This window comes from Bos taurus, chromosome 11, assembly GCF_002263795.3.
Source record: "Bos taurus isolate L1 Dominette 01449 registration number 42190680 breed Hereford chromosome 11, ARS-UCD2.0, whole genome shotgun sequence".
Lineage (NCBI taxonomy): Eukaryota > Metazoa > Chordata > Mammalia > Artiodactyla > Bovidae > Bos > Bos taurus.
The window spans coordinates 93348869-93420957 of record NC_037338.1 but is presented as its reverse complement, the minus strand read 5'-3'; the positions used below and the strand labels follow the sequence as shown (position 1 = coordinate 93420957).

Sequence of the window (72089 nt, the reverse complement as noted above, 5' to 3'; positions counted from 1 at the left end):
GAGAATACTTAGGGAACTGATTACTGGCTGGATCTGTCTCTCTCCTTTTGCATCCCCGCTTTTATCCTCCTAAGCACCTCTGTCTCCTTCCTCCCTCTTCTCTTCTCTTCTCTGTACAACTCCGTGAACATCTCTGAGTGGCCCAGTTGTGGAATGCACATAAGGAAGTGATTACTGGCTAGCTTGCTCTCTCCTCTATTGATTACCTCATATCATTCGGGTTGTCTCCAACACCCTCATCCCTCTTCGCTTCTCCATGTAACTCTGTGAACCCCTCTGGGAGTCCCTCACTGTGGAGAAACTTTTCATCTTTAACCTAGAAGTTTTATCAATGGTTCTGTATAGAAGGAGAAGTCTTGAGGCTACTGTAAAAATAAGACTGAAAGCCAGAAGCAGGAGGCTTAAGTCCAAATCCTGAGAACACCAGAGAACTCCTGACTCCAGGGAACATTAATTGACAGGAGCTCACCAAACACCTCCATACCAACACTGAAACCAAGCACCACCCAAGGGCCAACAAGTTCCAGAGCAAGACATACTACACAAATTCTCCAGCAAAACAGGAACACAGCCCTGAGCTCCAATATACAGGCTGCCCAAAGTTGCTCCAAAACCATTGACATCTCATAACTCATTACTGGACACTTCATTGCACTCCAGAGAGAAGAAATCCAGCTCCACCCACCAGAACACCGATACATGCTTCCCTAACCAAGAAACCTTGACTAGCCACCTGTACAACTCCACCCACAGTGAGGAAACTCCACAATAAACAGAACTCCACAAACTTCCAGAATACAGAAAGGCCACCTCAAACTCAGCAATATAAACAAGAGGAAGAGACAGAGGAATAACCAGCAGGTAAAGGAACAGGATAAATGCCCACCAAACCAAACAAAATAGCAGGAGATAGGGAATCTATCTGATAAAGAATTCTGAATAATGATAGTGAAAATGATCTAAAATCTTGAAATCAAAATGGAATCACAGATAAATAGCCTGGAGACAAGGAATGAGAGGATGCAAGAAAGGTTAACAAGGACCTAGAAGAAATAAAAAAGAGTCAGTATATAATGAATAATGCAATAAATAAGATCAAAAACACTCTGGAGGCAACAAATAGTAGAATAACAGAGGCAGAAGATAGGATTAGTGAAGTAGAAGATAGAATGGTAGAAATGAATGAATCAGAGAGGAAAAAAGAAAAACGAATTAAAAGAAATGAGGACAATCTCAGAGACCACCAGGACAGTGTTAAATGCTCCAACATTCGAGTCATAGGAGTCCCAGAAGAAGACAAAAAGAAAGACCATGAGAAAATAGAAAATACTTGAGAAGATAATAGTTGAAAACTTCCCTAAAATGGGCAAGGAAATAATCACCCAAGTCTGAGAAACCCAGAGTCCCAAACAGGATAAACCCAAGGCAAAACACCCCAAGACACATATTAATCAAATTAACAAAGATCAAACACAAAGAATAAATATTAAAAGCAGCAAGGGAAAAACAACAAATAACACACAAGGGGATTCCCATAAGGATAACAGCTGATCTTTCAATAGAAACTCTTCAGGCCAGGAGGGAATGGCAAGACATACTTAAAGTGATTAAAGAAAATAACCTACAGCCCAATTACTGTACCCAGCAAGGATCTCATTCAATATGAAGGAGAAATCAAAAGCTTTCAGTCAGTCCATTCAGTTCAGTCGCTCAGTCGTGTCCGACTCTTTGCGACCCCATGAATCGCAGCACGCAAGGCCTCCCTTTCCATCACCAACTCCTGGAGTTCACTGAGACTCATGTCCATCGAGTCAGTGATGCCATCCAGCCATCTCAGCCTCTGTCGTCCCCTTCTCCTCCTGCCCCCAATCCCTCCCAGCATCAGAGTCTTTTCCAATGAGTCAACTCTTCGCATGAGGTGGTCAAAGTACTGGAGCCCCAGCTACAGACAAGCAAAAGCTGAGAGAATTCAGCACCACCAAACCAGCTCTCCAACAAATGCTAAAGGATATTCTGTAGACAGGAAACACAAAAAGGGTGTATAAACACGAACCCAAAACAATAAAGTAAATGGCAACGGGATCATATGTATCAATAATTACCTTAAACGTAAATGAGTTGAATGCCACAGCCAAAAGACAAAGACTGGCTGAATGGATATAAAAACAAGACCCCTATATATGTTGTCTACAAGAGACCCACCTCAAAAGAGGGGACACATACAGACTGAAAGTGAAGGGCTGAAAAAGATATTCCACACAAATAGACACCAAAAGAAAGCAGGAGTAGCAATACTCATATTAGATAAAATAGACTTTAAAACAAAGGCTGTGAAAAGAGACAAAGAAGGACACTACATAACGATCAAAGGATAAATCCAAGAAGATATAACAATTATAAATATATATGCATCCAACATAGGAGCACCACAATATGTAAGACAAATGCTAACAAGTATGAAAGGGGAAATTAACAATAACACAATGATAGTGGGAGACTTTAATACCCCACTCACATCTATGGATAGACCAACTAAACAGAAAATTAACAAGGAAACACAAACTTTAAATGATACAATAGACCAGTTAGACCTAATTCATATCTATAGGACATTTCACCCCAAAACAATGAATTTCACCTATTTCTCAAGCACACACGGAACCTTCTCCAGGATAGATCACATCCTGAGCCATAAACCTAGCCTTGGTAAATTCAAAAAAAATTAAATCTTTCCAAGAATCTTTTCTATGGAGAAATATACCATGTTCATGGATTGGAAGAATCAATACACTGACAATGAGTATAATACCCAAAGCAATTTATAGATTCAATGCAATCCCTATCAAGCTACCAACGGTATTCTTCACAGAGCTAGAAAAATAATTTCACAATTTGTATGGAAATACAAAAAACCTCGAATAGCCAAAGCAATCTTGAGAAAGAAGAATGGGACTGGAGAAATCAACCGGCCTGACTTCAGGCTCTACTACAAAACCACAGACATCAAGAAAGTATGGTACTGGCACAAAGACAGAAATATAGATCAATGGAACAAAATAGAAAGCACAGAGATAAATCCACACACCTATGGACACCTTATCTTTGACAAAGGAGGCAAGAATATACAATGGATTAAAGACAATCTCTTTAACACATGCTGCTTGGAAAACTGATCAACCACTTGTAAAAGAATGAAACTAGAACACTTTCTAACCATACACAAAAATAAACTCAAAATGGATTAAAGATCTAGATGTAAGACCAGAAACTATAAAACTCCTGCTGCTACTGCTCCTGCTAAGTCACTCCAGTAGTGTCCGACTCTGTGCTAACCCATAGACGGCAGCCCACCAGGCTCCCCTGTCCCTGGGATTGTCCAGGCAAGAACACTGGAGTGGGTTGTCATTTCCTTCTCCAATGCATGAAAGTGAAAAGTGAAAGTGAAGTCACTCAGTTGAGTCCAACTCCTAGCGACCCCATGGACTGCAGCCCACCAGGCTCCTCCATCCATGGGATTTTCCAGGCAAGAGTTGTGGAGTGGGGTGCCATTGCCTTCTCCAGTATAAAACTCCTAGAGGAGAACATAGGCAAAAGACTCTGCGACACACATCACAGCAGGATCCTCTAGGACCCACCTCCCAGAATATTGGAAATAAAAGCAAAAATAACCTAATGGGACCTAATTAAACTTAAAAGCTTCTGCACAACAAAGGAAACTATAAGCAAGGTGAAAAGACAGCCTTCAGAATGGGAGAAAATAATAGCAAATGAAGCAACTGACAAACAACTAATCTCAAAAATATACAAGCAACTCCTACAGCTCAATTCCAGAAAAATAAATGACCCAATCACAAAATGGGCCAAAGAACTAAATAGACATTTCTCCAAAGAAGACATACAGATGGCTAACAAACACATGAAAAGATGCTCAACATCACTCATTATCAGAGAAATGCAAATCAAAACCACAATGAGGTACCATTTCACACCATTCAGAATGACTTCGATCCAAAAGTCTACAAGCAATAAATGCTGGAGAGGGTGTAGAGAAAAGGGAACCCTCTTACACTGTTGGTGGGAATGCAAACTAGTATAGCCACTATGGAGAACAGTGTGGAGATTTCCTTAAAAAACTGGAAATAGAACTGCCTTATGACCCAGCAATCCCACTGCTGGGCATACACACTGAGGAAACCAGAATTGAAAGAAACATATGTACCCCAATGTTCATCGCAGCACTGTTTATAATAGCCAGGACATGGAAGAAACCTAGATGTCCATCAGCAGATGAATGGATAAGAAAGCTGTGGTACATATACACAATGGAGTATTACTCAGCCATTAAAAAGAATACATTTGAATCAGTTCTAATGAGGTGGATGAAACTGGAGCCTATTATACAGAGTGAAGTAAGCCAGAAAGAAAAACACCAATACAGTATACTAAGACATATATATGGAATTTAGAATGATGGTAACGATAACCCTGTATACGAGACAGCAAAAGAGACGCTGATGTATAGAACAGTCTTTGGACTCTGGGAGAGGGAGAGGGTGGGATGATTTGGGAGAATGGCATTGAAATATGTATAATATCATATATGAAACGAATCGCCAGTCCAGATTCGATGCACGATACTGGATGCTTGGGGCTGGTACACTGGGACAACCCAGAGGGATGGTATGGGGAGGGAGGAGGGAGGAGGGTTCAGGATGGGGAACACATGTATGCCTGTGGCGGATTCACTTCGATATATTGCAGAACCAATACAATATTGTAAAGTTTAAAAATAAAATAAAATTTAAAAAAATAATAATAAATAAATAAATTCACGGCAGCAGTCACCATCTGCAGTGATTTTGGAGCCCCCAAAATTAAAATCTCTCACTGTTTCCATTGTTTCCCTTTTATTTGCATGAAGTCATGGGACTGGATGCCATGATCTTAGTTTTAGGACAGCTAGTAATTGGAAAAAGTGGGAAAACTAAGGCAATTGAAGTGAGATCCCCTAGTGAAAAATAAAGGCAGGAAAGAGATTCAATATTTCTTTCTTGCAAATCACCTCAAAGCAAGAGTGTAGTCTTTTTAACCCTCTCTCACATGTAGTCCTGAGTCAGGGCCAATACAGGATGTTTCCAGGGTTCGTTTTTCCAGGAGATGAAGTATTGGGCCAAAGCCAAACTATAATAATTTTCTGAGACATTTTGTATACAATTTAGAGAGCAGATATCAATGAGTTTCTTAAAGACCTGCCTAGACAATAGTAAGTTAGGATTATCACTGTAGACACATATTGCTGTTACATTTGCTGTAGCACTAAGACAGGGCGCCTGCCTTTGAACATCAGTGACATACTGCGACTGTCAGCGAGCAGCTGCTGCTTTATGTTTCTGTAACCAGGATGACACCTTGGTTAAACAGGCACCTGAGTACAAGAGAGACATTCTGCGGTCCTCCACCCTGTATGGTGGAATCTAATTGGTCTTTTAACTACGACAGACTTAAACTGGGTGGAAAATTATACTGGAAGGAACTCAAAGAGTTAAAAATAGAACTGCCACATGATCCAGCAGTTTCACTTCTGAGCATTTTCTTGAGGAAAACAAACACACTAATTGAAAAAAAAAAAAAAAAAGAAAGTGCACCCTAACGTTCACTGGAGCATTGTTTACCACAGAGAAAGTATGAAACTAATTAAGTATCCATCAGTAGATAAATAGATTTTAACAATGTGGTATGCATACAAAACAGAATATTACTCAGCCAGAAAAAAATGAGATCTTGCCATTTGCAACAACATGGATGAACTTAGAGGGTATGATGCTAAGTGAAGTAATCACACAGAAAGAAAAATATCATATGACCTCACTTCAATGTGTAATCTAAAAACCAAAACAAGCAAAACAAAGTGAAAAGTCTCACACGTGCAGAGAAGAGACGGGTGGTAGCCAGCGGAGATGGACTTTGGAGGGGAGAAGTATAGTTGAACGGAACAAAAAGATACAAACTTCCAGTTGTAAATAAACAAGTTGTGGAGATGTAATGTACATCTTGGAGAAGGAAATGGCAACCCACTCCAGTATTCTTGCCTGGAGAATCCCAGGGACGGGGGAGCCTGGTGAGCTGCCACCTATGGGGTCACACAGAGTCAGACACAACTGAAGCGAATTAGCTGCAGCAATGTACATCTTAAGAAAAAAGGTCAATAGTATTATAATAACTTTGCATGGAACAAATTATTACAGACACACTGCTCTACAGAAAGAACTAGTAGTTACCAGTGGGGAGAAGGAGAAGTGGAGGGGAAACACAAGGGTAGGGAACTTGTTAAAAAGGGTTACTGTGGGATTATATGAAATTTTGTAACTGAAACTTTTAAAACTTGTAAAGCACATAGAATTTAAAGAATCTTTCATTGAATAAAAACAAAACACTAAATGAAACATTTCCCCTAAAAAAAACCAACAGAGACAAATACTATATGACATCACTTATATATAGACTATTAAAAGACAAACTAATGAAAATTTTAAAAACACAGAATCATAGATACATACACCAAACTATATATTAGCAGTAGGCAAAGAGAGAGGGAAGAGACAAGATAGGGGTAAAGAATTAAGAGGTACAAACCACTATGTAGAAAATAAATAATCTACAAGCACATATTGTTCAGCACAGAAAATATACCCAATATTTTATAATAACTATAAATGGAGTATAACCTTTAAAAATTGCGATTCACTGTGTTGGATACCTGAACTTACATAATATTGTATATCAACTATACCTCAATTTAAAAAAAAAAAATTAAAGAAAGAATTTTACCTCAAAACACTGCTCTAGGTCAATCCATGTTGTTGCCAGAGCCAAGATTTCCTTTTTTCTGGCTGAATAATAATCTATTTTGTATGCATACCACCTGAACTCTGAAATACATACATTTTTTTCTGAAAGCTCCTTTGTTAAATATGACAGTATATTTTGCCTGACCCTGTGCACTAAAAATACATTAATATTAACCTAATCCCACACAGAAAAAATCTAATCCACGTGCACCCCAGACACTGGCAAGCACATACACACCATTGATCTCCCTCAACTGAATCCCCTGAAAAGTACAATGTTCCCACATTGACTTATGATCTGCTAGATCTAGACTACACCTTGGTCCATACCTGAATCCCCTGAAATAAAAGTACTCACCCACATAAATATTTGTCCACTCATGATAGCCCATATTGGGGAAACTGAAGCATAGTCTTGAGATGATGTACTGAGGTTCAGAAACTCTGAGATTAGTGCCAACATGTTAACAGGAAGCCTCAGGGGTCCCCTGTCCTCTTGGAGTCAGCAGTGCTGGCTGTGATTCCCATTTGCTTTCTCTGCCTACAGAGATTCAAGGACAAACTCCTCTGAGAGGTGCTCACATCACGACTCCCTCAGCCTAATAAATGCCCCAGAGACCAGCAGAGCAGATCTCAGACTCATGAGAAGCTGGCTGGGCTTCCACAATCAGGAGAGTCCTCCCACTTGAGTCAGACCATCTCTGCCTTCTGAGATCTGGAGCTGGGAGGAGCAGCATCATGCTAGGGACCAGGCGTTAGGGAAGAAATGGGGGTTAAGGTCAGGAAAGGGAAATGTGTTATCCCTTTGGAGTAGTGTGTCGGCTCCTCCTCCATCCCTGCTTCTCTCCTTGTCAATCAGCCCAGAAGTACATGGAAGACACATGCAGAAGCTGAACTTTGGTGAGAAGCAGATTCGACCTGATGAACAGACATGGTGCACATCATCTTCTGGAGCAGCTGGGAAGGAAAGAAAAGCATCTGGATGTGGAGGTGAGCTTCAGAAGCTGGCCACTCACTTGGCTACTCCAACCCAGTTTGGTACTTACTCTTTTCTCCCTGATACTTTCAAATATTTCATGGATTGGGAAGTCATAAGATCCAAGTAACATTTCCATATGTCACTTGGTTTTAAATCCATCCAGTTGGACTTCTAGGCACCTATACCATATGTTTTGGTGGAAGCAAAATCCTTCAATAGAAATAAAAGGAAAGAAAGAGTTGTATTCCCAGCATCATTCATACACCCTGTCCTTTTAGAGCTAATCTTCCTGATTCTCAAATCCAAAACCTTCCTCTCTTTCTAGTCATCAGCCTGGGTGTTCCTCACTTCTCTAACCTAGAGCAATCATTTCCATTAATTCACCAAATCTCCACTAATTTTTGTATTGCACATTCCCCAGGCAGCCCTTTCACAATGACTCACTTTTGAATATTGATCTGTGTGTGATGTACGGCTTTACAGACATAGTGTCTCCCTTGTTATTCATAAAACATCAGGAACCAGCTTGTGAGCAGGTGATGCAGGGTGAACCAAACCCCTCACTGTTTGTCTTCACCAGAGGGCACTGTCCACTGCACGACACCAGCTCCACACACCAGACACGCCCAAGTCATTCATGGCCAATTTTTTCCACCCAATTTGGCCAGTTAATCATGGATATTCATATTTTCAAATTCCACTACAGCACAGAAAGGCCACCTCTCTAGCAAATACAAGGATAAATTCTGAATATGGGAGAAGAAAGTGTGTTAGAGGGTACAAGGGCAATTCGAGTAGGAAATTTTTAGAACAATAAAAACAGTGCCTATGTTGATGGTGATCGACAATTAACATAGCGTAACTAGAGGAGGGGAAGCTTAACACTGGAGAGCATAAACTTAGAATGAGCCAACTTGGAGTTAAACCTGATTGCTTCTCACGTCCTTAGTGAACTTCAGGAAACCACTTCACCTCTGTAAGCCTAAGTCTCCTGAAATGCTTCATAATTCCTTGGGATTCAGTGGCATGTTTAGCATAAACTTGGTACATAATACTTACCCATAAATATTGGTCATTATTATTAGCTTTAATTACTGATTCATCCAATTCTTCAGTGCATAAACAAATATTCTTTCCATAAAAACCTGCCAAATCCTGAAATTAGCTGGACAGTTTGGCAGTGAGGGATGTGATACTTTACGTACATAAATTAATTGATTTTCAGAACATCAAGAAATAGAAGATAAAGGAAGGTGACAAAGGGACTGATGAGGATCAACAGCTTCTCCTGCATGCTGACAATATGCTCTTCTCTCTTCTAAGTGTTTTCATGCATTATTTCACTATCTTCATGAGAATGTGAATATTTGTGTCCTATATGACACATGAAGTACCTGAGGTTTAAAGATGTTTAATAACTTATATAAAAATATGAGCAGTTAATTGTAAATGATGTAATGTATTAATCCAACAATGTTAAATAAATTAATATGTAATATATGACTTTAAGGCCTTCCCAGGTTGCACTAGTGGTAAAGGATCTGCCTGCCAGTGCAGGAGTTGTAAGAGACACAGATCCAATCCCTGGGGTGATCTCCCTGAGAAGGGAATGGCACCTCACTCCAGTATTCTTGCCTGGAAAATTCCATGGGCAAAGGAGCCTGGCAGGCTATAGTCTTTGAGGCCTCAGTGAGTTGGACACAACTGAACGACCGAGAACACACATGCACACAAGACTTAAAGTCCTGAGTATGACTGGAAGACACATATTTACATGTTTCTCATATGTATCTTTGAATAAATATATGAGAGAAGAAATTTTAAAGCATGAATTGTATAGTTAACAATGGATGCCTTTCTGTACAAAAGTGGTTTAGGACAGGGGATTAATGAAGGGAAGAATGATTTACAAAAGAGGGGAGACTTGTACAGACTGATGATAGCATGCCGTGAGTTCAGGAGGGGCTAACCTTTGAAAGGTTAAGAACCTTTCATTCTGTGTCCAAACAAGGAAAAACCACTGTTGAATTGGATTCAATATTCCTCTCAGATATTCACTGTTGATTATTTTGGCAAATGCTTATTTCTATCGAAGACACACAAAGTCTAGTTTTATAGTAACTGAATTTGCTTTGGTAAAGAATAGGGGTCCTTCATGTTGATGTATGGCAGAACCAATACAATATTATAAAGTAATTAGCCTCCAGTTAAAATAAATAAATTTATATTTAAAAAAGAAAGTGGAAAAAAAATAAAATACTCCCCACCTCCAATGATCTCTATCTGCTTATACTAATAATATTCTATTTTTTAACAAATGTATCACTCAGTTCAGTTCAGTCGCTCAGTCATGTCCAACTCTTTGTGACCCTATGGACTGCAGCATGCCAGGCTTCCCTGTCCATCACCAACACCCAGAGCTTGCTCATACTCATGTCCATACACTCGGTGATGCTATCCAACCATCTAATCCTCTGTTTTCCCCTTTTCCTCCTGTCTTCAATCTTTCCCAGCATCAGGCCTTTTCCAATGAGTCAGTTCTTCACATCAGGTGGCCAAAGCATTGGAGTTTCATCTTCAGTATCAGTCCTTACAATGATATTCAGGAGTGATCTCCTTTAGAATGGACTGGTTTTATCTCCTTGCAGTCCAAGGGACTCTCAAAAGTCTTCTCCAACACCACAGTTCAAAAACGTCAATTCTCTGGTGCTCAACTTTCTTTATAGTCCAACTCCCACATCCATTCATGATCACTGGAAAAGCAATACCTTTGACTAGATGCACCTAGTAAAGTAATGTCTCTGCTTTTTAATACGCTGTCTAGATTGGTCATAATTTTCTTCCAAGGAGCAAGTATCTTTTCATTTCATGGCTGCAATCACCATCTGTAGTGATTTTGGAACCCAAGAAAATTAAGTCTGTCACTGTTTCCACTGTTTTCCCATCTATTTTCCATGAAGTGATGGGACTGGATACCATGATCTTAATTCTTTGAATGTTGAGTTTTAAGTCAGCTTTTCACTCTCTTGTTTCAATTTCATCAAAAGGCCCTTTAGTTTCTCTTCACTTTCTGCCATAAATGTTGTATCATCTGTGTATCTGAGGTCATTGATATTTCTCCCAGCAATCCTGATTCCAGCTTATGCTTCATCCAACCCGGCATTTTCCACGATGTACTCTGCATATAAGTTAAATAAGCTGGGTGACAATATACATCCTTGATGTATTCTGTACTGCTACATGTATGTATCACTACCTGATACTGTATTACATATACTGTTTTTGATCATCTGACTTATCACGCAAGCTACATGAATTATACAAAGGCAAGAATTTTGTTCTATTGCTGTATTCCCAGCAGGGACACAGATTTCGTAGACTAGGAACTAAGGAACTTGAATCAAGGGGTCCAGGTGTGATGGTTTCTAAAGGAAAACCCTTCTTCTGTTCCTTCAGGTTTCATAATAAGGCCCTTATGATGGATTGGGAAAAGGAGGACCACATCAAGGGACCAAGAAGGTAACAAGCTTTCCCAGCACAGCTGCTAATAGTGCCCAAATAGAGGACAACAAAGACTTGCTGGGTTCTTGTAATTTGGGCTGTGGAATAGGAGCATGATGAATAACAAACCTTCTTGTACATAGCGAGACCAAAGTCAATGGAAAGACTCAATCAAACCAGCGGTGTCTCTGAGTTCATACTCCTGGGACTTTCCTCGCGGCCAGAGGACCAAAAACCACTCTTCATCCTCTTCCTCATCATGTACCTGGTCACCATAACAGGGAATGTGCTCATCATCCTGGCCATCAGCTCTGACCCCCAACTGCACACCCCCATGTATGTCTTCTTGAGTGTCCTGTCTTTCACTGACATTTGGTATACAACAACCATTGTCCCCAGGATGCTAGTTGACTTCCTGTCAGAGAAGACCATCTCCTATGCTGGATGTCTGACCCAGATGTATTTCATATATGCTCTGGGCAACACTGATAATTGTCTTCTGGCAGCCATGGCCTATGACCGCTATGTGGCCATCTGTGACCCCTTCCACTATGTCACCATCATGAGCCACTGCCGCTGTGTCCTGCTGGTGGCCTTCTCCTGCTCATTGCCTCACCTCCACTCACTCCTACACATACTTCTGCTGAATCAGCTCACCTTCTGTGACTCCAATGTTGTCCACCACTTCCTCTGCGACATCAACCCTCTGCTGAAATTGTCCTGCTCCTCCATATTTGTCAATGATCTCACAATAAAGACAGAAGGGCTGGTGTTTTGGGTGACCCCCTTCCTATGCATTGTTTTCTCATATGTGCGAATCCTCATGGCAGTTCTCAGGATCCCCTCAGCTGCAGGGAAACGCAAAGCCTTCTCCACCTGTGGCTCCCACTTCACTGTGGTCATCCTGTTTTATGGAAGCATCTTTTATGTCTATTTACAGCCCTTGTCCAGCTACACTGTTCAGGACCGAGTGGCTGCACTTGTCTACACAGTCCTGACCTCCATGCTCAACCCTTTCATTTACAGTCTGAGAAACAAAGACATGAAGAGGGGCCTGGGGAAGCTGCTGGGCAGGAGGAAATCCTAGCTAGAAGGAGGAAATCCTAGTCTTTTGGGGATATGTTCATGGGTTTCTCTGAGGCTCTAGATGCTGTTTCTGCTAGTTCCTGATACACATAATAAACTCTTTAGGTCAGCAGAAATGACTCACATGTGTCACGGATGTTGGGTTGTATCCACTTCTTTACACGTACAACTATTAACCATGGAGATTTTATGATGATTCAGGAATAGGCTCCAGGTCTACCAAAGTCTTGGCTTCCAGTTTTCATGTATCAGCAGCTCTCTTCCTGTCTTCCTCTTCTCCAGGAAACCACATCCTTTTCATCACTCCAAATGCTGTTGAAACCTTTGTTTCCCACAAAATTTCCTAGAACTTAACATATATCTGTTCAATAACTTTTGATTCCCTTAATATAATTTGGCTTTCAATGTAATTTCTGGAATAAACTAGCTTTTTGAAAGTCGTTGCAGTGATTCAGAAAAGGAGAAGCAGAGAGAGAGGGACAGGATTGAGGCTCTTAAGAAACGGAAACCTCCACCAAGTGAGGAGTGTGTCTAGTGCAACAGTTATCCAGGGATTGTGCCTCTTCCTTCTTCCATATGTTTGACAGCACAATGTTCTAGGCTCTGTAGTGAACAAAAGCCCAACTCTTAGCCCCGCTCAGCCAGGTGACCTAGTAGTTCAGCACACAACTGCCCTGATTATCAGGCCAGGGTACATGAGGCTGAGTTGCCTCTGGGTCTCTACCCTGGTCATCTGGTGCCTCAAATATGCCTTGAGGCACTGGTCTTGTTCCCTCTCTTAGCTTTAGTTCCCTTAGAGAGTCCCCTCTTGCCACCATCATAATCATCCAGATCTGTCTGCTTCCCAGAGAAAGCACATACATTAATTCTATGTACTTAGAATTAATGATTTTAAGGAGAGTATAAAAACCCACATGTGAACATTAAAGGCAGATATAACTAGGAACTTTGGGAACCATTCAGAGACATACGGAGTTCTCTGGGAAGTAGAGTCATCTAGGCAAGGACATTATACAATTCACTTCTGCTTCTTCCTATATTCTCTATTATTACTCAGTGATTTTATACTTTATTTTATATCTGAATATTTCATCATTTACTCTTCTTCTATGTTCTTCCTGGACCTATTATTCAATAGGTCTCATGTGGGCCTGTGAATCTGCATTTTAAGGAGCACCCCATAGAAAAGACTAACCTAGTCTTTATGTGGGAAGCTGCATGATTGAAAATTCCCGACCACTCCCTATGTCCCATTATTTGTATTTCTGGACTCATGCCTTCAGTAATGCTATATCAAGTGTATGGCAAGAATACACAGAAGAACTGTACAAAAAAGATCTTCATGACCCAGATAATCACGATGGTGTGATCACTGACCTAGAGCCAGACATCCTGGAATGTGAAGTCCAGTGGGCCTTAGAAAGCATCACTACAAACAAAGCTAGTGGAGGTGATGGAATTCCAGTTGAGCTATTCCAAATCCTGAAAGATGATGCTATGAAAGCGCTGCACTCAATATGCCAGCAAATTTATAAAATTCATCAGTGGCCACAGGACTGGAAAAGGTCAGTTTTCATTCCAATCCCAAAGAAAAGCAATGCCAAAGAATGCTCAAACTACCACACAATTGCATTCATCTCACATGCTAGTAAAGTAATGCTCAAAATTCTCCAAGCCAGGCTTCAGCAATACGTGAACCATGAACTTCCTGATGTTCAAGCTGGTTTTAGAAAAGGCAGAGGAACCAGAGATCAAATTGCCAACATGAGCTGGATCATGGAAAAAGCAAGAGAGTTCCAGCAAAACATATATTTCTGCTTTATTGACTATGCCAAAGTGCCAGGAGCCGGCAAGAGACATTCCACTCGTGACAAAGGTCATGAGGAAGAAGGCTCGGCATACGCAAAGGTGGGATCGAGCCTCAGGAGTCCCCCCAGATATTCTCGAGCATCTACCCCCAAAAAACCAGGGTGTGCCTACTTTATTGCTTTGTGCTCTCACCTCTGACTTTACTGGGGGCTGTCCCCCACCACCATCTCGCTCTCTCTGTCAAAAAGTTAACTTACAGCTCCAATTAATAAAGTTCCTGGGCAATTAGGAGTGTTTAAATCCAAACCCCTCAGATGGCTCTCTAACTCACCTGACAAGTTTACCCGGACTCCTACAGCTATGCATACGATTGTTTACAGTCTCCCGGGAAGCTTAAGATATTCAAATAGCTTAGAACCTCTCAGAGAGTTAGAAACTGTCAGAATAAACTAGTAAAGGATTTCATTGATGAGCCAATGTTTGTTGCCAAGTTTTCACATCCCCTGAATTGTATCCTTGAATGTGTATTAATTAATACAGTTGGTATGTAGAAAAAATAAGTAGTGTTAGACCCTTAAGGTAATAAATTCTTTCCTTTGTTGTAAACCCATTACACATCCACCCTATAGGAATGCAATTTTATCTTTGGAAGATGGCGCCAAACCTTAAAATAATTACTCTTAGAGAAAATAAGTCTTTGTTGATAAGTCCTTGTCAAGAGTCATAAAATGTTAATAGGCCTTCTGGCCAGAAGATGATGTAAATCACCTAAACCATTTGTATACGATAAATTTGCAGGAAAGAAACCCTGGTTTTTGATAAGGATCAAAGACTGCTGACTTTGCATCCCCTATTATCCTCTATGTGTAACTTAGGGTATATAAACCCCTGTTAAAAATAAAGCTATGGGCCTTGCTCACCAACGCTTGGTCTCCCCATGTCATTCTTTTCACATTCTGGCTGAAGTCTCCATCTGGAGCGCGGATATCTTCTGTGATCATTTATTTGCCTGGGCTTCTAAGAGCCACTCGAGAAGGTGTCTAAGGTGGGGCACCTTCTGCTATTCGAGAGGGCGCCTGCGGCCTCCATGGTCAGAGCTAACCTGGTGTCACGGGTTATATTGATTTTCCGCGTAAACCCAAGCTACTCAGCCTCTTTTCTCCACTGAATTTTCCTACTGAGCTATCCTCATTCTATTACTCTTTATATCTCTAATTACCATTTGAATAGGTCGCCGATGCCGTCTCCCCTTCGAATACCCTGGATCAGCCAGGGCTGGACCTCGGCACCAAAGCCTTTGACTGTGTGGATCACAAGAAACTGTGGAAAATTCTGAAAGACATGGGAATACCAGACCACCTGATCTGCCTCTTGAGAAATCTGTATGCAGGTCAGGAAACAACAGTTAGAACTGGACATGGAACAACAGACTGGTTCCAAATAGGAAAAAGAGTACATCAAGGCTGTATATTGTCACCCTGCTTATTTAACTTCTATGCAGACTACATCATGAGAAACGCTGGGCTGGAAGAAGCACAAGCTGGAATCAAGATTGCTGGGAGAAATATCAATAACCTCAGATATGCAGATGACACCATCCTTATGGCAGAAAGTGAAGAGGAACTCAAAAGCCTCTTGATGAAAGTGAAAGTGGAGAGTGAAAAAGTTGGCTTAAAGCTCAACATTCAGAAAATGAAGATCATGGCATCCGATCATTTCATGGGAAATAGATGGGGAAACAGTGGAAACAGTGTCAGACTTTATTTTGGGGGGCTCCAAAATCACTGCAGATGGTGATTACAGCCATGAAATTAAAAGACACTTGCTCCTTGGAAGGAAAGTTATGACCAACCTAGATAGCATATTCAAAAGCAGAGACATTACTTTGCCAACAAAGGTCCGTCTAGTCAAGGCTATGATTTTTCCAGTGGTCATGTGTGGATGTGTGGTCATGTGTGGACTGTGAAGAAAGCTGAGTGCCGAAAAGTTGATGCTTTTGAACTGTGGTGTTGGAGAAGACTCTTGAGAGTCCCTTGGACTGCAAGGAGATCCAACCAGTCCATTCTGAAGATCAGCCCTGGGATTTCTTTGGAAGGAATGATGCTAAAGCTGAAACTCCAGTACTTGGGCCACCTCATGCGAAGAGTTGACTCATTGGAAAAGACTCTGATGCTGGGAGGGATTGGGGGCAGGAGGAGAAGGGGACGATGGAGGATGAGATGGCTGGATGGCATCACTGACTCGATGGACGTGAGTCTGAGTGAACTCCGGGAGTTGGTGATGGGCAGGGAGGCCTGGTGTGCTGCGATTCATGGGGTCACAAAGAGTCAAACATGACTGAGCGACTGAACTGACCTGAATCTACATGTATACAGATACTCACTGATTGCAGCATTTTTCATAATAGAAAAAGTTAGAAAAATTAAAAATAATCTAAATGCCCATCAATAGAGAAAGAGATAAATAGTGGTTCACTTTTCCACAGAGAGAAATAATCTGTAATATGTATACATATGGAGGTATATCTCTAGGACTGACCTGAAAAGCCATTACAAATATAAATGAAATTGTCTATGAGTAAACATGTTAGGGTAAAAAAAAAAAAGTAAATATATCTGTGTGTGTTTGTGTGTGTGTGTGTGAGGGTATATTTTTCTGTATCTGGTGAGATTATATACCCAGTAAGAAAACATACACCCTTACACACACACACACACACACACACACACACACACACACACAAAACACATACACCATTATACAAAAGACTAGAAGGAAATAATGTGTGCTTTAAAGTCTGCACATATTTTTAACATCAGGAATTTTAAAAGGGGACTTTTTTTTAATAAATAAACACCAATTGTTAAGAGTACTGTAAAATCTATTGCTCTGTTGTTCCTCATCATGGAGTTTTGTTGAGTTTTGTTTTGTTTAAAAAGCAATAATATCGCATCATGATAGGAAAGAGCTGGTAGAAAAGAGGTCGGATCACCAATGGGACCCTCCATTGAATGTCCTAATGCTCATTTTGATGAACTAGATAAAGAGGAAACACTTCATGCCTGAAATCATCACACTTCTACACAACATAGGGTTTTTGCTATCAACACTTTGGGTTTGGAAGAGAAAATCCTGATCTGTACACTTTTCTCTAAGACTGGGCATGGCCATGGAGCTATGGCTATGTCCCTCGAGTCAGTCCGAGTGAGGTCCAAGAATTTTCATTTCTAACAAGCCCTCAGGTGATGCCACATACTGATTAAGAAAAATACTTTAAGAATCACTAGTCTAGTAGATATCAAGACCCACGATAGACCTATTGCAATGAAGGCTATGTGGATATTGGTGAAAGACTAGACAAACAAGACAGCTGCTATAAAATAGAGAGCCCAAGGGGCGGTCCTAAGATGGTGGAGGAATAGGACAGGGAGACCACTTTCTCCCCCACAAATTCATCAGAAGAATATCTAAACTCTGAGTAAATTCCACAAAACAATTTCTGAATGCCAGCGGAGGACATCAGGCACCCAGAAAAGCAGCCCATTGTCTTCGAAAGGAGATAGGAAAAAATATAAAAGACAAAAAAAAAAAAAAGAGAGACAAAAAAGGTAGGGATAGGCTCCATCCCAAGAAGGGAGTCTTAAAAAGAGAGAAGTTTCCAAACACCAGGAAACACTCTCACTGCTGAGTCTGTGGTGAGCCTTGGAAGCACAGAGGGCAACATAACAGGGAGGAAAAATAAATAAATAATTAAACCCCACAGATTATGAACCCAACCGTAACTCCCCCAACAGAGAAGCAGTGCAGACGCCTGCACCCACCACTAGCAAGTGGGGGCTGGGCAGGGAGGAACGGGCTGCATTGCTTAGAGTTAAGGATCTGGCCTGAATACCCTGAGGGCAATCTGAGCGAACTAACTTGGGCTAGTAAACCAGACTGTGGGATAGCTACCACACGAAAAGCCCTAAGACACTGCCAGGCCCACACACAGAACAAAGGGCTGAACAGAAGTAGCCGACTGCAGACCATCCCCCTCCGGTGACAGGCAACCAGAGCTGGAAGGGGGCAATCACAGCCCCAGAGAGACATTATCTACCAAACCACAAGCAGGCTTCTTTGCTAACTAAGACTTCCTGTGGTTCTGGACAGTGAACCTGAGAAGGTGCGCCAGTTGTACATCCAGAAAACCGAGCATCAGGGACGGGGGAGGCGATAAGTCGCAGCGACCGTGCTCGCCAAACATCTCATCACTTGAGGTGCTGGGACCTGGGAAGGGCACAAAACGCAGGCCCAACGGAGTCTGTGCCTCTGAGGACTACCCGAGTGCCTGAACCTGAGCGGCATAGACCTGGGAGGTGCATGCAGCCCAGGGCCGGCCTCGGACGGTTCCCGGGGGAGCAACCTACCCTGAGCAGTGTGGGCAGGGAGGGTACACCAGCCGTGAGTGGGGGCAGGACCAGTGTGGCCGAGACACTGCGAGCACGTGCCAGTGTTATTTGTTTGCACTGTCCCTCCCTCCCACAGCCCGACTGAACAAGTGAGCCTAAAATAAGTGTCCACCACTGCCCTCTCTGTATCAGGGCAGAAATCAGACACTGAAGAGACGAGCAAACAGAAGAAGCTAAAACAGAGGGAACCACCTTGGAAGTGACAGGTGCAACAGATTAAAACCCTGTCGTTAGTACTGACTCCATAGGAAGGGGCCTTTAGATCTTGAGAAATATAAGCCAGACCAAGGACCTATCCAAAAATGAACTGACCCCACAATACCCACCACAACACCAAAGAAAGTCCTAGATATATTTTTACTATTTTTATGATCATTCTTTTTTTTATTATTTTAAAAAAATTTTTAAGTCCTCTGTTACTCCTTTAATTTTCACTTTTATAACCTACCATTATTTTGCAAAAAAAAAAAAGACCCTGTTTTTTAAAGCATAATTCATATATACATATATTTTTTTATTATTTTTGCGATTTTGTTTCTTTTCTTTCTTTGTCTTTTTTTTTCTTCTTTTCTTTAATATTGTATTTTTGAAATTCCAAACTCTACTCTAGATTTTTAATCTTTGCTTTTTGGTATTTGTTATCACTTTTGTACCTTTAAGAACCCAATCTTCAGTACCCATTTTTACTTGGGAGCGAGATTACTGGCTTGACTGCTCTCTCCCCCTTTGGACACTCCCTTTTCTTCACCAGCTCGACTCTGTCTCCTCCCTTCCCCCTCTCTTCTCTACCCAACTCTCTGAATCTCTGTGTGTTCCAGACAGTGGAGAACATTTAGGGAACTGATTACTGGCTGGATCTGTCTCTCTCCTTTTGATTCCCCGCTTTTATCCTCCTGGCAAGCTCTGTCTCCTTCCTCCCTCTTCTCTTCTCTGTATAACTCCATGAACATCTCTGAGTGGTCCAGTTGTGGAGTGCCCATAAGGAAGTGATTACTGGCTAGCTTGCTCTCTCCTCTATTGATTTCACCTCATCTCATTCGGGTCACCTCTAACTCCCTCGTCCCTCTTCGCTTCTCCATGTAACTCTGTGAACCTCTCTGGGTGTCCCTTACTGTGGAAAAACTTTTCATCTTTAACCTAGAAGTTTTATCAATGGTGTTGCAAAGAAGTCTTGAGACTACTGTAAAAATAAGACTGAAAACAAGAAGCGGGAGGCTTAAGTCCAAATTCTGAGAACACCAGAGAACTCCTGATTCCAGGGAACATTAATTGACAGGAGCTCATCAAACGCCTCCATACCTACACTGAAACCAAGCACCACCCAAGGGCCAACAAGTTCCAGAGCAAGACATACTACACAAATTCTCCAGCAACACAGGAACACAGCCCTGAGCTCCAATATACAGGCCGCCCAAAGTTGCTCCAAAACCATTGACATCTCATAACTCATTACTGGACACTTCATTGCATTCCAGAAAGAAGAAATCCAGCTCCACCCACCAGAACACCGACGCAAGCTTCCCTGAACAAGAAACTTTGACAATCCACCTGTACAACCCCACCCACAGTGAGGAAACTCCACAATAAAGAGAACTCCACAAACTGCCAGAATACAGAAAGGCCAACCCAAACTCAGCAATATAAACAAGATGAAGAGACAGAGGAATACACAGCAGGTAAAGGAACAGGATAAATGCCCACCAAACCAAACAAAATAGCAAGAGATAGGGAATCTACCTGATAAAGAATTCCGAATAATGATAGTGAAAATGATCCAATATCTTGAAATCAAAATGGAATCACAGATAAATAGCCTGGAGACAAGGATTGAGAGGATACAAGAAAGGTTAACAAGGACCTAGAAGAAATACAAAAGAGTCAATATATAATGAATAATGTAATAAATGAGATAAAAAAACACTTTGGAGGCAACAAATAGTAGAATAAGAGAAGCAGAAGATAGGATTAGTGAAGTAGAAGATAGAATGGTAGAAATAAATGAATCAGAGAGGAAAAAAGAAAAACGAATGAAAAGAAATGAGGACAATCTCAGGGACCTCCAGGACAGTGTTAAATGCCCCAACATTCAAATCATAGGGGTCCCAGAAGAAGAAGACAGAAAGACAATGAGAAAATACTCGAGGAGATAATAGGTGAAAACTTCCCTAAAATGGGGAAGGAAATAATCACTCAAGTCCAAGAAACCCAGAGAGTCCCAAACAGGATAAACCCAAGGCAAAACACCCCAAGACACATATTAATCAAATTAACAAAGATCAAACACAAAGAAAAAATATTAAAAGCAGCAAGGGAAAAACAACAAATAACACACAAGGGGATTCCCATAAGGATAACAGCTGATCTTTCAATAGAAACTCTTCAGGCCAGGAGGGAATGGCAAGACATATTTAAAGTGATGAAAGAAAGTAAACTACAGCCCAGATTACTGTACCCAACAAGGATCTCATTCAAATATGAAGGAGAAATCAAAAGCTTTACAGACAAGCAAAAGCTGAGAGAAGTCAGCACCACCAAACTGCTCTCCAACAAATGCTAAAGGATATTCTCTAGAAAGGAAACACAAAAAGGATGTATAAACTCAAACCCAAAACAATAAAGTAAATGGTAATGGGATCATATGTATCAATAATTACCTTAAACATAAATGGGTTGAATGCCTCAACCAAAAGACAAAGACTGGCTGAATGGATACAAAAACAATACCCCTATATATGTCGTCTGCAAGAGACCCACCTCAAAACAGGGGACACATACAGACTGAAGGTGAAGGGCTGGAAAAGGATATTCCATGCAAATAGAGATCAAAAGAAAGGAGGAGTAGCAACACTCATATCAGATAAAATAGACTTTAAAACAAAGGCTGTGAAAAGAGACAAAGAAGGACACTACATAATGATCAAAGGATCAATCCAAGAAGAAGATATAACAATTATAAATACATATGCACCCAACATAGGAGCACCACAATATGTAAGACAAATGCTAACAAGTATGAAAGGGGAAATTAACAATAACACAATGATAGTGGGAGACTTGAATACCCCACTCACACCTGTGGACAGATCAACTAAACAGATTTAACAAGGAAACACAAACTTTAAATGGTACAATAGACCATTTAGACCTAATTGATATCTATAGGACGTTTCACCCCAAAACAATGAATTTCACCTTTTTCTCGAACACACACGGAATCTTCTCCAGGATAGATCACATCCTGGGCCATAAATCTAGCCTTTGTAAATTCAAAAAAATTGAAATCACTCCAAGCATCTTTTCTGACCACAATGCAGTAAGATTAGATCTCAATTACAGGAGAAAAACTATTAAAAATTCCAACATATGGAGGCTGAACAACATGCTGCTGAAAAACCAACAAATCACAGAACAAATCACAAAAGAAATCAAAATATGCATAGAAACGAACGAAAATGAAAACACAACAACCCAAAACCTGTGGGACACTGTAAAAGCCGTGCTAAGGGGAAAGTTCATAGCAATACAGGCATACCTCAAGAAATAAGAAAAAAGTCAAATCAATAACCTAACTCTAAACCTAAAGCAACTAGAAAAGAAAGAAATGAAGAACCCCAGGGTTGGTAGAAGGAAAGAAATCTTAAAAATTAGGGCAGAAATAAATGCAAAAGAGACCATAGCAAAAATGAACAAAGCCAAAATTTGGTTCTTTGAAAGGATAAACAAAATTGACAAACCATTAGCCAGACTCATCAAGAAACAAAGGGAGAAAAATTAAATCAATAACATTAGATATGAAAATGGAGAGATCATAAGACAATACAGAAATACAAATGATCATAAGAGACTACTATCAGCAATTATATGCCAATAAAATGGACAACGTGGAAGAAATGGACAAATTCTTAGAAAAGTACAACTTTCCAAAACTGAACCAGGAAAAAATACAAAATCTTAACAGACCCATCACAAGCATGGAAATTAAAACTGTAATCAGAAATCTTCCAGTAAACAAAAGCCCAGGTCCAGACGGCTTCACAGTTGAATTCTACCAAAAATTTAGAGAAGAGCTAACACCTCTCCTATTCAAACTCTTCCAGAAAATTGCAGAGGAAGGTAAACTTCCAAACTCATTCTATGAGGCCACCATCACCCTAACACCACAAGCTGACAAGGAGGCCACAAAAAAACAAAACTACAGGCCAATATCACTGATGAACATAGATGCAAAAATCCTTAACAAAATTCTAGCAATCAGAATCCAACAACACATTGAAAAGATCATACACCATGACCAAGTGTGCTTTATCCCAGGGACACAAGGATTCTTCAATATCCACAAACAAAACAATGTAATACACCACATTAACAAATTGAAAAATAAAAGCCATATGATTATCTCAATAGATGCAGATAAAGCCTTTGACAAAATTCAACATCCATTTATGATAAAAACTTTCAGAAAGCAGGAATGGAAGGAACATACCTCAACATAATAAAAGCTATATATGACAAACCCACAGCAAACATTATCCTCAATGGTGAAAAATTGAAAGCATTTTCCCTAAAGTCAGGAACAAGACAAGGGTGCCCACTCTCACCACTACTATTCAACATAGTTTTGGAAGTTTTGGCCACAGCAATCAGAGCAGAAAAAGAAATAAAAGGAATCCAAATTGGAAAAGACATAAAACTCTCACTGTTTGCAGATGACATGATCCTCTACATAGAAAACCCTGAAGACTCCACCAGAAAATTACTAGAGCTAATCATGAATATAGTAAAGTTGCAGGATATAAAATCAACACACAGAAATCCCTTGCATTTCTATACACTAATAATGAGAAAACAGAAAGAGAAATTAAGGAAACAATTCCATTCACCATTGCAACGAAAAGAATAAGATACTTAGGAATATACCTACCTAAAGAAACTAAAGGCCTATATATAGAAAACTATAAAACTCTGATGAAAGAAATCAAATAGGACACTAATAGATGGAGAAATATACCATGTTCATGGATTGGAAGAATCAATATAGTGAAAATGAGTATACTACCCAATGCAATCTATAGATTCAATGCAATCCCTATCAAGCTACCAATGGTATTTTTCACAGAGCTAGAACAAATAATTTCACAATTTGTATGGAAATACAAAAAACCTCGAATAGCCAAAGCTATCTTGAGAAAGAAGAATGGAACTGGAGGAATCAAACTGCCTCACTTCAGGCTCTACTACAAAGCCACAGTCATCAAGACAGTATGGTACTGGCACAAAGACAGAAATATAGATCAATGGAACAAAATAGAAAGCCCAGAGATAAATCCATGCACCTATGGACACCTTATCTTTGACAAAGGAGGCAAGAATATACAATGGATCAAAGACAATCTCTTTAACAAGTGGTGCTGGGAAAACTGGTCAACCACTTGTAAAAGAATGAAACTAGAACACTTTCTAACACCATACACAAAAATAAACTCAAAATGGATTAAAGATCTAAACATAAGACCAGAAACTATAAAACTCCTAGAGGAGAACATAGGCAAAACACTCTCCGACATACATCACAGCAGGATCCTCTGACCCACCTCCAAGAATATTGGGAATAAAAGCAAAAATAACCTAATGGGACCTAATTAAACTTAAAAGCTTCTGCACAACAAAGGAAACTATAAGCAAGGTGAAAAGACAGCCTTCAGAATGGGAAAAAATAATAGCAAATGAAGCAACGGACAAACAACTAATCTCAAAAATATACAAGCAATTCCTGCAGCTCAATTCCAGAAAAATAAACGACTCAATCAAAAATGGGCCAATGAACTAAATAGACATTTCTCCAAAGAAGACATACAGATGGCTAACAAACACATGAAAAGATGCTCAACATCACTCATTATCAGAGAAATGCAAATCAAAACCACAATGAGGTACCATTTCACACCATTCAGAATGGCTGCGATCCAAAAGTCTACAAGCAATAAATGCTGGAGAGGGTGTGGAGAAAACGGAACCCTCTTACACTGTTGGTGGGAATGCAAACTAGTACAGCCACTATGGAGAACAGTGTGGAGATTCCTTAAAAAACTGGAAATAGAACTGCCTTATGACCCAGCAATCCCACTGCTGGGCATACACACTGAGGAAACCAGAAGGGAAAGAGACACGTGTACCCCAATGTTCATCGCAGCACTATTTATAATAGCCAGGACATGGAAGCAACCTAGATGTCCATCAGCAGATGAATGGATAAGAAAGCTGTGGTACATATACACAATGGAGTATTACTTAGCCATTAAAAAGAATACATTTGAATCAGTTCTAATGAGGTGGATGAAACTGGAGACTATTATACAGAGTGAAGTAAGCCTGAATGAAAAACATCAATACAGTATACTAACGCATATATATGGAATTTAGAAAGACGGTAAGGAGAACCCTGTAAGCGAGACAGCAAAAGAGACACAGATGTATAGAACAGTCCTCTGGACTCTGTGGGAGAGGTGGGGGGCATGATTTGGGAGAATGGAATTAAAACATATGTAATATCATATATGAAATGAATCGCCAGTCCAGGTTCGATGCAGGATACCAGAAACTTGGGGCTGGTGCACTGGGATGACCCAGAGGGATGGTGTGGGGAGGGAGGTGGAAGGAGGGGTTCAGGATTGGGAACACGTGTACACCTGTGGCAGATCCATGTTGATGTATGGCAAAACGAATACAATCAAAAAAATTAATCTAAAAAAAAAAAAAAAGCACAGGTTGAGTGAATGAGGCTGGGGATTCCATAGTTTTTGTCTCTTTTCTACCTATGGGCTCTGCTTCCATTAAAACTTGTGGTATAGGGGGACTTATCTGGTGGTCCAGAACTAAGACTCCATGCTGCCAACACAGGGGGGCTTGGGTTTGATCATTGGTCAGGGAATTACATCCCACATGACAAAATTAAGAATTCATATCCTACAACTAGGAGTCTGCATGTTGCAACGAAGATGTGGTGCAGCCAACATTTTTTAAAATGTGATATAGATAGCCTAGAAGTTCAACTGGATGGATTTAAAACCAAATGGCATATGTAAATTTTACTTGGACCTTATGACTTTTCAATCCATGAGTTATTTGAAAGTATCTTGGAGGAAAGAGTAAGGTACCAAACTGGATTGGAGTAGCCAAGTGGGTGGCCAGTTTCCTGAAACTCACCTCCATGTCCAGATGATTTTCTTCCCTTCCCAGGCACTCCAGAAGTTGATCTGCACCACATCTGTTCATCAGGTCAAGTCTGCTTCTCACACAAAGCTCAGCTTCCTCATATGTCTCCCATGAACTTCTGGGCTGATCGATGAGAGAAGCTGGGATGGAGGAGGAGCTGATCTACTACTCCAAAGGGATAACATGTTTCCCTTCCCTGACCTCAACACCCACCTCTTTCCCAACACCTGGTCCTGGGCTCACTGCTGCTCTCCCAGCTCCAGACCTCAGAAGGCAGAGATGCTCTGACTCAAGTGGGAGGACTCTCCTGATTGAGGAAGCCCAGCCAGCTTCTCATGAGTTTGAGGTCTGCTCTACTGGTGTCTGGGGCACTTGTTAGACTGAGGGAGTTGAGGTGTGATGACCTCTCAGGGGAATTTGTCCCCAGAGAGGGAGTAGAGAGCAGACAGAGAAAGCAGAATGGGAATCACTGTCAGCACTGCTGACTCCCAGGGGACAGGGGACCCCTGAGGCTTCCAGTTTAGATGTTAGGACTAATCTCAGAGCTTCCAAACCTCACTGTGACATCTCAAGGGCATGCTTCAATTTCCTTTACTATGGATTATCAAGAGTGGACAAATAATTATGTGGGTGAATACTTTCATTTTTGGAGACTCAGATGTGGACCAAAGTGTATTCTAGGTTTGGGGAGGTCATGAGTCAATGTGAAAAGGCTGCAGTTTCCAGGGGATTCCATGGGGGTAGATCAATGGTGTGTACATGCTTTCCACTGTCTGTCCGCATGTGGAGTAAATAAATGTTTTACTAGGTGAGATTAGGTTAACATTAATGTATATTTAAGGGGCAGGTTCCAGCAAAAGTTACTGTCACATTTAGCAAAAGAGCTTTGGAAAAAAGGTATGTATTTCATAGTTTAGACTAAGAGCAGTGTTTTGAGGTAAAGTGTTGGGGAAAGGAGATATTTCCTAGAACTTTGGCCTTGTCACTTAGTAGTTGCTTTTAATAAGCTTCTTAGCCTCTATAAGCTTCAGGTTCTTCATTTGAAAAATTAGTGTAACAATTCTGGCACCAAAACAAGAAATGAAATTTCCTTTTGAGTTCTATACTGAGAATATTGTGTATTACAGTGAATAATATCTACAACAATATTATAGGAAATAAAACACATTCTGCTACCACCCTCAGAGTACCACTGCCTCACACAGAACATGTACTTGTTGAAGAATGATCACTACAGTAATGTTAGCTAACACATCCATACGTTTACATGGTTAAAACTTACTGACTTGTTTTGGTGAGAACTGTTATATCTGCTCACTCAGACGTTTAAAAAAATTTTTTTTTCAAATTGAGGTCTAGTTGATGTACAATATTATATAAGTTTGGGTATCCAACATAGTGATTCATAAATTTTAAAGTTATATTCCATTTATAGTTACTATAAAATATTGGGTGTATTCCATGTGCTGAACAATATGTCCTTGTAGGTTACTTATTTTCTGCATAGTGGTTGCTTTTGCTACTGCTAAGTCATTTCAGTCGTGTCCAACTCTGTGTGACCCCATAGATGGCAGCCCACAAGGCTCCCCCATCCCTGGGATTCTCCAGGCAAGAACACTGGAGTGGGTTGCCATTTCCTTCTCCAATGCATGAAAGTGAGAAGTGAAAGTGAAGTCGCTCAGTCGTGTCCGACTCTTAGTGACCCCATGGACCCCATAGTGGTTGGTAACTCTTAATTCTCTACCCCATCTTGCCTCTTCCCTCCCCTCTTCCCTACTGCTAATCTATAGTTTGCTCCATATATTCATGAATCTGTGTCTTTTTTTCAGTAGTTTGTTTTTTCAGTAGTCTACATATAAGTATTATCAGACAATACTTGTCTTCCTCTGTTTTATTTTTTTAAGGGGAAATTGTTTTATTTAGATCCTTGTTTTTATTCAATGAAAGATTCTTTAATTATATAGTGCCTTTACAATTTTGAAGTTTCACTTACATGATTTCATATAATTCCATGCTGCTACTGCTGCTAAGTCGCTTCAGTTGTGTCCGACTCTGTGCGACCCCAAAAACAGCAGCCCACCAGACTCCCCCATCCCTAGGATTCTCCAGGCAAGAATACTGGAGTGGGTTGCCATTTACTTCTCCAATACATGAAAGTGAAAAGTGAAAGTGAAGTCGCTCAGTCATGTCAGACGCTTAGCAACCCCATGGACTGCAGCCTACCAGGCTGCTCCATCCATGGGATTTTCCAGGCAAGAGTACTGGAGTGGGGTGCCATTGCCTTCTCCATATAATTCCATCATAATCCTTAAAAAAATCCCTAAGCCTCTATTGCCTCTCCGCTCTTCCCTCTCATCACTGGCGGCCACTAGTTTGTTCTCTATCTGTGAATCAGTCATCATCTGTCCTCACACAGAGTTATTACATTATTACTGACCAGACTTCTTATGATGTATGGTGCATCTCTGCAGCTTGTTGATTTATAGCTGGAAGCTTGTATCTCTAATCCCCTTCCACTTTCCCCCTCCCCTCCAAATCCCCTCTGGCTATCACCCATTTGTTCTCTGTGTTTATGAGTCTGTTTTCATTTTGTTTTGTATTTTAGATTACATATTAAAGTGATATCATATGGTATTTCTCTTTCTCTGTGTGACTTATTTCACTTAGTATAATAGCCTCAAGTTCATCCATCTTGTTGCAAATGGCAAGATTTCATTTTTTATGGCTGAGTAATCGTCCATTTTCTATGCATGTTACTGAAAGGTATGTGGGCTTTGGCTGCTCACCTCTCAAAAGTCAACAGACAGACCAGGTTGGTGGAAAGGAAAGTTTGCTTTATTTCAGGTGCCAGCAACTGCGGGGAAGGGTGGCTGACATCGACATCTGTCCAAAGGCCGACTTCCACCCTGCCCCCAACAAGCAGGGGGTGAGAGCTTTTACAGACAGACTGGCGGCGGGGTGGGAGTGGGGGCGAGCAATGTATAGAAACAGCATAGTCATTTTCAAACTGGTCATCGTTGATCTGACCAGCATCATCTTGGTTGTTTTAGGTACAGTTAATAATCTTCAGTTTCAGGGTCCATATGTTCCCATTTCTTTTCAGCCAGTTCTCAGAATTGTGGCCCCTCATGACCTGGGTGCAATCTGGTCATCAAGCAGTTAACTTCTCCACCTGGTAGTCTAGTATCTTTAAGACAGCTCCCAGGATATGGCTCAGAATATTATCTACAGCCCTTGAGAAAGCACTAAAGGTCCTTGACTTTAGTTCAAGCTTAATGACCACCTTATTATTATTTGGTCTCCTTTGACTGTTTTCCTTTGTTTCTGCAGTTCTTCTCTGATTAAACTTACTCTTTGACAAAAGGCAGGCAGAGGACATGGTGGTCGTGGGGGTAGCCACCCCCCAAATGTAGCAGCCTGCTCTGTGTCGTGCACACCACATCTTTGTTTAATCTATTCATCTACTGATGAGCACTTAGTGAGCTTTCATACCCTCTTTATTGTAAATAATGCTTCAGTGAACATCAGAGTGCATTTTTTTGGATTAGTGTTTTTCTTTTATTCAGGTAAATACCCAGAAGTGAAATTGCTGGATCATTTAGCAGTTCCATTTTAACTTTGTAAATTCCTTCCAGTATAATTTTCCATCCACATTGAAATCTGGTGTAGTTAAAAGACCAAATTAGATTCCAATGTGTCAGGCAGAGGACAGTAATGTGTCTCTCTCACAATCAAGTACTTGCTTTAACCAGGGTGTTATTCTGGCTACAGAAACATAAAGTAGCAGTTACTACCTGACAGTCACAGTGTGTTATAGAGGTTCAAAGGCAGGCATCCTCCTAGTGCAACAGCAACCGTAATGATATGTGACTCAAGTGATAAGCCCAAATTACTATAGTTTAGGCAGGTCTTTAAGGAACTCATTGACATTGTCTTTCTAAATTGTACATAAATTGTATATAAAAGGTCTCAATGGACATGAATTTCAGCAAACTCCAGGAAACAGTGAAGAACAGAGAAGCCTGGCATGCTGCAGGCCATGGGGTCTCAGAGTGGGAAATGATTTAGCGACCAAACAACAACAAAATAAAAGGTCTCAGAAAATTGTTTTAACGTAGGTTTGGTCCAATTCTTCGTCTCATGGAAAAACGAATTCTGGAACATTATTGGCCATGACTCAGCACTACACATGAGATAAACAGTTAAGAACACTAAACTCTTGCTTTGAGGTAGTTTCTTAAGAAAGGAATATTGAATCCCATTCCTGCCTTTATTTTTCATTAGGTGATCTCTCTTCACCTGCCTTAGTTCTTGCACTTTTTCTGCTTTCTACCTGTCCTAACCCAAACCGGACTTCTCTGGATTATCAGCTCTGGTTCAAGCCTACCGCCTCTATAGGCAGGCAGCAAGATGAGACTCTCCAGAGCTGCTGCTTTCCTCCATTTCTGTTGAAGAATTGATGCTTTTCAACTGTGGTGCTGGAGAAGACTCTTGAGAGTCCCTTGGACAGCAAGGAGATCAAACCAGTCTATCCTAAAGGAAATCAGTCCTGAATATTCATTGGAAGGACTGATACTGAAGCTGAAGCACCAATACTTTGGCCACCTGATGCGAAGACCTGACTCACTGGAGAAAACTGATGTTGGGAAAGATGGAGGGCAGGAGGAGAAGGGGGAGACAGAGGAAGAAAAGATTGGATGGCATCACCTACTCAATGGACATGAATTTGAGCAAACACCAGAAGACAGTGAAGGACAGGCAAGCCTGACATGCTGCAGGTCATGGAGTGGCAGAGTTGAACATGACTTAGTGGCTGAACAACAGCAATTACCAAATAAGTCACTATATAATCTGTCTGCTACTTGGAGTTTGCACTATTTTTATTGTGATGGGGTGGAAAAGCTTTCTGCTTTGAAGATCAGACTCCTGGCTTTTTATGTATGCACACTATTTTTTGAAACACAAATGTCTCCCATTCTCCGTCTACTACAGCCCTTACATCTTAAAACAATACTTCAATTAATCATAATTGATTTATTTCCTACTGATAAGATTTTATGTTTTGGCCTATTTTTATATTAAAAACTAAGATTCACTCAAATAAAATCTCTACACTCAACATACGGTTATGGCAATATTTCTGTGAGATTCTTAAGACTTGAAGTTTCTAGAATAAGTATTAAATTATATATTTTAAAACATAATTTAGTGATAGATGGAGGGAGGAAAGGTTTCAGCATTCCACCTGTGGTATGGATAATTTCTTGATTCTTATTCTTTCTGGTCATTAGCAATTTTTAGTTGTTTGGTTAAAAAATGATGAAATTGAAAAGAAATAAAGTCATAGCAATATGATAAGGGGGGAACAGAAAAACTAGGAGGAGAAAAAGTGAAAACTGAACTTTTAAACAAGAAAACATTTTTGAATGAGAAAAATGAGGAGTTATAAAAATATTCAAAGTGAAAGTTAGCTAAAATGTACTCTTTCTCCTCCTCCTCTCCTTCTGTCCCCCCTTTCAAATGTTTGCACAGGCATCCAACAGCTACAAATTAAGTAATTATTTGTAGCAATATACTGAAATGTGAAGGATTTTGGAGGATAAGTCTTGAAATGAGAAATTTGTTTAGGAAATATCTGTGTGAAAAAGATTGGTTTAAAGCATCTCATCTGGAAGATGCAAAGTAATGAATCTTCATAGGAAAGAGGAGAAACAGTGGGGAAGAACATCATGATTTAAGCAGAAGCAAAGTCAAATAAAGGGTCTTCATCAATGGATGTAATTGACCACAATGCCTATTCTCACATGGGTTAAAAATGTTAACCTCCAAGAGCTTGCTTGTTCACCAAGACCCAGTAGAAACCAGATTCAAATGGGGAAGATTCCCTTGTGTTTTCATCAAGGGGGTGCTGCCTGAGGTTTCCTCCTGCCCACCAGCTTCCTCAGACCCTGTTTCAGGTCTTTGTTTCTTAGGCTGTAGATAAAAGGATTGAGCATGGAGGAGAGAACTGTGTAGACAATTGTTGCCACGTGGTCCCTGACAGTGTAGGTGGACACAGGCTGTAAATAGACATAGAAGATGCTTCCATAAAATAGTGTTACCACTGTAAGGTGAGACCCACAGGTGGAGAAGGCTTTGTGTTTCCCAGCAGCTGAGGGAATTTTGAGAACCGTGATGAGGATTCGTATGTAAGAAAAAGCAATGCATAGAAAAGGAGTCACCAAAAAGGCAGATGCCTCTGTCATTAACACAATTTCATTGACAAATGTGGAGGAGCAGGATAATTTCATCAGAGGGCTGAGGTCACAGAGAAAATGATGGATGATATTGGAGTCACAGAAGGTGAGGTGATTCAGTAGAAGTGTGTGTAGGAGAGAGTGGAAGTGAGGCAATGAGCAGGAGAAAGCCACCAGCAGGACACAGCGGCGGTGACTCATGATGGTGACATAGTGGAAGGGGTCACAGATGGCCACATAGCGGTCAAAGGCCATGACTACTAGAAGCCAACTGTCAGTGTTGCCCAAGGCATATATAAAATACATCTGGGTAAGGCACCCAGCATAGGAGATGGTCTTGTGTGACAGAAAGTTCACCAGCATCCTGGGGACAATGGTTGTGGTGAAGCAAATGTCAGTGAAAGACAGGAAACTCAAAAAGAAATACATAGGGGTGTGCAGTTGGGGGTCAGAGCAGATGGCCAGGATGATGAGCAGGTTCCCTGTTATGGTGACCAGATATATGATGAGGAAGAGGATGAAGAGTGGCTTCTGGTCCTCAGGCCGTGAGGAGAGTCCCAGGAGGATGAATTCAGAGACACTACTGGTTTGGTTGAGTCTTTCCATTGACTTGGGTCTAAGTTATATGCAAGGTGCTTTGTTATTTCACATGCTCCAATTCCATTGTCCAAATCAGGAGAACCCACCAAGGCTTTTTGGTTACCAGTAGCAACTGTACTTTCCCAAAGAATCTGTCTGCAATGCAGGGGACCTGGGTCAATCACTGGGTTGGGAAGATTCCCTGGAGAAGGGAATGGCTACCCACTCCAGCATTCTTGCCTGATGAATTCTATGGACAGAGAAGCCAGGCAGGCTACAGTCCATACTGCCACTAACACTTTCACTTTCACAGCAGGTGTGCAGGGAAAGCTTCTCATCCTCATGGTCCATGATGTGGTCTTAGCTTCCCAAATCCATGGGCATCATAAGGACCTTATATAGCAAGCTGTAGGGACAGAAGAAGAGTTTTCCTATAGAATCTATCAGAGTGGTCTTCTTTGATTCAAGTTGCTTAGTTCCTGTTCTGGGAGAAACTCTGTTTCCCTAATGGGAACATAGCAAAAAATAATATTTGCTTTGTGTAGTTCATGTTGTATTTTGGGAGATAAATCATGGAAAAACAGAATATAGAACATTATATCAGGTGAAGAGAAGTTTTATTAGCAAAATAGGGTATTATGAGACAATGGAGATGGCTGGAGGGTGTGGATGGTGAAACACAGAAGTCGCAGAACCATCATTCCTTCTAAAGCACAATAAGTTGTTATCCTATTGGATTTAACTTTGCACGTCTGGGGAACGGGTAAAGGTTTGCTGAAACAACCAACAGGGCAAGTCTAAGAGGAATGGTAAAGCTAGGTCAACATTGTTTTATTTTCCTTGTTTGGGCACAGAATGGGAAGCTAATCCTCCTTACCTCATGGCATGATATCATTTTGCAAAATTTTATGGAAGGAATATTTGTTCATGCATCTAGTGATTTGAGTGTATCAGTAGTTAAAGCAGAAAATAACAACCAGTGTTTACAAATACAGATTCCCTATGAAACCTATGCTAAGCACTTGACTAAATCCCATGATAAGGAATTATGAAGCATGCATTGTTTCAGGAAACTAAGGTTTACAGAGGTGAAGCGGTTTGCTCATGGTTACTAAGGAGTTGAATAGCAATCAGGTGTCAAACACCAAGCTTATGCTCTTAAGCATTATGTACCTCTCCTCCAGTTTTGGTATATTTATTGTCTATCACAATCAGGCACAGACACTGTTTTCCTCATTTTGACAGTTTCCTACATGAATTACCCTTCTATGTCCCTTAACTGACAATGTTTCTTCTTCCATGATCAGAATGCATCCTTGGAGTTGCAAAAGAGGTAGCCTATCTTTCTGTGAAGTAGAGATGGAGGAAGTTGAAATTTTGAATCTGCATGATAAACTGGCCAAAATCAGGTGGAAAATTTTGACTATGTGTGACCGCTGTGTGTCTAGTGAGTGGAGTTGGGGTCCTGGAGTGGACAGTGCCCTGGACTAAAGTTGAATTGTGGGAGTTTGATTTGTCCTCCATCACCTGTTCACAAACTCATTCTTGATGTTTAATGAATAGCAACTGAGATACTATGTCTGTAAAGCAGTGTATCACACACTGATCAATATTCAAAGATGAGGTATTTATGGAAGGTTTGACTGGGGAATGTGGAATACAAAAGTTAGTGCAGAGTTAGTGAATTAATGGGATTCGGTGCTGCAGGTCACAGATGTGAAGAACACACAGGTTGATGACTAGAAAAAAGGAGGAACATTTTGGATCTGAGAATCAGGAAGAATCGTTCTAAAAGCACAGGGTGAGTGGATCAGGCTGTGAATATGATGGGTTTTCTTTTCTTTCCCTTCTACTGGTGGGGTTTTACTTCCAATAAAACCAATGGTATAAATGGGTTAGAGATCAAACTGGTTGAACTAAAGACCAAATGCCACATGGAAGTTCTACTTGGACCTTAGGATGTCTCAATCTGTGAGATATTTGAAAGTATCTGGGAGAAAAAAAGTAAGGTACCAAAGTGGGTTGGAGTAGCCAAGTGGGTGGCCAGCTTCTGAAGCTCACCTCTATGTCCAGATGCTTTTCCTTCTTTCCCAGCCTCTCCAGAAGCTGATGTGCACCATGTGCGTTCGTCAAGTCACGTCTGCTTCTCAGTCAAAGCTCAGCTTCCTCATGTGTCTCCCATGAAATTCAGGGCTGATTGACAAGGAAACAAGCAGGGATGGAGGAGGAGCTGATATACTACTCCAAGGGGGTAACACGTTTTCCTTCCCTGACCTCAACCCCCGCCCTTCTTTCTTAATGGTCCCTGGTCCCTAGCTCACTGCTGCTCTCCCAGCTCCAGATCTCAGAAGGCAGAGATGCTCTGACTCAAGTGGGAGGGCTCTCTTGATTGTGGCAGTACAGCCAGCTTCTCACAGTCTGAGGTCTCCTCTGTGGCCTCTGAGATTCTTATTAGGCTAAGGATGTTGTGGTGTGATGAACTCTCTAGGGGGTTTGTCTCCAAGGGGACAGAGGACCCCTGAGGCTTCCTGTTTAGATGTTGGGACTGATCTTTGATCTTCTTAATCTCTCTGTGACATCTCAAGGGCATGCTTCTGTTTCCCCAACTATAGTTATGAGGGATGGACAGATATTTATGTAGGTGAAATCTTGAATTTGGGGGGATTCGAATGTCGACCAAAGTGTATTCTAGATCTGGGGAAGACAAGCCAAAATGAGGAGGTTGCAATTTTTAGGGTATTCAGTGAGGGGTAGTTCAATGGTGTAAATATGCTTTCCAGTGTCTGGGGAGGCACATGGATTAGACATTTTTGTATGTGGGATTAGGCTAGTGTAAGTTTATATAGGCTTAAATCATAGGGTCAGGCAATTGTTGTTGTCATATAGCAAACGGACTTTGGATCAAATAATGCGTGTGTTTTCAGAGTTTAGTCTCAGAGCTTTGGGGTTCAGCATGAGGAAAATAGATACTTATTAGAATGCTGGTCTTGCCTCTTAGTAGTTGCTTTTGAGAAGTTACTTAGCTCTATGAACCTCAAGTCCTTCCTCTGCTAAATGAAGATATAACTCTTCTTGGCACTGAAATCAGGGAGCAAATTTCCTTTTGGATTTTATACAGAGAATACTTGTGTATTTTGGTGAATATCATTCACAGCAAGGATATAGGGAAAAAAGTGCATTCTGCTACTGCCCTCAGGATAAGCCAGTGCCTCATACAACACATGTGTGTCTTTTCCCTTACCTGTGAATTTAATTTAAAAATTTTATCTACATATTAAGAGTAAATACTATAGAGACAGAAAGTCCTGGATTTGGGTCCTGCATCTTCTAATTACTATTCAGATGTCTGGCTTTCTTTCTATTAATTTAATCTCTTGACAAATACTATTTATTTACAGTTTATTGAGAAATAATGGACATAGAACATTGTTTAATGTGTACAACACAGTGATTTGACAGATGTATTTATTGCAAAATGATGTCCACAATAATGTTAGTTAACATATCCATAGTTTTGATTTTTGTAGTGACAACTTTAAAAATCTACTGTCATAAAAATTTTCAAATGTACAGCACCGTCTTGTTAAACCTAGTCACCTTGCTGTATCTTTACTTGAACTATATAGATGATAGCAAATTCTTTCCTTAAGTGACTGTACCAATTTATATTGCTGCTGCTGCTGCTGCTGCTAAGTCACTTCAGTCGTGTCCGACTCTGTATGACCCCATAGACGGCAGCCCACCAGGCTCCTCCGTCCCTAGGATTCTCCAGGCAAGAATTGCCATTTCCTTCTCCAATGCATGAAAGTGAAAAGTCAAAGTGAAGTCGCTCAGTCGTGTCCGACTCTTAGCGACCCCATGGACTGTAGCCTACCAGGCTGCTCCATCCATGGGATTTTCCAGGCAAGAGTACTGCAGTGGGGTGCCATTGCCTTCTTCAAATTTATATTGCTACTAACAGCATAAATATGAAAAGTTTAAAAAATATGAAGCAATATAAAATTATGCTGTTAATTTATATTGCTACTAACAGCATAACTTTATATTGCTTCATATTTTTTAAACTTTTCATATTTATCCTCATAATTCTAATTTTTATTATCTGTTGGTGTGCAATGGCTCCCCATTGTTATTTAATTTGCATTTCTCTGATTATTAATGTAACACATCATATTTTCATATGATTATTGGTCATTTAGATTTTCTTCTCTTTTGTGACATGTTTATTTAATTTTTTTCCTAGACCCTCATCTCCCTCAGCCCCTAGCTTTGCCTGTTTTTCTTACTGATTTCTAGGGATCTTTATGTACTCTTAATCTGGTTGTTTTAATTGGTTTTATGAATTTCAAATACCTTTTACTATTTTGTTATTTGTCTTTTTCTGTTATGATGTCTTTGATAGTAACACAGTCTAATTTACAATTTCCTTTTATGGTTAGTGCTTACTTTCTGTTTCTTATTAAAGAAATATTTTTCTATCTTAAGGAGAAAAAGATATTCTCCTATATTACTTTCTAAACATTTTTAGTTTTTGGTTTTCATATGTAAGTTTGTAACTCATCAGGAGTAAATTTTTGCATATGGTATGTGGTAAGAATCCAGTTTCATTTTTGCATGTGATTTTCCAACTGTCTTAAGCTGCACTCAAGAAAAAATGCGCCTCATTCGTGTGAAGTGTATACCAACAGGGGGCGGGGTGTGTGTGTTTCTGGGCTCTCTATTTTATAGCAGCTGTCTTGTTTGTCTAGTCTTTCACCAATATACACATAGCCTTCATTACAATAGGTCTATAGTGGGTCTTGGTATCTACTAGACTAGTGATTCTCAAAGTATTTTTCTTAATCAGTATGTGGCATCACCTGAGGGCTTGTTAGAAATGAAAATTCTTGGACCTCACTCAGACTGACTCGAGGGACATAGCCATAGCTCCATGGCCATGCCCAGTCTTGGAGAAAAGTGTACAGATCAGAATTTTCTCTTCCAAACCCAAAGTGTTGATAGCAAAAACCCTATGTTGTGTAGAAGTGTGATTGTTTCAGGCATGAAGTGTTTTGTCCTTATCTAGTTCATCAAAATGAGCATTAGGACATTCAATGGAGGGTCCCATTGGTGATCCAACCTCTTTTCTACCAGTTCTTTCCTATCATGATGCGATATTATTGCTTTTTAAACAAAACAAAACTCAACAAAACTCCATGATGAGGAACAACAGAGCAATAGATAGATTTTACAGTACTCTTAACAATTGGTGTTTATTTATGAAAAAAAAAGTCCCCATTTAAAAATTCTGATGTTAAAAATATGTGCAGACTTTAAAGCACACATTATTTCCTTCTAGTCTTTTGTGTAATGGTGTGTGTGTTATATGTGTGTGTGTGTGTGCATGTGTGTGTAAGGGTGCATGTTTTCTTACTGGGTATATAATCTCACCAGATACAAAAAAATATACCCACACACACACACACACACACAGATATATACTTTTTTTTTATCCTAACAGGTTTATTCATAGACAATTTCGTTGGTATTCGAATGGCTTTTCACGTCAGTCCTAGAGATATACCTCCTTATGTATATCTATTACAGATTATTTCTCTCTATGGAAAAATTGAAGCACTATTTATCTATTTCTCTATTGATGGGCATTTAGATTATTTTTAATTTTTCTAATTTTTTCTATTATGAAAAATGCTGCAATCAGTGAGTATCTGTATACATGTAGATTATATACTTGGTATAGCATTACTGAAGGCATGAGTCCAGAAATACAAATACTGGGACATAGGCAGTGGTCAGGAATTTTCAATCATGCAGCTTCCCACATAAAGACTAGGTTAGTCTTTTGTATGGGGTGCTCCTTAAAATGCCGGTTCACAGGCCCACATGAGACCTATTGAATAAAAGCTCCAAGAAGAACATAGAAGAAGAATAAATGATAAAATATTCAGATATAAAATAAAGTATAAAATCACTGAGTAATAATAGAGAATAAAGGAAGAAACAGAAGTGAACAGTATAAAGTCCTTGCCTAGATGACTCTACTTCCCAGAGCCCTCAGTATGTCTCTGAATGGTTCCCAAAGTTCCTAGTTATATCTGCCTTTAATGTTCACATGTGTGTTTTATACTCTCCTTAGAATCATTAATTCTAAGTACATAGAATTAATGTATGTGCTTTCTCTGGGAAGCAGACAGATCTGGATGACTATGATGGTGGCAAGAGGGGACTCTCTAAGGGAACTAAAGCTAAGAGAGGGAACAAGACCAGTGCCTCGAGGCATATTTGAGGCACCAGATGACCAGGGTAGAGACCCAGAGGCAACTCAGCCTCATGCACACTGGCCTGATAATTACTAAATTACTGCAACGATTTTCAAAAAGCTAGCTCATTACAGAAATTACATTGAAACCCAAATTATATTAAGAGAATCAAAAGTTATCGGGCTGATGTATGTTCTAGGAAATTTTGTGGAAAACAAAGGTTTCAACAGCATTTGAAGCAATGAAAAAGATGTGGTTTCCTGGAGAAGAGGAAGGCAGAAAGAGAGTTGCAGATATATGAAAAATGGAAGCCAAGATATTGGTAGACCTGGAGCCTATTCCTGAATCATCATAAAATCTCCATGGTTAGTAGTTGCATGTGTAAAGAAGTGGGTGCAAACCAACATCCATGACACATGTGAGTCATATTTACTGACCTACAAGAGTTTATTATGTTTGTCAAGAACCAAGAGAAACAGGATCTAGAGCCACAGAGAAACCCATGAACATATCCCCAGAAGGCTAGGATTTCCTCGTTCTAGCTAGGATTTCCTCCTTCTAGGTAGGATTTCCTCCTGCCCAGCAGCTTCCCCAGGCCCCTCTTCATGTCTTTGTTTCTCAGACTGTAAATGAAAGGGTTGAGCATGGAGGTCAGGACCGTGTAGACAATTGTTGCCACTCGGTCCTGAACAGTGTAGCTGGACAAGGGCTGTAAATAGACATAAAAGATGCTTCCATAAAACAGGATGACCACAGTAAAGTGGGAGCCACAGGTGGAGAAGGCTTTGCGTTTCCCTGCAGCTGAGGGGATCCTGAGAACTGCTATGAGGATTCGCACATATGAGAAAACAATGCATAGGAAGGGGGTCACCCAAAACACCAGCCCTTCTGTCTTTATTGTGAGATCATTGACAAATATGGAGGAGCAGGACAATTTCAGCAGAGGGTTGATATCACAGAAAAAGTGGTGGACAACATTGGAGTCACAGAAGGTGAGCTGATTCAGCAAAAGTATGTGTAGGAGTGAGTGAAAGTGAGGCAGTGAACAGGAGAAGGCCACCAGCAGGACACAGGGGCGGCGGCTCATGATGGTGATATAGTGGAAGGGGTCACAGATGGCCACATAGCGGTCATAGGCCATGGCTGCCAGAAGATAACTATCAGTGTTGCCCAAGGCATATGTAAAATACATCTGGGCCAGACATCCAGCATAGGAGATGGTCTTCTTCTCTGACAGGAAATTCACCAGCATCCTGGGGACAATGGTTGTTGAGAAGCAAATGTCAATGAAAGACAGGAAACTCAAGAAGAAATACATGGGGGTGTGCAGTTGGGGGTCACAACAGATGGCCAGGATGATGAGCAGGTTCCCTGTTATGGTGACCAGGTATATGATGAGGAAGAGGATAAAGAGTGGTTTCTGGTCCTCTGGCCGCGAGGAAAGTCCCAGGAGTATGAACTCAGAGACACTGTTGTTTTGATTGAGTCTTTCCATTGACTTTGGTCTAGCTATGTACAAGAAGGTTTGTTATTTATCATGCTCCAATTCCACAGCCCAAATTACAAGAACCCAGCAAGTCTTTGTTGTCCTCTATTTAGGCACTATTAGCAGCTGTGCTGGGAAAGCTTATTACCCTCTTGGTCCCTTGATGTGGTCCTCCCTTCCCAAATCCATGTGATCATAAGGCCTTATGATGAAACCTAAAGGAACAGAAGGGTTTTCCTTTAGAAACCATCACAGCTGGACCCCTTGATTCAAGTTCCTTAGTTCCTAGTCTATGAAATCTGTGTCCCTGCTGGGAATACAGCAATAGAACAGAAATTCTTGCCTTTGTGTAATTCATGTAGCTTGGGTGATAAGTCAGATGATCACAAACAGTATATGTAATACAGTATCAAGTAGTGATACATACACGTAGCAGTACAGAATACATCAAGGCTGTATATTGTCACCCAGCTTGTTTAACTCATATGCAGAGTACATCATGCAAAATGCCAGGTTGGATGAAGCATAAGCTGGAATCAGGATTTCTGGGAGAAATACCAATAACCTCAGATACATATATGATACAACCTTTATGGCAGAAAGTGAAGAGAAACTAAAGGGCCTTTTGATGAAATTGAAAAAAGAGAGTGAAAAAGCTGACTTAAAACTTAACATTCAAAAAATTAAGGTCATGGTATCCAGTCCCATCACTTCATGGAACATAGGAAAACAATGGAAACAGTGACAGACTTAATTTTCTTGGGTTCCAAAATCACTACAGATGGTGATTGCACCCATGAAATGAAAAGATGCTTGTTCCTTGGAAGAAAAGCTATGACCAATCTACACAGCGTATTAAAAAGCAGAGACATTACTTTACTAGGTCCATCTAGTCAAACGTACTGTTTTTCCAGTAATCATGAATGGATGTGAGAGTTGGACTATAAAGAAAGCTGAGCACCAAAGAATTGATGTTTTTGAACTGTGGTGTTGGAGAAGACTCTTGAGAGTACCTTGGACTGCAAGGAGATCAAACCAATCAATCCTAAAGGAAATCAGTCCTGAATATTCATTGGAAGGACTGATGTTGAAGCTGAAACTCCAATACTTTGGCCACCTGACATGAAGAACTGACTCATTGGAAAAGACTCTGATGCTGGAAAGATTGAAGGCAGGAGGAGAAGGGGAAAACAGGATTAGATGGTTGGATAGCATCACCGAGTGTATGGACATGAGTTTGAGCAAGCTCTGGGTGTTGGTGATGGACAGGGAAGCCTGGCGTGCTGCAGTCCATAGGGTCGCAAAGAGTTGGACATGACTGAGTGATTGAACTGAACTGAACTGAGTGATACATTTGTTTTAAAAACAGGGTATTATTAGTATAAGCAGATAGAGATCATTGGAGGTGGAGAGTACTTTTTTTTCCATTTTCTTTTTTTAATATAAATGTATTTATTTTAATTGGAGGCTAATTACTTTACAATATTGTATTGGTTTTGCCATATATCAACATGAAGGACCCCCATTCTTTACCAAAGCAAATTCAGTTGCTGTAAAACTAGACCTTGTGTGTCTTCGATAGAAATAAGCATTTGCCAAAATAATCAATAGGGAATATCTGAGAGGAAATTGAATCCAATTCAACAGTGGTTTTTCCTTGTTTGGACACAGAATGAAGGGTTCTTAACCTTTCAAAGGTTAACTCCTCCTGAACTCACGGCATGCTATCATCAGTTTATGCAAGTCTCCCCTCTTTCATAAATCATTCTTCCCTTCATTAATCCCCTGTCCTAAACCACTTTTGCACAGAAAGGAATCCATTGTTAACTATACAATCATGTTTTAAAATTTCTTCTCTCATATATTTGTTCAAAGATACGTCTGAGAAACATGTAAATATGTGTCTTCCAGTCATACTCAGGACATCAAGTCTTGTGTGCATTGGTGTGCTCGGTCGTTCAGTCGTGTCCAACTCACTGAGGCCCCAGGGACTATAGCCTGCCAGGCTCCTTTGCCCATGGAATTTTCCAGGCAAGAATACTGGAGTGAGGTGCCATTCCCTTCTCAGGGAGATCATCCCAGGGATTGGATCCACGTCTTACAACTCCTGCACTGGCAGGCAGATCCTTTACCACTAGTGCAACCTGGGAAGGCCTTAAAGTCATATATTACATATGAATTTATTAATATATTAATTTATTTAACATTGTTAAATTAATACATTACTTCATTTACAATTAACTGCTCATATTTTTATATAAGTTATTAAACATCTTTAAACCTCAAGTACTTCATGTGTCATATAGGACACAAATATTCACATTCTCATGAAGATAGTGAAATAATGCATGAAAACACTTAGAAGAGAGAAGAGCATATTGTCAGCATGCAGGAGAAGCTGTTGATCCTCATCAGTCCCTTTGTCACCTTCCTTTATCTTCTATTTCTTGATGTTCTGAAAATCAATTAATTTATGTACGTAAAGTATCACATCCCTCACTGCCAAACTGTCCAGCTAATTTCAGGATTTGTCAGCTTTTTATGGAAAGAATATTTGTTTATGCACTGAAGAATTGGATGAATCAGTAATTAAAGCTGATAATAATGACCAATATTTATGGGTAAGTATTATGAACCAAGCTTATGCTAAACATGCCATTAAATCCCAAGGAATTATGAAGCATTTCAGCAGACTAAAGCTTACAGAGGTGAAGTGGTTTGCTGAAGTTCACTAAGGACGTGAGAAGCAATCAGGTTTAACTCCAAGCTGGCTCACTCTAAGTTTATGCTCTCCAGTGTTAAGCTTCCCCTCCTCTAGTTACGCTATGTTAATTGTCGATCACCATCAACATAGGCACTGTTTTCATTGTTCTAAAAATTTCCTACTCGAATTGCCCTTGTACCCTCTGACACACTTTCTTCTCCCATATTCAGAATTTATCCTTGTATTTGCTAGAGAGGTGGCCTTTCTGTGTTGTAGTGGAATTTGAAAATATGAATATCCATGATTAACGGGCCAAATCGGGTGGAAAAAATTGGCCATGAATGACTGGGGCATGTCTGGTGTGTGGAGCTGGTTTCGTGCAGTGAACAGTGCCCTCTGGTGAAGACAAACAATGAGGAGTTTGGTTCATCCTGCATCACCTGCTCACAAGCTGGTTCCTGATGTTTTATGAATAACAAGGGAGACACTATGTCTGTAAAGCAATACATCACACACAGATCAATATTCAAAAGTGAGTCATTGTGAAAGGGCTGCCTGGGGAATGTGCAATACAAAAATTAGTGGAGATTTGGTGAATTAATGGAATTGATTGCTTTAGGTCAGAGAAGTGATGAACACCCAGGCTGATGACTAGAAAGAGAGGAAGGTTTTGGATTTGAGAATCAGGAAGATTAGCTCTAAAAGGACAGGGTGTATGAATGATGCTGGGAATACAACTCTTTCTTTCCTCTTATTTCTACTGAAGGATTTTGCTGCCACCAAAACATATGGTATAGGTGCCTAGAAGTCCAACTGGATGGATTTAAAACCAAGTGACATATGGAAATGTTACTTGGATCTTATGACTTCCCAATCCATGAAATATTTGAAAGTATCAAAGAGAAAAGAGTAAGTACCAAACTGGGTTGGAGTAGCCAAGTGAGTGGCCAGCTTCTGAAGCTCACCTCCACGTCCAGATGCCTTTCTTTCCCTCCCAGCTGCTCCAGAAGACGATGTGCACCGCGTCTGTTCATCAGGTCGAATCTGATTCTCAGCCAAAGTTCAGCTTCTGCATGTGTCTTCCACGTACTTCTGGGCTGATTGACAAGGAGAGAAGTAGGGATGGAGGAGGAGCCGACACACTACTCCAAAGGGATAACACATTTCCCTTTCCTGACCTCAACCCCCATTTCTTCCCTAACACCTGGTCCCTAGCATGACGCTGCTCCTCCAGCTCCAGATCTCAGAAGGCAGAGATGGTCTGACTCAAGTGGGAGGACTCTCCTGATTGTGGAAGCCCAGCCAGCTTCTCATGAGTCTGAGATCTGCTCTGCTGGTCTCTGGGGCATTTATTAGGCTGAGGGAGTCGTGATGTGAGCACCTCTCAGAGGAGTTTGTCCTTGAATCTCTGTAGGCAGAGAAAGCAAATGGGAATCACAGCCAGCACTGCTGACTCCAAGAGGACAGGGGACCCCTGAGGCTTCCTGTTAACATGTTGGCACTAATCTCAGAGTTTCTGAACCTCAGTACATCATCTCAAGACTATGCTTCAGTTTCCCCAGGATGGGCTATCATGAGTGGACAAATATTTATGTGGGTGAGTACTTTTATTTCAGGGGATTCAGGTATGGACCAAGGTGTAGTCTAGATCTGGCAGATCATAAGTCAATGTGGGAACATTGTACTTTTCAGGGGATTCAGTTGAGGGAGATCAATGGTGTGTATGTGCTTGCCAGTGTCTGGGGTGCACGTGGGTTAGATTTTTTCTGTGTGGGATTAGGTTATTATTAATGTATTTTTAATGCACAGGGTCAGGCAAAATGTGTTGTCATATTTAACAAAGGAGCTTTCGAAAAAAAAGTATGTATTTCAGAGTTCAGGTGGTATGCATACAAAGTAGAATATTACTCAGCCAGAAAAAAGGAAATCTTGGCTCTGGCAACAACATGGATGGACCTGGAGCAGTGTTTTGAGGTTAAGTTCTTTCTTTAAATTTTTTAAAATTGAGGTATGGTTGATATACAATATTATGTAAGTTCGGGTATCCAACATAGTGAATTGCAATTTTTAAAGGTTATACTCCATTTATAGTTATTATAAAATATTGGATATATTTTCTGTGCTGAACAATATGTCCCTGTAGGTTATTTATTTTCTACATAGTGGTTTGTACCTCTTAATTCTCTACCCCTAACTTGTCTCTTCCCTTTCTCTTTGCCTACTGCTAATATATAGTTTGGTGTATGTATCTACAAGTTTGTCTTTTTAAAATTTTCATTATTTTGTCTTTTAATAGTCTATTCATCTAGTCAAGGCTATGGTTTTTCCTGTGGTCATGTATGGATGTGAGAGTTGGACTGTGAAGAAAGCTGAGCGCCGAAGAATTGATGCTTTTGAACTGTGGTGTTGGAGAAGACTCTTGAGAGTCCCTTGGACTGCAAGGAGATCCAACCAGTCCATTCTGAAGGAGATCAGCCCTGGGATTTCTTTGGAAGGAATGATGCTGAAACTGAAACTCCAGTACTTTGGCCATCTCATGTGAAGAGTTGACTCACTGGAAAAGACTCTGATGCTGGGAGGGATTGGGGGCAAGAGGAGAAGGGGACGACAGAGGATGAGATGGCTGGATGGCATCACTGATTCGATGGATGTGAGTCTCAGTGAACTCCGGGAGTTGGTGATGGACAGGGAGGCCTGGCATGCTTCGATTCATGGCGTCTCAAAAAGTCGGACACGACTGAGTGCCTGATCTGATCTGATCTGATCTAAGTGATATCATATAGTATTTGTCTCTGTTATTGTTTCATTTAGTGTTTTGTTTTTATTCAATGAAAGATTCTTTAAATTCTATAGTGCTTTACAACTTTTAAAAGTTTCACTTACACAATTTCATATAATCCCACAGTAACCCTTTTTAACAAGTTCCATACCCCGGTGTTTCCCCTCCCCTTCTCCTTCTCCCTGCTGGTAACTACTAGTTATTTCTGTATAGCTGTGAGTCTGTAATCATTTGTTCCATACAAAGTTATTATAATACTATTGACCTCATTTCTTAAAATTATATTGCTGCTGCTAAGTCGCTTCAGTCGTGTCTGACTCTGTGCGACCCCATAGGTGGCAGCTCACCAGGCTCCCCCGTCCCTGGGATTCTCCAGGCAAGAATACTGCAGTGAGTTGCCATTTCCTTCTCCAAGATGTACATTACATCTCCACAACTTATTTATTTATAACTGGAAGTTTGTATCTTTTAGTTCCCTTCAACTATACCCTCTCCCCTGCAAAGTCCATCTCCTCTGGCTACCACCCGTCTCTTCTCTGTACATGTGAGACTTTTCATTTGTTTTGCTTGTTTTGTTTTTCATATTCCACATTGAAGTGAGGTCATACGATATTTTTCTTTCTCTGTGTGATTATTTCACTTAGCATCATACCCTCTAAGTTCATCCATGTTGTTGCAAATGGCAAGATCTCATTTTTTCTGGCTGAGTAGTATTCTATTTTGTATGCATACCACATTGTTAAAATCTATTTATCTACTGATGGATAGTTAATTAGTTTCATACTTTCTCTGTGGTAAACAATGCTCCAGTGAACGTTAGGGTGCACTTTTTTTTTTTTCAATTAGTGTGTTTGTTTTCCTCAAGAAAATGCTCAGAAGTGAAACTGCTGGATCATGTGGCAGTTCTATTTTTAACTCTTTGAGTTCCTTCCAGTATAATTTTCCACCCAATTTAAATCTGTTGTAGTTAAAAGACCAATCAGATTCCACCATACAGGGTGGAGGACCGCAGAATGTCTCTCTTGTACTCAGGTGCCTGCTTTAACCAAGGTGTCATCCTGGTTACAGAAACATAAAGCAGCAGCTGCTCGCTGACAGTCTCAGTATGTCACTGATGTTCAAAGGCAGGCGCCCTGTCTTAGTGCTACAGCAAATGTAACAGCAATATGTGTCTACAGTGATAATCCTAACTTACTATTGTCTAGGCAGGTCTTTAAGAAACTCATTGATATCTGCTCTCTAAATTGTATACAAAATGTCTCAGGAAATTATTATAGTTTGGCTTTGGCCCAATACTTCATCTCCTGGAAAAACGAACCCTGGAAACATCCTGTATGGGCCCTGACTCAGCACTACATGTGAGAGAGGCAGTTAAAAACACTACACTCTTGCTTTGAGGTGATTTGCAAGAAAGGAATATTGAATCCCTTTCCTGCCTTTATTTTTCATTAGGTGATCTCACTTCAGCTGCCTTAGTTCTCCCACTTTTTCCAATTACTAGCTGTCCTAAAACTAAGATCATGGCATCTGGTCCCATCACTTCATGGCAAATAAAAGGGGAAACAATGGAAACAGTGAGAGACTAATTTTGGGGGCTCCAAAATCACTGCAGATGGTGACTGCAGCTGTGAAATTAAAAGACACTTGCTCCTTGAAAGAAAAACTATGACCAACCTAGACAGCGTATTAAAAAGCAGAGACATTACTTTGCTGACAAAGGTCCATTTACTCAAAGCTATGGTTTTCCCAGTTATCATGAATGGATGTGAGACTTGGACTATAAAGAAACCTGAGCAGCAAAGAATTTATGATTTTGAACTGTGGTATTGGAGAAGACTCTTGAGATTCCCTTGGACTGAAAGGAGTTCAAACCAGTCAATCCTAAAGGACTAGACAGCATATTAAAAAGCAGAGACATTACTTTGCCAGCAAAGGTCCATTTAGTCAAAGCTATGGTTTTCCCAGTAGTCATGTATGGATGTGAGAGTTGGACTATAAAGAAAGTTGAGCACCAAAGAATTGATGCTTTTGAACTCTGGTATTGGAGAAGACTCTTGAGAGTCCCTTGGACAGCCAGGAGATCCAACCAGTCCATCCTAAATGAAATCAGTCCTGAATATACATTGGAAGATCTGATGCTGAAGCTGAAACTCCAATCCTGCAGCCAACTGATGTGAAGAACTGACTCATTGGAAAAGACCCTGATACTGGGAGAGATTGAAGGCAGGAGGAGAAGGGGACAACAGAGGTTGAGATGGTTGGATGGCATCACTGACTCAATGGACAAAAGTTTGAGTAAGCTGCAGGAGTTGGTGATGGACAGGGAAGCCTGGCTTGCTGCAGTCCATGGGGTCGCCAAGAGTTGGACACGACTGACTGACTGAACAGAACTGAGCCTGTCCTAACCCAGACTGCACTTCTCTGGATAATCAGCTCTGGTTCAGCTCTACTGCCTTCTATAGGCATGCAGAAAGATGAGGGTCTCCAGAGCTGCTGCTTTTGTCCATTTGTAGGAAGAAGTGCAACACCAGTGTCTCAGATGGTAAAGAATCTGCCTGCAGTGCAGGAAACCCAAGCTTGATTGCTGGGTTGAGGAGATCCCCTGGAGAAGTGAATAGCTACCCACTCCAGTATTCTTGCCTGGAGAATCCCATAGACAGGAGAACCAGGCGGGCCATAGTCCAAGGGATCGCAAAGACTTGGTTTTGACTGAGTGATTTTAAACTAGAAGACCAGAAAGAAGAGGAAAGACAAAGAATGATGGGATTATCTCTAAATAGAGGGACTGAGACATTACCCATGGTCAGTCTTAATTGGGCCCATATGCAGAGTACACCATGAGAAACGCTGCGCTGGAAGAAGCACAAGCTGGAATCAAGATTGCTGGGAGAAATATCAGTAACCTCAGATATGCAAATGACACCACCCTTATGGCAGAAAGTGAAGAGGAACTAAAAAGCCTCTTGATGAAAGTGAAAGAGGAGAGTGAAAAAGTTGGCTTAAAGCTCAACATTCAGAAAACGAAGACCATGGCATCTGGTCCCATCACTTCATGGGAAATAGATGGGGAAACAGTGTAAACAGTGTCAGACTTTATTTTTTCGGGCTCCAAAATCACTGCAGATGGTGACTGCAGCCATGAAATTAAAAGACGCTTACTCCTTGGAAGGAAAGTTATGACCAACCTAGATAGCATATTGAAAAGCAGAGACATTACTTTGCCAACAAAGGTCTGTCTAGTCAAGGCTATGGTTTTTCCTGTGGTCATGTATGGATGTGAGAGTTGGACTGTGAAGAAGGCTGAGCACTGAAGAATTGATGCTTTTGAACTGTGGTGTTGGAGAAGACTCTTGAGAGTCCCTTGGACTGCAAGGAGATCCAACCAGTCCATTCTGAAGGAGATCAGCCCTGGGATTTCTTTGGAGGGAATGATGCTGAAGCTGAAACTCCAGTACTTTGGCCACCTCGTGCGAAGAGTTGACTCATTGGAAAAGACTCTGATGCTGGGAGGGATTGGGGGCAGGAGGAGAAGGGGACGACAGAGGATGAGATGGCTGGATGGCATCACTGACTCGATGGACTTGAGTCTGAGTGAACTCCGGGAGTTGGTGATGGACAGGGAGGCCTGACGTACTGCGATTCATGGGGTCGCAAAGAGTCAGACACAACTGATTGACTGAACTGACTGAGACGAAGGCATGCTCCAGAACATTTTTCCTTTAGAAGTAGGCACAGTCAAAATTTGTTGTTGTTCAGTTGCTAAGTCATGTCTGACTCTTGGAGACCCCATAGATTGTAGCATACCAGGCTCCTCTGTTCTTTATTATCTCCTGGAGTTTGCTCAAATTCATGTCTGTTGAGTTAGTGATGCTAACTATCTCATCCTCTGCTGACCGCTTCTCCTCTTGCCCTCAATCTTTCCCAGCATCAGGGCCTTTTCCAATGAGTCAGCTCTTCACATCAGGTAGCCAAAGTATTGGAGCTTCAGCTTCAGCACCAGTCCTTCCAATGAATATTCAGAGTTGATTTCTTTTAGGATCGACTGGTTTGATCTCCTTGCTGTCCAAGGGTCTCTCAAGAGTCTTCTCCAGCACCACAGTTCAAAAGCATCAATTCTTTGGTATTCAGCCTTCTTTATGGCCCAACTCTCACATCCATATGTGATTTCTGGAAAAACCATAGCTTTGACTATACAGACCTTTGTAGGCAAACTGGTTGGAATTAAATAGAACTCTCAGCAGCACTGTCTCCTTTGGTATGGACATATAAATAGTACCCTTAACTTAAATCAATTGGATTCCCAAGACAAAGAGTAAACTGGTGAACGTGTTAGTTGCTGAGTTGTGTCCAACTCTTTGAGACCCCATGGAACTTCATTTAGCCCACCAGGCTCTTCTGTCCATGAAATTCAACAGACTAGAATACTGGAGTGGGTTGCCATACCCTTCTCCAGGGATCTTCCCAGGATCGAACCTGGGTCTCCTGCATTGCAGGTAGATTCTTTACCGTCTGAGCCACCACACGAGACAAAGAGAAAATTGGTGAGTTGAAGGTAAATTTTGTGAGGTGAAGGGTAACATTACCCTTGACCCTCTCATTCCCTTGTATTCAGATGAAGCACACATTCAGCTGGTATTAATCTTTATTGTGCACCAGTGATGAATCATCCCCAAAGCCTTTGCTTATTATCTCCAGTTTCCTGGCTTTTTTTTTTTAATTGATACATAATTTTTAGATAGTAAAATGACAAATCTTATGTGTACAGCATTTTACTGATGACTTGGTCATCTTTTTCTTGTTGATGACCATTTAATTTGTGTTTAGTTTTTCCTAACATAAAATACTATGAATATTTTTGAGTTTTTAATAAACATAAAGTATTTTTATGTTTATAAGAATTTCCATACTGCTTTCCAAAGTGATTGTGTAATTTTATATTACCAGTCACTGCCTCTAGGTCATGAGGTTATGGTAATTTTTAAATTTTACTTAAAAATTTTTGTATTACATTTTTTTGCTTATTTTTTTGCTTATTAATACTAAAATGCTTTATCTTTTAAAAATTTTTTTAATTGGAGGCTAATTACTTTACAATATTGTATTGGTTTTGCCATACATCAACATGAATCTGCTACGGGTGTTCATGTGTTCCCAATCCTGAACCCCCTTGCCACCTCCCTCCCCATACCATCCCTCTGGGTCATCCCAGTGCACCAGCCCCAAGCTTCCTATATTCTGCAAGACTTGGAGTTTCTAGAAGAAATATTAAGTTATATAATGTATACCTGTGGCAGATTAATGTTGATATATGGCAAATTTTTTCTTATTAAAAAAAATAAACATATAGTTGTAGAAAGAGGTGGAGGAAAAAATGGTTTCAACATTCCTATTATTGAATGGATAATTTCTTGGTTCTTGTTCTTTCTGATCATTAGCAATTTTTTAAATTTAAATTTATTTATTTTAATTGGAGGCTAATTACTTTACAATGTTGTATTGGTTTTGCCATACATCAAAATGAATTTTAATTGTTTGGAAAAATGAGGAAATTTAAAAGAAAGACATAGCAATATAATAAAGGAGGAATGGAAAACCAAGAGAAGAGAAAAAGTGAAAACTTAAGTTTTAAACAAAAAAATTTTGAAAGAGAAAAATGAAGAATTATGAAAATCTTCAAATTGAAAATCAGCTAAAATGTACTTTCTCCTTCTCCTCCTCCTCCCTCTCCTTTCTTCCTCTCCCTTTTCAAATGTTTACAAAGGCATCCAAGAGCTACAAATTAGGAAATTATTTTTAGTGATATACTGAAATGTGAAGGATGTTGGTGGATAAGTCTTGAAACGAGAGCAATTTGTTCAGGAAGTATCCGTGGGAAAAGGATTAGTTTAAGCATCTCATTTGGAAGATTCACTGTGATGACTCTTGATAGGAGAGAGGAGAAATAGAGAGGGAAAGTATCTTGATTAAGCAGAGGCAGAGCCAACTGAAGGATCATCATCACTGGATGTAATTACCCATGATGCCTCATCTCACATGGGTTAAAGAAGCTAACCTCCAAGAACTTGCTTGTTTACCAAGAATCAGCAGAAACCAGATTCAAGTGGAGCAGAATCCACACGTGTGTTTCTCAAGAGGGTGCTGCCTATGGTTTCCTTCTAACCAACAGCTTTCTCAGGCCCTGTTTCAGGTCTTTGTTTCTCAGGCTGTAGATAAAGGGATTGAGGGTGGAAGTTAAAACTGTGTAGACGATTGTTGCCATGTGGTCCCTGACGGTGTAGGTGGACACAGGCTGTAAATAGACATAGAAGATGCTTCCATAAAAGAGTGTTACCACAGTGAGGTGAGACCCACACGTGGAGAAGGCTTTGCATTTCCCAGCAGCCGAGGGAATTTTGAGAACCGCAAGGAGGATTCGTATATACGAAAAAGTAATGCATAGAAAGGGAGTCACCAAAAAAACAGATCCTTCTATCATCATCACAATTTCATTGACAAATGTGGAGGAGCAGGATAATTTCACCAGAGGGCTGAAGTCACAGAGGAAGTGGTGGATAATATTAGAGTCACAGAAAGTGACCTGATTCAGCAGAAGTGTATGTAGGAGTGAGTGGAAGTGAGGCAATGAGCAGGAGAAGGCCACCAGCAGGACACAGCGGTGATGGCTCATGATGGTGACATAATGGAAGGGGTCACAGATGGCCACATAGCGGTCAAAGGCCATGACTACTAGAAGCCAACTGTCAGTGTTGCCCAAGGCATATATAAAATACATCTGGGTCAGACACCCAGCATAGGAGATGGTCTTATGTGACAGGAAGTTCACCAGCATCCTGGGGACAATGGTGGTTGTGAAGCAAATGTCAATGAAAGACAGGAAACTCAAGAAGAAATACATGGGGGTTTGGAGCTGGGAGTCAGAGTGGATGGCCAGGATGATGAGCAGGTTCCCTGTTATGGTGACCAGGTATATGATGAAGAAGATGATGAAGAGTGGTTTCTGGTCCTCAGGCAGGGAGGAGAGTCCCAGGAGGATGAATTCAGAGACTCTGCTGGTTTGGTTGAGTCTTTCCATTGACTTGCATCTAGTCATATACAAGAAGGTTTGTTATTTGTCAGGTTCCAATTCCATAGCCCAAGTCATGATAACCCAGCAAGTCTTTCTTTCCTCTATTTGGTCACTGTTAGTAGCCGTCCCGGGAAAGCGTGTCCAGCTTATGGTCGTTGATGTGTTCTTCCCTTCCCAAATTCATGGGCATCATAAGGGCCTTGTATTGCAAGCTGGAGAGACAGAAGAAGACAAGTTTTCCTTTAGAAATTGCCAGAGGTGGCCCTCTCTGATTCAAGTTCCTTAGTTCCTATTCTGGGAAAAGTCCTATTTCCTTACTGGGAACATAGCAAGAAAACTGACAAATCTTTGCCTTTGTGTAGTTTATGTTGTACTTTGGGAGTTAGATCATCAACAAACAAATACGTAACATAGTATCAGGTATGGATAAATTTTGTTAAGCAAGTAGAGCAACCTAAGAGAATGGAGCTGACTGGGGAGTGGAGGTGGAGGTATTTTAGATAGGGAAGTCAGAGAGCCCTCATTTTTTATTAAAGCAAATTCTGTTGCATAATTCTAAAGTTTTTCCTTGCAGTGTTTTGGATAGAATAAGAGCATTTGTGAAAATAATCAACAGGGCAAATCTAGGAAGAACGGTAAATGTAGTTCAACAGCATTTTTTCCTCCTCTTGGCAGAGAATGAGAGGTTCATCCTTCTTAGTTCATGGGATGCTATTATCGCCAGTTTGTGCAAGTTGTATATAATTTTTCCTTTCTTTAATTCCCCTGTCCTAAATCTCATGTGTACAGGATGGGCATCCTTTGTTGATTATTCAATTCATGTTTAAAAATTTCTTTTTCATATGTTTATTTAAAAATATATGAGAAACATTTATATACATTTTTTTTCAATCATATCCAGTTGCCCAACAGTGGATATTGAAAAAGCCTGTTTCTTGGTACTGTAAAAAAACTAGGTAATGAGAGATCTTACACTAGCAAAGTGCTTTAAATAAAATTTTTAGAGTCAGCACATCCACTCATGCCTTGTGAATAGACATATTCCATAGGGATTTGTCGGAGAAGGCAATGGCACCCCACTCCAGTACTCTTGCTTGGAAAATCCCATGGATGGAGGAGCCTGGTAGGCTGTAGTCCGTGGGGTCGCTAAGAGTCAGACACGACTGAGCGACTTCCCTTTCACTTTTCACTTTCATGCATTGGAGAAGGAAATGGCAACCCACTCCAGTGTTCTTGCCTGGAGAATCCCAGGGACAGGGGAGCCTGGTGGGCTTCCATCTATGGGGTCGCACAGAGTCGGACACGACTGAAGTGACTTAGCAGTAGTAGCAGCAGCATAGGGATTTGTAAGCATTTTGAGACATTGGTTATATATTTTTGGTTACTATAAAAATCTCCAAAATACACACTTACATTATCCCTCACTGTCAAATTGTCAGGCTAATTTCAGGTTTTTACAAGATTTTATGGAAGAAATGTTGGTTTAGGATTTTAGCTTTGAGTGAATCGATAATTATTAATTAAAGCTCAGTGCATAACAAATATTACTTCCATAAAATCTTGTAAAAACCTCAACACGTCCTGATGGCTCAGTGGGTAATGAATCCTCCTGCAATGCAGGAGACACAGGAGACTCAGGTTTGATCTGTAGTTTGGAAGATCCCCTGGAGAAGTAAATGGCAACCCCCTCCAGCTCTTGCCTGAAAAATTCCATGGACAGAGCAACTTGGGGGGCTACAGTCCAAAGTGTGCAGAGTCAACACGGCTGAGTGACTAAGCGAACAAATGAAGTCAATGTTGTTATTCATCAATATTTATTGAAAGTTTTCGATACCATGCTTATGCTAAACATCTCACTAAACCCCACAATAAAAATTGGGAGACATGTGTTGTCATCAGGTGCCTGAGTTTTATAGAAATGAAGCAATTTGCCCAAGGTCACTAAAGATAGTAAATAGCCATCAGGATTTGAACCCCACTCTGATTTCAGACTCACTAGCAGTAGTAGCAGCAGCATAGGGATTTGTAAGCATTTTGAGACATTGGTTATATATTTTTGGTTACTATAAAAATCTCCAAAATACACACTTACATTATCCCTCACTGTCAAATTGTCAGGCTAATTTCAGGTTTTTACAAGATTTTATGGAAGAAATGTTGGTTTAGGATTTTAGCTTTGAGTGAATCGATAATTATTAATTAAAGCTCAATGCATAACAAATATTACTTCCATAAAATCTTGTAAAAACCTCAACACGTCCTGATGGCTCAGTGGGTAATGAATCCTCCTGCAATGCAGGAGACACAGGAGACTCAGGTTTGATCTGTAGTTTGGAAGATCCCCTGGAGAAGTAAATGGCAACCCCCTCCAGCTCTTGCCTGAAAAATTCCATGGACAGAGCAACTTGGGGGGCTACAGTCCAAAGTGTGCAGAGTCAACACGGCTGAGTGACTAAGCGAGCAAATGAAGTCAATGTTGTTATTCATCAATATTTATTGAAAGTTTTCGATACCATGCTTATGCTAAACATCTCACTAAACCCCACAATAAAAATTGGGAGACATGTGTTGTCATCAGGTGCCTGAGTTTTATAGAAATGAAGCAATTTGCCCAAGGTCACTAAAGATAGTAAATAGCCATCAGGATTTGAACCCCACTCTGATTTCAGACTCACTCTAAGCATATGCTCTCAAGCATTGTGCTAAATCTCTTCTAGTTTTGGTATATTAATTTTCTGTTGCAATCAGGCAAGGTTCTATTTTCTCATTTTGATAATTTCCTACATGAATTACCCTTCTATTCCCTTAACTGACAATGTTTCTTCTCCCATACTCACTTGCAAGAGAGGTGAGTTATCTTTCTATGTTGTAGAGATGGTAGAATTTGAAAATGTGAATATCCATGATTAACTGGCCATAATCAGGCAGAAATAATTGGCCATGCACGACTGGGATATGTCTGGTATGTGGAGCTGTGGCCCTGTGATGCACACTGCCCTGAGTTGAAGACAAAAAGTAGGGGTTTGTTTTGTCCTGCATCACCTGCTCACAAGTTGGTTCCTGATGTTTTGTGAATAACAAGGGAGATACCTTGTTTTTGTCTGTAAAGCAGTTTATCACACACAAATCAATGTTAAAAAAAATGAGTCATTTGTGAAAGGGCTGCTTGGGGAATGTTCGATACAACAATTAGTGGAGATTTGGTTGGATGACATCACCGACTCAATGGACATGAGTTTGGGTTAACTCCAGGAGTTGGTGATGGACAGGGAGGCCTGGCGTGCTGCAGTCCTTGGGGTTGCAAAGAGTCAGACATGACTCAGTGACTGAACTGAACTAACTGAACTGGTGAATGAATGGGGTTAAGTACAACAGGTTGTAGATCTGGGGAACACTCAGGCTGATGACTAGAAAAAAGGAGGAAGGTTTTAGATCTGAGAATCAGAAAGAACATTCTAAAAGCACAGGGTGGGAGGCAGTCCTAAGATGGCGGAGGAATAGGATGGGAGACCACTTTCTCCCCCACAAATTCTTTAAAAGAACATTTAACACTAAGTAAAATCCACTAAACAACTTCTGAATGCCAGCAGAGGACATCAGGCACCCAGAAAAGCAGCCCATTGTCTTCGAAAGGAGGTAGGAAAAATATAAAAGACAAAAAAAGAGACAAAAGAGGTATGGATGGAGCTCCATCCAGGGAAGGGAGTCTTAAAAAGAGAGAAGTTTCCAAACACCAGGAAACACTCTCACTGCTGAGTCTGTGGTGAGCCTTGGAAGCACAGAGAGCAATATAATAGGGAGGAAAAATAAGTAAATAATTAAAACCCATAAATTACGAGCCCAACGGTAACTCCCCCAGCGGAGAAGCAGCGCAGACGCCTTCACCCGCCACTAGCAAACAGGGGCTGGGCAGGGAGGCACAGGCTGCATTGCTTAGAGTAAGGATCGGGCCTGAATGCCCCTGAGGGTAATCAGTGCGAACTAATTTAGGCTAGCAAACCAGACTGTGGGATAGCTACCACGTGAAAAGCCCTAAGACACCGCCAGGCCCGCGCACGGAACAAAGGGCGGAACAGAACTAGCCGGCTGGCTGCGGTGACAGGCAGCCAGAGCTGGAAGGGGCCAATCGCAGCCCCAGAGAGAGATTATCTACCTAACTGCAAGCAGGCTTCTTTGCTAACTAAGACTTCTTGGGGTTCTGGACAGTCATCTGCCTGAGAAGGTACACCAGTTTTACACCCAGAAAACCAAGCAGCAGCGACGGGAAAGGCAGTAAGTCGCAGTGACCACACTCTCCAAACACCTCATCACCCAAGCTGCTCGGAGCTGGGAAGGGCACAAAACGCAGGCCCAATGGAGTCTGCGCCTCTGAGGACTACCCGAGTGCCTGAACCTGAGAGGCTTAGACCTGGGAGGTGCATGCAGCCCAGGGCCACCCTCGGACAGTTCCCGGTGGAGCAACCGAGAGCCTGAGCAGTGTGAGCAGGAAGGGTGCACGTGCCGTGAGCGGGGGCAGGCCCAGTGTGGCTGAGACACTGCGAGCACACGCCAGTGTTATTTGTCTTCAGCGTCCCTCCCTCCCCACAGTGCAACTGAACAATGTGTCAGGGCGGAAATCAGACACTGAAGAGACCAGCACACAGAAGCTAAAACCAAGGGAACCACTTTGGAAATGACAGGTGCAATAGATTAAAACCCTGTAGTTAGTACCGACTGCATAGGAAGGAGCCTATAGATCTTGTAAAATATAAGCCAGACCAAGGAATTATCTGAAAATGAAGTGACCCCACACTGCCCACAACAACACCAGAGAAAGTCCTAGATATATTTTTACTATTTTTATGATCATTCTTTTCTTTTTTCTTTTCTTTTTAACTTTAAAAAATTTTTAAGTCCTCTATTACTCCTTTAATTTTCATTTTTATAACCTACTATTACATTAAAAAAAAACACTATTTTTTAAAACAAACTTCATATATATATATTTTAATAACTTTTGTGACTTTGTTTTTTTTCTTCTTCTTCTTTTCTTTAATATTGTATTTCTGAAAAATCCAACCTCTACTCTAGAATTTTAATCTTTGCTTTTTGCTATTTGTTATCAATTTTGTACCTTTAAGAACCCAATCTTCAGTACCCACTTTTACTTGGGAGTGAGATTACTGGATTGACTGCTCTCTTGCCCTTTGGACTCTCCTTTCTCTCCACTAGGTTGCCTCTGTCTCCTCCCTTCCTCCTCTCTTCTCTACCCAACTCTCTGAATCTCTGTGTATTCCAGACAGTGGAGGACACTTAGGGAACTGATTACTGGCTGGATCTGTCTCTCTCCTTTTCATTCCCCCCTTTTATCCTCCTGGCCACCTCTGTCTCCTTACTCCCTCTTCTCTTCTCTGTATAACTCCATGAACATCTCTGAGCGGGCCAGACTGTGGAGCACACACAAGGAAGTAATTACTGGCTAGCTTGCTCTCTCCTCTTTTGATTCCACCTCATCTCATTCGGGTCACCTCTAACTCCATCCTCCCTCTTCTCTTCTCCATGTAACTCTGTGAACCTCTCTGGGTGTCCCTCACTGTGGAGAAACTTTTCATCTTTAACCTAGATGTTTTATCAATGGTGCTGCATAGAAGAAGTCTTGAGACTACTGTAAAAACAAGACTGAAAACCAGAAGCAGGAGGCTTAAGTCCAAATCCTGAGAACATCATAGAACACCTGACTCCAGGGAACATTAAACGACAGGAGCTCATCAAACGCCTCCATACCTACACTGAAACCAAGCACCACCCAAGGGCCAACAAGTTCCAGAGCAAGACATACTACACAAATTCTCCAGCAACACAGGAACACAGCCCTGAGCTCCAATATATAGGCTGCTCAAAGTTACTCCAAAACCATTGATATCTCATAACTCGTTACTAGACACTTCATTGCACTCCAGAGAGAAGAAATCCAGCCCCACCCACCAGAACACCGACACAAGCTTCCCTAACCAAAAAACCTTGACCAGCCACTGATACAACCCCACGCACAGTGAGGAAACTCCATAATAAAGAGAACTCCACAAACTGCCAGAATACAGAAAGGACACCTCAAATTCAGCAATATAAACAAGATAAAGAGACAAAGGAATACACAGCAGGTAAAGGAACAGGATAAATGCCCACCAAACCAAACAAAATAGCAGGAGATAGGGAATCTACCTGATAAAGAATTCCGAATAATGATAGTGAAAATGATCCAAAATATTGAAATAAAAATGAAATCACAGATAAATAGCCTGGAGGCAAGGATTGAGAAAATGTAAGAAAGGTTTAACAAGGACGTAGAAGAAATAAAAAAGAGTCAATATACAATGAATGATGCAACAAATGATATCAAAAACACTCTGGAGGCAACAAATAGTAGAATAACAGAGGCAGAAGACAGGAATAGTGAAGTAGAAGATAGAATGGTAGAAATAAATGAATCAGAGAAAAAAAGAAAAATGAATTAAAAGAAATGAGGACAATCTCAGAGACCTCCAGAAGAGTGTTAAATGCCCCAACATTCAAATCCCAGAAGGAGGCTCAGAAGAAGAAGACAAAAAGAAAGACCATGAGAAAATACTTGAGGAGATAATAGTTGAAAACTTCCCTAAAATGGGGAAGGAAATAATCACCCAAGTCCAAGAAACCCAGAGAGTCCAAAACAGGATAAACCCAAGGCAAAACACCCCAAGGCACATATTAATCAAATTAACAAAGATCAAATACAGAGAACAAATATTAAAAGCAGCAAGGGAAAAACAACAAATACCACACAAGGGGATTCCCATAAGGATAACAGCTGATCTTTCAATAGAAACTCTTCAGGCCAGGAGGGAATGGCAAGACATACTTAAAGTGATGAAAGAAAATAAACTCCAGCCCAGATTACTGTACCCAGCAAGGATCTCATTCAAATATGAAGGAGAAATCAAAAGCTTTACAGACAAGCAAAAGCTGAGAGAAGTCAGCACCACCAAACCAGCTCTCCAACGAATGCTAAAGGATAGTCTCTATACAGGAAACACAAAAAGGGTGTATAAACTCGAACCCAAAACAATAAAGTAAATGGCAACGGGATCACACTTATCAATAATTACCTTAAACATAAAAGGTTGAATGCCCCAACCAAGAGACAAAGACTGGCTGAATGGATACAAAACAAGACCCCTATATATGTTGTCTACAAGAGACCCACCTCAAAACAGGGGGCACATACAGACTGAAAGTAAAGGGCTGGAAAAAGATATCCCATGCATATAGAGATCAAAAGAAAGCAGGAGTAGCAACACTCATATCAGATAAAATAGACTTTAAAACAAAGGCTGTAAAAAGAGACAAAGAAGGACACTACATAATGATCAAAGGATCAATCCAAGAAGAAGATATAACAATTATAAATATATATGCACCCAACATAGGAGCACCACAATATGTAAGACAAATGTTAACAAGCATGAAAGGGGAAATTAACAATAACACAATAACAGTGGGAGACTTGAATACCCCACTCACACCTATGGATAGATCAACTAAACAGAAAATTAATAAGGAAACACAAACTTTAAATGATACAATAGACCAGTTAGACCTAATTGATATCTATAGGACATTTCACCACAACACAATGAATTTCACCTTTTTCTCAAGCACACATGGAACTTTCTCCAGGATAGATCACATACTGAGCCATAAATCTAGCCTTGGTAAATTCAAAAAAAATTTAAATCATTCCAAGCATCTTTTCTGACCACAATGAAGTAAAATTAGATCTCAATTACAGGAGAAAAACTATTAAAAATTCCAACATATGGAGGCTGAACAACATGCTGCTGAATAACCAACAAATCACAGAACAAATCATAAAAGAAATCAAAATATGCATAGAAACGAATGCAAATGAAAACACAACAACCCAAAACCTGTGGGACACTGTAAAAGCCGTGCTAAGGGGAAAGTTCATAGCAATACAGGCATACCTCAAGAAACAAGAAAAAAGTCAAATCAATAACCTAACTCTACACCTAAAGCAACTAGAAAAGGAAGAAATGAAGAACCCCAGGGTTAGTAGAAGGAAAGAAATCTTAAAAATTAAGGCAGAAATAAATGCAAAAGGAACAAAGGAGACCATAGCAAAAATCAACAAAGCCAAAAGCTGGTTCTTTGAAAGGATAAATAAAATTGACAAACCATTAGCCAGACTCATCAAGAAACAAAGGGAGAAAAATCAAATCAATAAAATTAGAAATGAAAATGGAAGATCACAACAGACAACACAGAAATACAAAGGATCATAAGAGACTACTATCAGCAATTATATGCCAATAAAATGGACAACGTGGAAGAAATGGACAAATTCTTAGAAAAGTACAACTTTCCAAAACTGAACCAGGAAGAAATACAAAATCTTAACAGACCCATCACAAGCACAGAAATTGAAACTGTAATCAGAAATCTTCCAGCAAAAAAAGCCCTGGTCCAGAAGGCTTCACAGCTGAATTCTACCAAAAATTTAGAGAAGAGCTGACACCTATCCTACTCAAACTCTTCCAGAAAATTGCAGAGGAAGGTAAACTTCCAAACTCATTCTATGAGGCCACCATCACCCTAATACCAAAACCTGACAAAGATGCCACAGAAAAAGAAAACTACAGGCCAATATCACTGATGAACATAGATGCAAAAATCCTTAACAAAATTCTAGCAATCAGAATCCAACAACACATTAAAAAGATCATATACCATGACCAAGTGTGCTTTATCCCAGGGATGCAAGGATTCTTCAATATCCACAAACCAATCAATGTAATATACCACATTAACAAATTGAAAAATAAAAGCCATATGATTATCTCAATAGATGCAGATAAAGCCTTTGGCAAAATTCAACATCCATTTATGATTAAAAAAAAAAAAAACTCTTCAGAAAGCAGGAATAGAAGGAACATACCTCAACATAATAAATGCTACATAAGACAAACCCACAGCAAATACTATCTCAATGGTGAAAAATTGAAAGCATTTCCCCTAAAGTCAGGAACAAGACAAAGGTGCCCACTGTCACCACTACTATTCAACATAGTTTTGGAAGTTCTGGCCACAGCAATCAGAGCAGAAAAAGAAATAAAAGGAATCCAAATTGGAAAAGAAGAAGTAATACTCTCACTGCTTGCAGACGTCATGATCCTCTACATAGAAAATGCTAAAGACTCCACTAGAAAATTACTAGAGCTAATCATGAATATAGTAAAGTTGCAGGATATAAAATCAACACACAGAAATCCCTTGCATTTCTATACACTAATAATGAGAAAATAGAAAGAGAAATTAAGGAAACAATTCCATTCACCATTGCAACGAAAAGAATAAAATACTTAGGAATATATCTACCTAAAGAAACTAAAGACCTGTATATAGAAAACTATAAAACTCTGATGAAAGAAATCAAAGAGAACACTAACAGATGGAGAAATATACCATGTTCATGGATTGGAAGAATCAATATACTGACAATGAGTATACTACCCAATGCAATCTATAGATTCAATGCAATCCCTATCAAGCTACCAATGGTATTTTTCACAGAGCTAGAACAAATAATTTCACAATTTGTATGGAAATACAAAAAAAACTCAAATAGCCAAAGCAATCTTGAGAAAAAAGAATGGAACTGGAGGAATCAACCTACCTGATTTCAGGCTCTACTGCAAAGCCACAGTCATCAAGACAGTATGATACTGGCACAAAGACAGAAATATAGATCAATGGAACAAAATAGAAATCCCAGAGTAAATTCATGCACCTATGGACACCTTATCTTTGACAAAGGAGGCAAGAATATACAATGGATTAAAGACAATCTCTTTAACAAGTGGTGCTGGGAAATCTGGTCAACCACTTGTAAAAGAATGAAACTAGAACACTTTCTAACACCATAAACAAAAATAAACTCAAAATGGATTAAAGATCTAAACATAAGACCAGAAACTATAAAACTCCTAGAGAAGAACATAGGCAAAACACTCTCCAACATACATCACAGCAGGATCCTCTATGACCCACCTCCCAGAATATTGGAAATAAAAGCAAAAATAAACAAATAGGACCTAATTAAACTTAAAAGCTTCTGCACAACAAAGGAAACTATAAGCAAGGTGAAAAGACAGCCTTCAAAATGGGAGAAAATAGTAGCAAATGAAGCAACTGACAAACAACTAATCTCAAAAATATACAAGCAACTCCTACAGCTCAATTCCAGAAAAATAAATGACCCAATCACAAAATGGGCCAAAGAACTAAATAGACATTTCTCCAAAGAAGACATACAGATGGCTAACAAACACATGAAAAGATGCTCAACATCACTCATTATCAGAGAAATGCAAATCAAAACCATTATGAAGTACCATTTCACGCCAGTCAGAATGGCTGCAATCCAAAATTCTACAAGCAATAAATGCTGGAGAGGGTGTGGAGAAAAGGGAACACTCTTACACTGTTGGTGGAAATGCAAACTAGTACAGCCACTATGGAGAACAGTGTGGAGATTTCCTTAAAAAACTGGAAATAGAACTGCCTTATGACCCAGCAATCCCACTGCTGGGCATACACACTGAGGAAACCAGAATTGAAAGAGACACATGTATCCCAATGTTCATTGCAGCGCTGTTTATAATAGCCAGGACATGGAAGCAACCTAGATGTCCATCAGCAGATGAATGGATAAGAAAGCTGTGGTACATATACACAATGGAGTATTACTCAGGCATTAAAAAGAATACATTTGAATCCATTCTAATGAGGTGGAAGAAACTGGAGCCTATTGTACAGAATGAAGTAAGCCAGAAAGAAAAACACAAATACAGTATACTAACGCATACATATGGAATTTAGAAAGCTGATAATGATAACCCTGTAAGCGAGACAGCAAAAGAGACAGATGTATAAAACAGTCTTTTGGACTCTGTGGGAGAGGGAGAGGGTGGGATGATTTGGGAGAATGGCATTGAAATATGTATAATATCATATATGAAATGAATCGCCAGTCCAGTTTCTATGCATGATACTGGATGCTTGGGGCTGGTGCACTGGGACGACCCAGAGGGATGGTATGGGGAGGGAGGAGAGAGGGGGGCTCAGGATGGGGAACACGTGTGTACCTGTGGCAGATTCATGTTGATGTATGGCAAAACCAATACAATATTGTAAAGTAATTAACCTCAATTAAAATTAATAAATTTATTTTTTTTAAATAATATAAAATAGAGAGCCCAGAAACACACACACCCCGCCCCCTGTTGGTATACACTTGACAGGAATGAGTCGCATTTTTTCTTGAGTGCAGCTTAAGACAATTGGAAAATCACATGCAAAAATGAAACTGGATTCTTACCACATATCATATGCAAAAATTTACTCCTGATGAATTACAAACTTACATTTGAAAACCAAAAACTAAAAATGTTTAGAAAGTAATATAGGAGAATATCTTTTTCTCCTTAAGATAGAAAAATATTTCTTCAATAAGAAACAGAAAGTAAGAACTAACCATAAAAGAAAATTGTAAATTAGACTGTGTTACTATCAAAGACATCATAGCAGAAAAAGACAAATAACAAAATAGTAAAAGGTATTTGAAATTCAAAAAACCAATTAAAACAACCAGATTAAGAGTACATAAAGATCCCTAGAAATCAGTAAGAAAAACAGGCAAAGCTGGGGGCTGAGGGAGATGAGGGTCTAAGAAAAAAATTAAATAAACATGTCACAAAAGAGAAGAAAATCTAAATGACCAATAATCATATGAAAATATGATGTGTTACATTAATAATCAGAGAAATTCAAATTAAATTACAATGGGAAGCCATTGCACACCAACAGATAACAAAAATTAGAATTCTGAGGATAAATATGAAAAGTTTAAGAAAATATGAAGCAATATAAAATTATGCTGTTAGTGGCAATATAAATTGTACAGTCACTTTAGGAAACAATTTGCTATCATCCATATAGTTCAAGTAAAGATACAGCAAGGTGACTAGGTTTAACAAGACGGTGCTGTACATTTGAAAATTTTTATGACAGTAGATTTTTAAAGTTGTCACTACAAATATCAAAACTATGGATATGTTAACTAACATTATTGTGGACATCATTTTGCAATAAATACATCTGTCAAATCACTGTGTTGTACACATTAAACAATGTTCTATGTCCATTATTTCTCAATAAACTGTAAATAAATAGTATTTGTCAAGAGATTAAATTAATAGAAAGAAAGCCAGACATCTGAATAGTAATTAGAAGATGCAGGACCCAAATCCAGGACTTTCTGTCTCTATAGTATTTACTCTTAATATGTAGATAAAATTTTTAAATTAAATTCACAGGTAAGGGAAAAGACACACATGTGTTATATGAGGCACTGGCTTATCCTGAGGGCAGTAGCAGAATGCACTTTTTTCCCTATATCCTTGCTGTGAATGATATTCACCAAAATACACAAGTATTCTCTGTATAAAATCCAAAAGGAAATTTGCTCCCTGATTTCAGTGCCAAGAAGAGTTATATCTTCATTTAGCAGAGGAAGGACTTGAGGTTCATAGAGCTAAGTAACTTCTCAAAAGCAACTACTAAGAGGCAAGACCAGCATTCTAATAAGTATCTATTTTCCTCATGCTGAACCCCAAAGCTCTGAGACTAAACTCTGAAAACACACACATTATTTGATCCAAAGTCCGTTTGCTATATGACAATAACCATTGCCTGACCCTGTGATTTAAGCATATATAAACTTACACTAGCCTAATCCCACATACAAAAATGTCTAATCCATGTGCCTCCCCAGACACTGGAAAGCACATTTACACCATTGAACTACCCCTCACTGAATATCCTAAAAATTGCAACCTCCTCATTTTGGCTTGTCTTCCCCAGATCTAGAATACACCTTGGTCGACATCCGAATCCCCCCAAATTCAAGTTTTCACCTACATAAGTATCTGTCCATCCCTCATAACTCATAGTTGGGGAACAGAAGTATGCCCTTGAGATGTCACAGAGAGATTAAGAAGATCAAAGATCATGGGAGAAAATAATAGCAAATGAAGCAACTGACAAACAACTAATCTCAAAATATACAAGCAACTCCTACAGCTCAACTCCAGAAAAATAAATGACCCAATCAAAAAATGGGCCAAAGATCTAAATAGACATTTCTCCAAAGAAGACATACAGATGGCTAACAAACACATGAAAAGATGCTCAACATCACTCATTATCAGAGAAATGCAAATCAAAACCACTATGAGGTACCATTTCACACCAGTCAGAATGGCTGCGATCCAAAAGTCTACAAATAATAAATGCTGGAGAGGGTGTGGAGAAAAGGGAACCCTCTTACACTGTTGGTGGGAATGCAAACTAGTACAGCCACTATGGAGAACAGTGTGGAGATTCCTTAAAAAACTGGAAATAGAACTGCCTTATGATCCAGCAATCCCACTGCTGGGCATACACACTGAGGAAACCAGAAGGGAAAGAGACACATGTACCCCAATGTTCATCGCAGCACTGTTTATAATAGCCAGGACATGGAAGCAACCTAGATGTCCATCAGCAGATGAATGGATAAGAAAGCTGTGGTACATATACACAATGGAGTATTACTCAGCCATTAAAAAGAATACATTTGAATCCGTTCTAATGAGGTGGATGAAACTGGAGCCTATTATACAGAGTGAAGTAAGCCAGAAGGAAAAACACCAATACAGTATACTAACGCATATATATGGAATTTAGAAAGATGGTAACGATAACCCTGTATACGAGACAGCAAAAGAGACACTGATGTATAGAACAGTCTTATGGACTCTGTGGGAGAGGGAGAGGGTGGGAAGATTTGGGAGAATGGCATTGAAACATGTGAAACGTCATGTATGAAACGAGATGCCAGTCCAGGAAAAAAAAAAGATGATCAAAGATCAGTCCCAACATCTAAACAGGAAGCCTCAGGGGTCCTCTGTCCCCTTGGAGACAAACCCCCTAGAGAGTTCATCACACCACAACATCCTTAGCCTAATAAGAATCTCAGAGGCCACAGAGGAGACCTCAGACTGTGAGAAGCTGGCTGTACTGCCACAATCAAGAGAGCCCTCCCACTTGAGTCAGAGCATCTCTGCCTTCTGAGATCTGGAGCTGGGAGAGCAGCAGTGAGCTAGGGACCAGGGACCATTAAGAAAGAAGGGCGGGGGTTGAGGTCAGGGAAGGAAAACGTGTTACCCCTTTGGAGTAGTATATCAGCTCCTCCTCCATCCCTGCTTGTTTCCTTGTCAATCAGCCCTGAATTTCATGGGAGACACATGAGGAAGCTGAGCTTTGACTGAGAAGCAGACGTGACTTGACGAACGCACATGGTGCACATCAGCTTCTGGAGAGGCTGGGAAAGAAGGAAAAGCATCTGGACATAGAGGTGAGCTTCAGAAGCTGGCCACCCACTTGGCTACTCCAACCCACTTTGGTACCTTACTTTTTTTCTCCCAGATACTTTCAAATATCTCACAGATTGAGACATCCTAAGGTCCAAGTAGAACTTCCATGTGGCATTTGGTCTTTAGTTCAACCAGTTTGATCTCTAACCCATTTATACCATTGGTTTTATTGGAAGTAAAACCCCACCAGTAGAAGGGAAAGAAAAGAAAACCCATCATATTCACAGCCTGATCCACTCACCCTGTGCTTTTAGAACGATTCTTCCTGATTCTCAGATCCAAAATGTTCCTCCTTTTTTCTAGTCATCAACCTGTGTGTTCTTCACATCTGTGACCTGCAGCACCGAATCCCATTAATTCACTAACTCTGCACTAACTTTTGTATTCCACATTCCCCAGTCAAACCTTCCATAAATACCTCATCTTTGAATATTGATCAGTGTGTGATACACTGCTTTACAGACATAGTATCTCAGTTGCTATTCATTAAACATCAAGAATGAGTTTGTGAACAGGTGATGGAGGACAAATCAAACTCCCACAATTCAACTTTAGTCCAGGGCACTGTCCACTCCAGGACCCCAACTCCACTCACTAGACACACAGCGGTCACACATAGTCAAAATTTTCCACCTGATTTTGGCCAGTTTATCATGCAGATTCAAAATTTCAACTTCCTCCATCTCTACTTCACAGAAAGATAGGCTACCTCTTTTGCAACTCCAAGGATGCATTCTGATCATGGAAGAAGAAACATTGTCAGTTAAGGGACATAGAAGGGTAATTCGTGTAGGAAACTGTCAAAATGAGGAAAACAGTGTCTGTGCCTGATTGTGATAGACAATAAATATACCAAAACTGGAGGAGAGGTACATAATGCTTAAGAGCATAAGCTTGGTGTTTGATACCTGATTGCTATTCAACTCCTTAGTAACCATGAGCAAACCGCTTCACCTCTGTAAACCTTAGGTTCCTGAAACAATGCATGCTTCATAATTCCTTATCATGGGATTTAGTCAAGTGCTTAGCATAGGTTTCATAGGGAATATGTATTTGTAAACACTGGTTGTTATTTTCCGCTTTAACTACTGATACACTCAAATCACTAGATGCATGAACAAATATTCCTTCTATAAAATTTTGCAAAATGATATCATGCCATGAGGTAAGGAGGATTAGCTTCCCATTCTGTGCCCAAACAAGGAAAATAAAACAATGTTGACCTAGCTTCACCATTCCTCTTAGACTGGCCCTGTTGGTTGTTTCAGCAAACCTTTACCCGTTCCCCAGATATGCAAAGTTAAATCCAATAGGATAACAACTGAATGTGCTTTAGAAGGAATGATGGTTCTGTGACTTCTGTGTTTCACCATCCACATCCTCCAGCCATCTCCATTGTCTTATAATACCCTATTTTGCTAATAAAACTTCTCTTCACCTGATATAATGTTCCATATTCTGTTTGTCCATGATTTATCTCCCAAAATACAACATGAACTACACAAAGCAAATATTATTTTTTGCTATGTTCCCATTAGGGAAACAGAGTTTCTCCCAGAATAGGAACTAAGCAACTTGAATCAAAGAAGACCACTCTGATGGATTCTATAGGAAAACTCTTCTTCTGTCCCTACAGCTTGCTATATAAGGTCCTTATGATGCCCATGGATTTGGGAAGCTAAGACCACATCATGGACCATGAGGATGAGAAGCTTTCCCTGCACACCTGCCATGAAAGTGAAAGTGTTAGTGGCACTATGGACTGTAGCCTGCCTGGCTTCTCTGTCCATAGAATTCATCAGGCAAGAATACTGGAGTGGGTAGCCATTCCCTTCTCCAGGGAATCTTCCCAACCCAGTGATTGACCCAGGTCCCCTGCATTGCAGACAGATTCTTTGGGAAAGTACAGTTGCTACTGGTAACCAAAAAGCCTTGGTGGGTTCTCCTGTTTTGGACAATGGAATTGGAGCATGTGAAATAACAAAACAATTGCATATAACTTGGACCCAAGTCAATGGAAAGACTCAACCAAACCAGTAGTGTCTCTGAATTCATCCTCCTAGGACTCTCCTCCCGGCCTTAGGACCAGAAGCCACTCTTCATCCTCTTCCTCATCATATACCTGGTCACCATAACAGGGAACCTGCTCATCATCCTGGCCATCCACTCTGACCCTCAACTGCACACCCCCATGTATTTCTTCTTGAGTTTCCTGTCTTTCACTGACATTTGCTTCACCACAACCATTGTCCCCAGGATGCTGGTGAACTTTCTGTCACACAAGACCATCTCCTATGCTGGGTGCCTTACCCAGATGTATTTTATATATGCCTTGGGCAACACTGACAGTTGGCTTCTAGTAGTCATGGCCTTTGACCGCTATGTGGCCATCTGTGACCCCTTCCACTATGTCACCATCATGAGTCACCACCGCTCTGTCCTGCTGGTGGCCATCTCCTGCTCATTGCCTCACTTCCACTCTCTCCTACACACACTTCTGCTGAATCACCTCACCTTCTGTGACTCCAATATCATCCATCATTTTCTCTGTGACCTCAGCCCTCTGATGAAATTATCCTGCTCCTCCACATTTGTCAATGAAATTGTGTTAATGACAGAAGCATCGCCTTTTTGGTGACTCCTTTTCTATGCATTGCTTTTTCTTACATACGAATCCTCATCACGGTTCTCAAAATTCCCTCAGCTGCTGGGAAACACAAAGCCTTCTCCACCTGTGGGTCTCACCTCACTGTGGTAACACTCTTTTATGGCAGCATCTTCTATGTTTATTTACAGCCTGTGTCCACCTACACTGTCAGGGACCACGTGGCAACAATTGTCTACACAGTTCTGTCCTCCTTGCTCAATCCTTTTATCTACAGCCTAAGAAACAAAGACCTGAAACAGGGTCTGAGGAAGCTGGTGGGCAGGAGGAAACCTCAGGCAGCACCCCCTTGATGAAAACACAAGGGAATCTTCCCCATTTGAATCTGGTTTCTACTGGGTCTTGGTGAACAAGCAAGCTCTTGCAGGTTAACATTTTTAACCCATGTGAGAATAGGCATTGTGGTCAATTACATCCATTGATGAAGACCCTTTATTTGACTTTGCTTCTGCTTAAATCATGATGTTCTTCCCCACTGTTTCTCCTCTTTCTATGAAGATTCATTACATTGCATTTTCCAGAGGAGATGCTTTAAACCAATCTTTTTCCCACAGATATTTCCTGAACAAATTTCTCATTTCAAGACTTATCCTCAAAAATCCTTCACATTTCAGTATATTGCTAAAAATCATTACTTAATTTGTAGCTGTTGGATGCCTTTGCAAACATTTGAAAGGGGAGACGGAAGGAGAGGAGGAGGAGAAAGAGTACATTTTAGCTAACTTTCATTTTGAATATTTTTATAATTCCTCATTTTTCTCATTCAAAAATGTTTTCTTGTTTAAAACTTCAGTTTTCACTTTTTCTCCTCTTAGTTTTTCTGTTCCTCACTTATTATATTGCTATGACTTTATTTCTTTTCAATTTCATCATTTTTTAACCAAACAACTAAAAATTGCTAATGACCAGAAAGAATCAAGAAATTATCCATTCCACAGGGGGAATGCTGAAACCTTTCCTCCCTCCATCTATCACTAAATTGTTTTAAAATATATAATTTAATACTTATTCTAGAAACTTCAAGTCTTAAGAATCTCACAGAAATATTGCCATAACCGTATGTTGAGTGTAGAGATTTTATTTGAGTGAATCTTAGTTTTTAATATAAAAATAGGCCAAAACATTAAATCTTATCAATAGGAAATAAATCAATTATGATTAACTGCATTATTGTTTTATGCATAAGGGCTGTAGTAGACAGAGAATGGGAGACATTTGTGTTTCAAAAAATAGTGTGCATCCATAAAAAGCCAGGAGTCTGATCTTCAAAGCAGAAAGCTTTTCCACCCCATCATAATAAAAATAGTGCAAACTCCAAGTAGCAGACAGATTATATAGTGACTTATTTGGTAATTGCTGTTGTTCAGTCACTAAGGACCTGCAGCATGTCAGGCTTCCCTGTTCTTCACTGTCTTCTGGCGGTTGCTCAAACTCATGTCCATTGAGTAGGTGATGCCATCCAATCTTCTCTTCCTCTGTCTCCCCCTTCTCCTCCTGCCCTCCATCTTTCCCAACATCAGTTTTTTCCAGTGAGTCAGGTCTTTGCATCAGGTGGCCAAAGTATTGGCGCTTCAGCTTCAGTATCAGTCCTTCCAATGAATATTCAGGACTGATTTCCTTTAGGATGGACTGGTTTGATCTTGCTGTCCAAGGGACTCTCAAGAGTCTTCTCCAGCACCACAGTTGAAAAGCATCAATTCAGCAGAAATGGAGGAAAGCAGCAGCTCTGGAGAGTCTCATCTTGCTGCATGCCTATAGAGGGCGGTAGGGTTGAACCAGAGCTGATTATCCAGAGAAGCCCGGTTTGGGTTAGGACAGGTAGAAATCAGAAAAAGTGCAAGAACTAAGGCAGTTGAAGAGAGATCACCTAATGAAAAATAAAGGCAGGAATGGGATTCAATATTCCTTTCTTAAGAAA

General features: G+C 40.3%; 4 protein-coding genes and 1 pseudogene across 5 annotated transcripts; 2 read left to right on the top strand and 3 right to left on the bottom strand.

The window, feature by feature from the left end:
• The first annotated feature begins 11485 nt into the window (after positions 1-11485).
• Positions 11486-12415, top strand: OR1L18 (olfactory receptor family 1 subfamily L member 18). Its single transcript, NM_001390266.1, has one exon. It carries the CDS (start codon positions 11486-11488, stop codon positions 12413-12415), a length of 930 nt encoding a protein of 309 aa, NP_001377195.1.
• Positions 12416-31780: 19365 nt separating this feature from the next.
• On the bottom strand, positions 31781-32725 carry OR1L8D (olfactory receptor family 1 subfamily L member 8D). The gene has a single exon (NM_001390484.1). The coding sequence runs from the start codon at positions 32723-32725 to the stop codon at positions 31781-31783; it is 945 nt and encodes a 314-aa protein (NP_001377413.1).
• A 6771-nt stretch (positions 32726-39496) lies between these two features.
• OR1L20 (olfactory receptor family 1 subfamily L member 20) lies at positions 39497-40453 on the bottom strand. Its single transcript, NM_001389819.1, has one exon. The coding sequence runs from the start codon at positions 40451-40453 to the stop codon at positions 39497-39499; it is 957 nt and encodes a 318-aa protein (NP_001376748.1).
• Positions 40454-50872: 10419 nt separating this feature from the next.
• Positions 50873-53167, bottom strand: OR1L8E (olfactory receptor family 1 subfamily L member 8E). Of its 2 annotated transcripts, XM_059890996.1 has the most exons (2): positions 52092-53167; positions 50873-50966 (listed from the first exon to the last, which is right to left on the bottom strand). In XM_059890996.1, the coding sequence occupies exons 1-2, from the start codon at positions 53015-53017 to the stop codon at positions 50906-50908; spliced, it is 987 nt and encodes a 328-aa protein (XP_059746979.1). In that variant the 5' UTR covers positions 53018-53167; the 3' UTR covers positions 50873-50905. The 2 variants fall into 2 exon arrangements, with proteins under 2 accessions (XP_059746979.1, NP_001377635.1); NM_001390706.1 differs by lacking the exon at positions 50873-50966 and having other exon boundaries at positions 52070-53017.
• OR1L8BP (olfactory receptor family 1 subfamily L member 8B, pseudogene) lies at positions 69521-70464 on the top strand (annotated as a pseudogene).

What these genes read in the sequence shown, in the direction of transcription:
- OR1L20 (NM_001389819.1), bottom strand. Translation starts at nt 40,453, where the DNA reads ATGGAAAGACTCAATCAAAACAACAGTGTCTCTGAGTTCATACTCCTG.
- OR1L8E (XM_059890996.1), bottom strand. Translation starts at nt 53,017, where the DNA reads ATGACTAGATGCAAGTCAATGGAAAGACTCAACCAAACCAGCAGAGTC. An exon ending in AAACAGGGCCTGAGAAAGCT is followed by an intron (nt 50,967 to 52,091) that starts GTTGGTTAGAAG and finishes AAAGCATTTTAG; the next exon opens with TATTAATAAGCAAAAAAATA.
- OR1L18 (NM_001390266.1), top strand. Translation starts at nt 11,486, where the DNA reads ATGGAAAGACTCAATCAAACCAGCGGTGTCTCTGAGTTCATACTCCTG.
- OR1L8D (NM_001390484.1), bottom strand. Translation starts at nt 32,725, where the DNA reads ATGGAAAGACTCAACCAAACCAGTAGTGTCTCTGAATTCATCCTCCTG.